This window comes from Aotus nancymaae, unplaced genomic scaffold, assembly GCF_030222135.1.
Source record: "Aotus nancymaae isolate 86718 unplaced genomic scaffold, 86718_ANA_hifiasm-v0.15.2.pri h1tg000007l, whole genome shotgun sequence".
NCBI lineage: Eukaryota > Metazoa > Chordata > Mammalia > Primates > Aotidae > Aotus > Aotus nancymaae.
Genome location: NW_026988418.1, coordinates 14,602,227 through 14,660,783, shown reverse-complemented (window position 1 = coordinate 14,660,783; position 58,557 = coordinate 14,602,227). Strand labels below are relative to the sequence as shown.

Genomic DNA, 58,557 nt, shown 5'->3' with positions numbered 1-58,557 from the left:
AAGCTGATGATGGCACAGGTGAAAACAGTCTGTGAAGATTCTCAGGCCCGTTGAGAGGTGTGGTGACCCTGGTGATTTGTTCTTGCATGTTGGGGAGGAAATGAGGGAGGAAAGCAGGCCTGGCATCTCCTACATGTAATTCACCAGGAAACAGGTCTCCCAACCGGAGGAAGACTCCCAGGACTCAGGATGCTCTCCCATCGCCAGGGCTCAGCTGTCACCTCAAGGTGGGGACATGCAGGTTATCCAAGTAAGGTCACCTGAGTTGGGGAGCCAGAAATGATGATGGTGACTCACGACTCCCCTGCACTGGGGCTGGGCCAGAGCTCCTGGGGGCTGGAATTGGCCTGGGTGGGGCCCTCCTGAGGGGTGGGCCACTCTGATGTGCTGACTCACCAGGTGAGTGGCTCCAGCATCACTGTCCCTGTGGTGGTGTAGGGAGAGTTCCAGCTCTAAAGGAAACTCTTCTGCTTCCCTTACTGAGCTCAGTTTTCATCTTTGAAATGGGGAGGAAAGTGGTGTCTAGTGGTCCACCACAACTATCACCATGCCATTTTTATAGCACTCTGCTACTGTATTTTTTATTTTTATTTTTTTGAGACAGGGTCTCACTCTGTTGCCCAGGCTGGAGTGCAGTGGCACCATCAAGAATCACTGCAGCCTCAACCTCCTGGGCTCAATCAATCCTCCTGCCTCAGACTCCTGAGTAGCTGGGACTATGTACCACCATGCTTGGCTTTTATTTATTTATTTTTTTGAGACAGAGTTTCACTCTTGTTTCCCAGGCTGGAGTCCAATGGTGCCATCTCGGCTCACCGCAACCTCTCCCTCCAGGGTTCAAGCGATTCTCCTGCCTCAGCTTCCCGAGTAGCTGGGATTACAGGCATGCGCCACCACACCTGGCTAATTTTGTATTTTTAGTAGAGACAGGGTTTCTCCATGTTGGTCAGGCTGGTCTCAAACTCCTGACCTCAAGTGTTTCGTCCCCGTCAGCCTCCCAAAGTGCTGGGATTACAGGCATGAGCCACCGCACCTGGCCCGGTTTTTTTTTTTAGACAGGTTCTCACCATGTTGCCCAGGCTGGTCTCAAACTCCTGGAATCCACCCGCTTCAGCCTCCTAAAGTGCTGGGATTACAGGTGTGAGCCACCATGCTCAGCCTATATATGAATTCTTAATACTCAGAGCAACCTCAGAAGTAGGCAATATTATTATTTCCATTTTACTGATGAGGAAACTGAGGCTCAGAGAGGTGGTAAAGTGAAAAATAAGAAAATCCATGTTATACACTGAACCATGTGTAGCATGTAAAAAGCCTTTGATGTGTGTCAGCCATTGTTATAATAATAACCTCAGAGGAAAATTGTAAAGTGCTAGGCCCCGTGTTAGTGTCTGGTGACTAGTCAGGTACCTGATGTCAGGCCCTGAGACACAGAGATGAATCGGACCATGCCCTACCCTCCAGAAGCAGACAGTCACATACAAACCTACTCCCTGCTCCCCAACACCCCAAATACACATACCACACACAGACAGTGACAGCCCAGGGTGATGAGGTAGGTCAGAGGGAGTTAGGGCAGTGGGTGCACAGGGATCCCCTGACCCAGCTATGGAAGGAGGGCTTCCTGGAAGAGGTGACATCTGAACTGAAAGCTGCAGGGTAGGGAAGAGTTTTGGCACATGGCAAAATCTCAACAAACGTTGGTCAAATATAGTAAAGGTTTACCTTGGTGCTAATAGAGCTTATAGCTTCAGGGTTCCTCACTTACCTGGCCCCTTCCAAGGCTCTGCGAGAACCCTGGCAATTTTATACAGGCGGACTATCCCTAACCCAAAATGCTCTGGACCAGAAGTGTTTCAATTTTGGGATGTTTATGGATTTTGGAATATTTGCATATGCATAATGAATTATCTTGGGGATGGGACCCAAGCCTTCATTTGTGTTTCATATACACCTTACACACATAGCCTAAAGGTAATTTCCTTTCTTTCTTTTTTTTTCTGAGATGGAGTTTCGATCTTGTTGCCCAGGCTGGAGTGCAATGACTCGATCTCAGCTCACTGCAACCTCCACCTCCTGAGTTGAAGCGATTCTCCTGCCTCAGCCTCCTGAGTAGCTGGGATTACAGGCATGTGCCACCATGCCCAGCTAATTTTGTATTTTTAGTAGAGATAGGGTTTTCTCCATGTTGGCCAGGCTGGTCTCAAACTCCTGACCTCAGGTGATCCTCCCACCTCGACCTCCCTAAGTGCTGGGATTACAGGCGCGAGCTACTGTGCCCAGCCACCTAAAGGTAATTTTGTACAATATTTTTAATAATTCTGTGCATGAAACAAAGTTTGTGTACACTGAACCATCAAAAAGCAGAGCTGTCACTCTCTCAGCCACCCATGTGGACAATCTGTGATTATTTTGTATCACCATCATTTTTGACTGTGAATTTATATGCTCCCAATAAGCATTTTTTACTCTTATTCACACATAAGTACTTAACAGTAAAAATATTACATGCCATTAATACAGTGAAAAAATAAAGTGTTCACGGTAACTCAGCAGCACGTGAGCATCAGCAGAATGTCTGTGTCTGCTGTAACAACAGCACAGCAAACATGGCAGCCCACAGTCTCCAACTACAGTGCTCAAAAAGCTTTAAGTTTTAGGCTGGGCACAGTGGCTTACGCCTGGAATCCATCTCACTTTGGGAGGTCGAGGTAGGTGGATCACTTGAGGTCCAGAGTTCGAGACCAGCCTGGCAAACATGGCAAAATCCTATCTCTAGTAAAAATACAAAAATTAGCTGGGCATGGTGAGTGCTTGTAATCCCAGCTACTTGGGAAGCTGAGGCAGGAGGATCACTTGAACCCAGGAGATGGAGGTTATGGTGAGCCAAGATCACAAGATCATGACACTGCACTCCAGCCTGGGCAACAGAATGAGACGCTGTCTCAAAAAAACAAAGAAAAAAAAAGCTTCAAATTCTGGGGCATTCTGGATTTCAGATTTTGAAATTAGGAGTGTTCATCCTGTTTTGGTAAATTTGTATTTTTTTTTTTTTTAACAGTGGCCTCCCCATTGTAAGCTTCTGGATCTGCCCCTGGTTACATGAATGACTAACAAGTGACAAAGGAGGAAGGTGTGTTCCACACAGAAGGAACAGCATGTTTAAATGCCTAGAGATTTGAAAGTGCATGGCATGCGATGGGGGCCTCAGCCTCATCAGCCTCTTTACTCGTACTACTGGTGGTCTCATCAGCTTGTTTAAATAACAAACTTCAAGGCTCAGTTCTGTCCCCACCTCTTCCAGGAAGCCCCCTAGTCTCTCCCCTTGTCTGGATTCTTTATAGTTGCTGGTGGATGTCATCACACCTTGCTTCTAGTAGTTAATTATCTTTTCATGTCTGTATATGAGACTCCTAGAAATGGGATGATTCTTGCAAGTGAGCATCTGGCCCGTGCTTAAAAATGGGCAAGATGGGAATTCACTGACTTTCCAGGCAGCCTGTTTAGATTTGAGCAGCTACTATCAAGCCCAACCTGCCTGGCTCCCCTGGGATCTGGTGCAAGTCCTGTTTCCACCGTGGCCGCTTCTGTAGGCTGTCCCCTTCTGCTTCCTATTCTGACGTCCTGAAGGTCATGGTTGCTCCAGGGGAGCCACAGTGCTTCCTTACTTCTGTCCCTCTCTTTGTGAAGGGACAGCTCTAATGGCAGCTACATGCTCTGATGAGTCATGGTTAAGGGCAGCATCTGGGGCCAGGAGTTGGTGGCTGGTTAACTCCTCATGGGCCAGTGGCTCTCTCTGCCAGAAGATCAGGTCAAATGGAGACACCAACCTCAGGGCTCCGGACATAGTGGACATTTGGGGAGTGTGGTGGGTGACCCCCACAGAGGCACTGGGAACGCAGGGGAGAGAGGGCCAAGTGGGGAAGGGGCTGGAGTGTTGGCTTTGGATTTAGGAGGGCTGGATTCCAGTCCTAGCTTGCCACTTATTAGATGAGTGATCATGTGTGAATCAAATGAACCCCATGCCTCAGTTTCCCCATCTGTAAAATAGCAACTATGGGGATCATTTGAGAAGGCATTGTGAACTGCCAGCTAGCGGTGAGTGCTAAACCGCGTTTTACCCGCCTTGTCTCCTGCAGTCACTCCGTGGGCGAGATGGTGGGATTAAAATCCAGGCCTGACTCTGCGGGCTATCTTTGTTTGCACGAATGCCCTCATTAATGCGGGAGGATGGTGACGGCTCAGGTGGGGGCCGCTTCAGGGCATGAGCTGTGGGGAGAGGAAGTGACAGACAAGTGGGCCTCAGGTCCCGGAGAAGAACTTCTAGCGCCAAATAGGTGGGGACGTGTGAGGAGGGCGCCAGCTCCCGGCCGGGCGGTGTCTGCGCGGAGGGCGCCGGGCTCTTACCTGTCGGAGCGGGGGCGGGGGCCGCCCGGAACCCCCGGCTGTGCGGGAGCGCTGGCGGCCATGGCCCCACGGTGCGGGTGGGGAGACCGAGGCCCGGCCCGGCCCCGCCGCCTTCCCCGCCCCTGGCGCGCCCCTCCCCGGCCGCCGCGTCCGCGACCGCACAGCGCCTGGCTCGGGGTTCCGGCGGCAGCACCTGGGCCGCGGCTGGCGTCCGGCGGGGGCAGCGCCGCCCGCGCCCCTCGGCGATGACCTCGGCTGACGCCCCGGGAGCCCTGCCCGCGGGGTAAGTGCGCGGCGGGGAGGCCTGGGGGCGCGGGCGGCGCAGGCTGGGGCCGGGGCGGGTGGCGGGCGCCGCGCCAGGCCTCCCCTGCTCACTCGCCCGGGGCCGCACTGCGGCTTCCAGCCCCCACCCCGCCCAGCCCCGGGAGCCGCCGCCGCCGCCGCCAGGAGTGGGCGCTGGGGGCTGCGAGGGGGAGGAGGCGCGGGGACCCCGGGTCGGTCACTCCCCTTCTGGGTCCCAACTTTCTCACAGAGCTATAGTCACAGACACGTTCAGAGCCGCCTTCCCAACCTGCCTCGTGGCGTTCACTCCTGTGGGGTGGCCCTGTTACTCTCCCCCGTGACAGATGAGGAAACTGAGGCAGAGCACTTAAGTGACTTGTCATTGGTCACCCAGGAGGTGAGAGTTGGGGGTGGGATTTGAACTCAGCTGTGTCTGTTGTCAGATCCCCCCACCCCCATCATCTTCAGAGACATTAGGGGAACTTAAAGGGCCAAGGTATGGGCCAGCCAGGCCCATTGGGTGCAGCAGGAACCTGGGTAGTAAAAAGTGGGCGTTGTCACCTTCAACGTGGCTCTCCCGCCCAACCCTACCCACATCCCACTGAGAAACCCCTATGGGACCCCTACCTACATCACCCCCTGTAGCAGTGACAACTGCTATTGCTGTGAGACTTTCCGAAACTCTCTGCTTTTCCTGTGCCCCAGTGGGCAGGGCAGGGGGCAGCTTCTGGGAGCCCTGACCGCTGGGAGGTTGCTGGGCAGAGATCCAGCCCAGGTGAGCTGGGAGGAGGGTTGCTTGGAGCCTCACCACCAGTGACAATATTTGCTAAGGGCCCGAGGCCTGACACATGAACAGGGAGGTGATGAGGCTGGTGCCAGCTGGCAGCTGGAAACCTCCACGGGGCTTGTGTGTGTGTGGCTCTATCAGGGCTTGGAAGCTGGGTTGCTGGGGGATACCTTGGCCTGGGAGAGGGTTGCCTGGTGAGTTTCAGCTTGATCACTTTTGTTATATGACTTTGGCCAAGTCCTTTACCCTTCCTAGACTTCTGGTCCCTCCTTTGGAAAGCACAAGGAAGCAAGGCTGACTGCTCCTTTCCTGCTCTGGGCCCGAGTCTTTGTAAGGTTGGGTAGGTTCCTTCTGCGCAGCCCTGACAGCACCACCACCCTGCTGGGTCCAGAAAAGTGGTTTCCAGGAGAGAAGTCGGGCATGGAGCAAGCTATCTATCGAAGAAGCCTAGACTCCCTGGCTGAAAACCACATTCATCTCACTTTCTTATATGCTTACCTCCGTGCCTAAGTGCCCTCCATAACCCCAGCTCCTCTGGCCCTGCTGCAGGCCTCAGGACAGCAAGCTTGCTCTTAGGCTAGTGGGTCTTCCTTATGTTGAACCGTACCTGTCTCTCTGCATGCCTGCCCACTCTTCTTTGAGGCCACCTGTCCATCTGTCACCACCCCTGGTTAGGGTCATCCTGGTGGGATCTGAGCAGAGGAGGGCCGCATGCAGCAGGACCATTCTCACCTTCACTATAGAGACACTTACTCACTCGCTCAGCAAACACTCAGCGAGGCCTGCTCTGGGCCCAGATGGTCAGTGGTGAACGAATGAAACCCTTAAATCTCTACCTCTTTAAAAATCATGAAACATTTTAAGCCTTCAGAAAAATATAGCAAATATTAAAATGAACTCCCATACTTTTGCCACCCAACTTTGTCAGATATTAACATCGTGTCCCATCCATTTTATATTCTTTTTAAGAAATAAACCATAGTAGAGACCCTTGAAGGTCCTGTGGAAACCTCTTCCCTTCTTCAGTCTCCAGAGTTAATTGCCATCCTGAATTTAGGTTTTATCATTTCCCTGTTTTTATTATTTTGCTCAGTGTGTGTAAGTCTTAAAAATATGTAGTTTGGGTCAGGCATGGTGGCTCATGCCTATAATCTCAGCACTTTGGGAGGCTGAGGCAAGCGGATCACCTGAGGTCGGGAGTTTGAGACCAGGCTGACCAACATGGAGAAACCCCGTCTTTACTAAAAATATAAAATTAGCCAGGTGTGGTGGCACATGGCTGTAATCCCAGCTACTCGGGAGGCTGAGGCAGGAGAATCACTTGAACCCAGGAGGCAGAGGTTGCAATGAGTCCAGATAGTGCCGTTGTACTCCAGCCTGGGCAACAGAGCAAAACTCTCTCTCTCAAAAAAAAAATGACAATACATAATTTTAGAAAAAATAATAATTACTCACATTTTCTTAGTACTCTTGTGCTTTCCATAGTCAGTCGTTCTTCACAAAAACCGCGGTAGAGAAATACTGTCATTCCCATTTCCTTGATGAGGAAATGGAGGCTCGTAGATGGTGCAGAACATTCCCAAGGTTATCCAGCAAGGAATAGCTACAGCTTGAGTCTAGGGTTGTCTGCTTTCAGAACTCATGAAGGCCACACTGCTTTAGGTCATGCCACATCACTCCGTCACACATTTATGTGCCGCTAAGGGGGACTCTTTGGAAGGAGAGTCACAATCATTTTTGCAATTTAGGAAGGTCACTTTGGAAGCAACAGATCCCCATGGACAGGTTATTTCACTCGTTGAGCCAGTTCCCCTCCGTGGTGGAGAAGGGATTAAAATCCAGCTCTGACTGCAGTTGGCCTCCTGAGCAACTGCTCCACCACCTCACCCACCCCACACCCACATCTCCCTGACTAAGATGGAGGTAGAAGGATTTTCTGTTCTCAGTAGGAACTGAGGGTCTCCCAGCTCTACCCAGATCTCCCTATGAGACCCAGAAGTAGCTGTCTAGGCCAACTATAGTAGAGAAGTGGGAGGGAACGGGAGAGTGGGGGTGGCTCTGGGCTACCTGACACTCCCTCCCACCCTCTAGCTGCCTTCTCATTTGGGCCTCAGTGTGGGTGGGATCTGAAGGGGAGAGCCCCCACCCCTGTGCTTTTGGTCACCAGAGCTCCTGGCTTTGGTCACCAGCTCTGTTCCATCTAGCCCAGCACCTCTTCTTCCCCTCCCTTTCCTTGGTTCCTCAATGCCACTTCACCCACCATCACTGAGGAATAGATGTCACCTGGGCCAGGCAAGGCGTCCTGGGAAAAGAAACATCTTGAAGATGCAGGGGGAGCCTGTGGAGAAGTGGGGGCCTCAGTCTCAGCCAGGCGAGGGGAAAGGTTTGGCACTGTTGCTTCCACACAATGCATTTTTGTCTTCTCCCAGCCTCCTGAGAGGAGCCTGACTGTGTTCCTGTCTTCACTGCCTTCCCTGCCTTATCTGTCAAAGGCAGATAAGGGTTCCTGCTAGCACGACTGAGTGAAATCATGCAGTCATCAATTTAGATAACTTGAAGAGCTAATCTCTTTGTGGTGATGGGTGGTTGTTAATGCTATTAGTAAGTCAAATGGGGCTGATGTCTCCAGCCTTCCTGAGCTCTCCAGCCACTGTAGCCTCACCCCTCCATTTAGCTGGCCTTCCAGAGCCTCTGTCTTCCAAGCCCTTCCAGAATGCTTGTACCTCCTAACCGTGGCGCCAATGCCTCCAGCCCTGTGCATGCTGTTTCCCTTTCTTAGACTTCTTTCTCCATCTTGTTCTCAGTTCGGTGGCATCTTCCTTGATGCCATCCTCCTTCCACTCAGCCTCCTCAGTGCCCCAAGGCTGAGTTAGAGGTGTCTTCTGGGCCCTTTCTGCCCCCAGTGACTCCCATTATCACAGCCCTGATCACTGTGGCTGTCGCTGCCCCACATGTCTCCTGTAGGCTGTGAGCTCCTAAAGGGGCAGGCCTAGGTCAGTGTCCACTCTCTGTGTCCCCAGAGCCCAGTCCCAGGCATAGCCTAGAGCACGAGATTCATGGGTGCTTGTAGGAGGGAAGGAGAGAGGAAATTAGCCTAGGGCTCAGCTCACCCCTAGATGCTGTAGACAGCCTCACCCAGTTAAGCAGAAGAGGTGTTGGGGCTGCTAAGGGAGGGATGTGCACCTCTGCACTGTCTGTCCATCTGGCCCTGCATCTTTCTCTCCAGGTAGACCAAGCAGACAGAAGGTCTTCCCCAGTGGGGGATGGAGGTGGTGAGGGGTGCGTGTGTGTGCAGAAATCGGGGGCAGACTCTTGGGTCTGGAATTGTTTAGAGGTTGGCATAAACCACAGCATAAACCACAGCAATGGACATGACTCTGTGGGCTAAGCTGATGGGCACTGACTCAGGCAGAAACTTGGGTTAGAACACATGCTTGGATGTGTGACCTTAGCCAAATTACCGGTCCTCTGTGCCTCAGTTTCCCCATCTGCAATAGGTGTGGAGGGGTAATCCCATTTCGCAGGGCATTTTGAGAGCAGTTAGAGAGAATGACAGTTGAACACCCAGGCAGTACATTCTCACTGCTGCTTCATTGATTCATCCAACAGAGATGAATGGCTTGAATACCAGTCACTAGGCTATGCCCTGGGCACAAAGAGATAGACACTGTCCCAGCCTCTGAAGAGAGGGACAGGGGCAGCATCAGGTGGGGCCTTTTAGGCCATGGAAAGGAACTTGACCTTTACCCTAAGAGCAGTGGGAAGCCAGGGAAGGATTTTAAGTTTAGAAATGACTTGATTAGATTTGGGTTTTAAAGACGTATCTTTGAAGATGATGGAAGAGACAGGTTAGGGGAAATAATGCTTCCAACATTCTTCCTCAAAGAAACTACCTAGAGGCTGGGATGAGTTACAACAAACATCCTTTAAAGGACGTTCCTGGCCGGGCACAGTGGCTCATGCCTGTGATCCTAGCACTTTGGGAGGCCGAGGTGGATGAATTACCTGAGGTCAGGAGTTTGAGGCCAGCCTGGCAACATGGTGAAACCCTGTCTCTACTAAAAATACAAAAAATGAGTCAGGTGCGGTGGCGCATGACTGTAATCCCAGCTACTCAGGAGGCTGAGGCATGAGAATTGCTTGAACCCAGGAGGAGGAGGTTGCTGTGAGCCAAGATTGCACCACTGCTCTTCAGCCTGGGCAACAGAGCTACACCTCATCTCAAAATAAATAAATAAATAAATAAATAAATAATAATAAAGTGCATTTCTGCGCTCCCACAGAAGTAATAGAAACCCCCTTGAGCCAAGAGTGAAGAAAGAACTGAAGTCAGGCTGGCAAATAAGATGAAGCCACAGCAGCCTGAGGGTATTTACACATTTCAGAAATCTAAAACCAGGAGTTTCACCGGCCACTCTGTGGATGGGAAATAAGGTCTTGGGCCCACACAGTTACAGTTTGAGGAGTTGGAACTTAGCATCCCCCCACTCAACACATAAATCTGGGACCTTCCAAGGGCTACACTCAGTGAATAGGAGGATTGGCTAGAAAAAAGACCCACCCCACCAGCAAGGGGAGACAGCATTTCTAGTGAGGGAAAAAAAAAAAGACTCCCTAAAAAATTATAAATACCGGTCTGCCATCGAATAAACTTTGGGTTTGATGGCATACTACTACCTTTGTGATCCTGGAAACCACAAATTTAAAAAGTAACGTAAATGGGCTCAGAGTGGTAGGTCCCGGGAACCTGGCCAAAGTAAATGAAAAATCCTTCCTGGAGCAATGTGTCCTGTCCCACAGTCCCTCTGGATCCGCGAAACATGAACTTGTAATATAATTACAAAACACACAAGGAAATAAGCCACTGTGAGCAGCAGGCACCAGACACAAGAAAGAGCAGAATTAGTTTCCCTGAGAGTCTAAAATGCTAGAATTATGAGATATAGAATAGAAAGAATTATGCTTAAAATGTATAAAGGGGCTGGGCATGGTGGCTCACGCCTATAATCCCAGCACTTTGAGAGGCTGAGGCAGGCAGATCACATGAGGTCAGGAGTTCAAGACCAGCCTGGCCAACATGGGGAAACCCCGTCTCTAAAAAAAAAAAAAAAAAAAAAAAACGTATAAAGGAATTGAAGACGGACTTGAGGCAGGAAACATGATACTACCCCAAATAACTAAGATTTGAAAAAGAACCAAGTGGAATTTTATAAAATGAAAAATATAATCATTGAAATGAAAAATTCAGTAGACAGGATAAGCAGCAGGTCAGAGGCACCTAATGAAATTACTCAGGATCTGACAGAGTCCAAGAGATGGTATAGAAGTTAGTTAAGAGACATGAAATGTAGAATAAAAAGGTCTAACAGAGAAGAGGGAAGAAGGTGGAAAGAGTGGAATGGAGAGTTTTTCAACAGACCTGGGTAAAGATGGTGCTGGCCTGGACCAGAAAGCACTGGACAGAGAAGGGGTGGATTGAGAGACGTTAGGAAATAGACCGGGCACTGTGACTTATACCTGTAATCTCAGCACTTTGGAAAGATGAGGTGGGAGAATCACTTAAGCCCAGGAGTTCAAGACCAGCCTGGGTAACTTAAGAGACCCCATGTCTGTAAACATTCTTAAATTAAGAAAAAAGTCAGGAAGTAGTCCGGGCGCAGTGGCTCACGTCTGTAATCTCAGCACTTTGGGAGGCCGAGGTGGGCGGATCACAAGGTCAAGAGGTCAAGACCATCCTGGTCAACATGGTGAAACCCCGTCTCTACTAAAAATACAAAAAATTAGCTGGGCATGGTGGCGTGTGCCTGTAGTCCCAGCTACTCAGGAGGCTGAGGCAGGAGAATTGCCTGAACCCAGGAGGCGGAGGTTGCGGTGAGCCGAGATCGCGCCAGCCTGGGTAACAAGAGCGACTCCGTCTCAAAAAAAAAAAAAAAAAAAAAAGAGAAAGAGAGATCAAGACCATCCTGGCCAACATGGTGAAACCCTGTCTATACTAAAAATACAAAAATTAGCCAGGCGTGGTGGCACGTGCCTGTGGTCCCAGCTACTCAGGAGGCTGAGGCGGAAGAATCGCTTGAACCCAGGAGGCGGAGGTTGCAGTGAGCCGAGATTGCGCCACTGCACTCCAGCCTGGCGACAGAGATTCCGTCTCAAAAAAAAAAAAAAAAAGTCAGGAAGTAGAATTGATGGGGTTTAGTGATGGAGGGGATGACAAAGGCCAGGGAAGTTATGTGGCAAAGATGACCATCAGATTTTCGGCTTGAGGAACTGGGTAGAGAAGTGTTGCTTATTAAAATTGTGGACAGGCATGGTCTCACACCTGTAATCCCAACAGTTTGGGAAGCTGAAGCAGGAGGATTGCCTGAGCCCAGGAGTTCGCTGAGACCAACCTGGGCAACATGGTGAGATCCCATATCTACCAAAAAAACAAAGAAAGAGAAAAGAAAAAGAAAAGAAAGGCAAAGATTGAGGGAGAACAGATTTGGGAGAATGAACAAGACATTTTGAAAGAGACACAGCCAGGCGTGGTGGCTCACGCCTGTAATCCTAGCATTTTGGGAGGCTGAGTGGGTGAATCACGAGGTCAGGAGTTCTAGACCAGCCTGGCCAACATGGTGAAACCCCATCTCTACTAAAAATACAAAAATTAGCCGGGCGTGGTGGCACATGCCTGTAATCCCACCTACTCAGGAGAATTGTTTGAACCCAGGAGGCAGAGGTTGCAGTGAGCCGAGATTGTGCCACTGCATTATAACCTGGGCGACAGAGCAAGACTCCATCTTTAAAAAAAAAGAAAAAGACATATTTCAAATTGTCTGGGAAGAGTTGCTGATGCATCCCAGAAAAGAAGACTTTACAGCTGGGCCTTAAGGTATATGTAGGAGTTTACCTGGTGGAGAGGGAATTTCTTTGAACTAACTTTTGGAAAATAGGATTTCCCTTCAGGGGGATCATCGAGCCCCTTTCTGGAACATTCTTTCACTCAAAGGAGGCCCCTTGAGAAGAGGCATTATCAAAATATCAAATAGACAGGGCTTCTGGAATCTCTTAGTTTCATTTCGCATTTTTATATGGGAAAGTTGAGGCCCAGAAAAGTCAGGGGTTTGCTTTCCTAGCCTTAGACCATTCATTCATTCACCTAACAGACATTTATTAAAAGCCTGCTTTGTACTGGATACTTGCTTTCTGGAAGCTTATAGTTTAGTGGAGGGAGGCAGACAATAAACACAAAAATAAGTAAAATATATCGTGTCAGAAGGTGGTAAAAGCTATAGAGAAGCGTGAGGACTGGAAAGGGCTTAGGGTTCTGGAGGAGCCATTGGCAAAGTGAATTTGAAAGGCCCTGGGCCTCTCGTATGGGGCCGCTGACCCTGCAGTCCATTGTGACAACGTCTGGGATTCTAGAGTGCAGGCCTAGGGGAGGGAGGAGGCCTGGAGAAGAAGGAGGGAGAAAGGGACTGTGGGATTTAGTGGGAGAGCTGTACCCCCCTGGGGGGCAGCAGAGCCCAATGGGTCAGAAGGGCCACAAAGACTCCCTTTACCCTTGTGGAGGGTAAGATCATTTATTCCTGAGGCCTCCTTGTACCCTGCCCTTGGCCCCTCCCCAACCTCCATCAGATCTCAGATGACATTCCCTTCTGCTCCCTCTCCTATCTTTGGGAACACCAAGAGCTGGGTCCAAATTGTCCCTTTGTCTCAGTACAGAGTGGCAGCCTGGAGAGCTTGTGACAGGCACCCAAGGCTGGCCAGACAGGCTGAGTAAGCCCTGTGAGGTTCTGTCTCAGCTAGGAAAGGCTGGAGGGTCCTTGCGTCATGTCCCGCATCTCTTTCCCCAGGACTCCCGAGAGCAGCCTCCACGAGGCTCTGGACCAGTGCATGACCGCCCTGGACCTCTTCCTCACCAACCAGTTCTCAGAAGCACTCAGCTACCTCAAGCCCAGGTGAGGCTCAAGCCCCAGTTGCGGTCGTGGGTGTGTGTGACAGTCAGGGAGAACCAGAGGTCTTGTGTGAGAGAAACCCTTCTCAGTGGTCATGGTGATCCAGGGCATTCTGGATCATCATGACCACTGAGAAGTCCCATAAAAATGGCTCAGGCTCCCCATCCCACGGCCTACGTGCAGCCAGGCCCTCTCCAAGGTCACTGTGACTTGCTTTTCCTTAGGCTCTTGAGGGTTCTTCACACTTCATTACTTGTTCCAGCAGAATCCACTTGGAGTTTCTTCCTTGCCAGCTCTCACACGACCCCTTTGTTTGTTTTCCCCCAAAGCACTAGAGACTTTAGATTGCCTGCTTTCCTGGGAGTTTTAGGGCAATAAAGAGGGCTGCTCACTTGGCTGTTTCCTTGAGTGCTCACTGCCATGTTTCTGTAAATACAAATCAATAATGTGCGTATACTCCTTTTTCTTTACTTACCACTTTTTCTCAGTTTTAAAAATTGAGATATAATGCACATACCATAAAACTCACCCTTCCTTATCACTTTAAAACATCTATTGGGCTGGGCATGGTGGCTCACACTTGTAATCCTAGCACTTTGGGAGGCCAAGGCAGGCAGATCTCTTGAGGTCAGGAGTTCAAGACCAGCCTGGCCAACAAGGCGAAACCCCGTCTATACCAAAAATATAAAAAATTAGCCAAGTGTGGTGGTGCGTGCCTGTAATTCCAGCTACTCAGGAGGCTGAGGAAGGGGAATTGTTTGAACCTGGGAGGCAGAGGTTGAAGTGAGCCAAGATCGTGCCACTGTACTCCAGCCTGGAAAACAGAGTAAGACTCCATCTCAAAACAAACAAACAAACAAACAACAACAACAACAAAAACCCATCTATTGATAGATGAGAATTTAGCTTTCTTAAACCCCTGCCAAATCTCCCTTCCCTCATCCTCCTCTTGTGATTATATCACAATATTGGGGTAAATCAATAATCAGTGTTTAGCTGGCCGTGGTGGCTCATGACTATAACCCCTGCACTTTGGGAGGCTGAGGCAGGTAGATTGCTTGAGCCCAGGAGTTTGAGACTAGCCTGGACAATATAGTGAAACTCATATCTACAAAAAAAAATACAAAAAATCAGTCGAGTTTCCTGGTGTGCATCTATATTATCAGCTACTCGGGAGGCTGAAGTGGGAGGATCATCTGAGCCCAGGAGGTTGAAGCTGCAGTGAGCTATGATCTTCTGCACCACCGCACTCCAGCCTGGGCAACAGAGCAAGACCCTGCCTCAAAAAAAAAAAAAAAAAGGAAAAGAAAAAACCAAAAAGAAAATAAAGAAATAATCAATGTTTACATAACCATACCTTTGTGATTATGCTCATTGCAAAGGAAATCATGTGTGAGACTGTTTCCTTCTAGAGTTAATAATTGTCTTGCTTTTCCCATTGGCCTAATTTGCTAAACATGTATCCTTAAGTTTTTATAACCACTCCATCAGATCATCTTATTGTGAGTTTTTCCCCAAATGCCGAAACCTATCAAGTAAGTGCTCAGTTTCCTCCTGCCCATTTTCTTGGAAACCTGTCCTCAGGAGGACAGACGTGTCTTCTGGCCCCTCCCTGCTGTGTCTTGGAGCTCCTTTGCTTCTCTCCCATTTCTTTGATTCCAGGTCTTCTCTCTTGTGTCCCCCCTTGTTTGCCAGAGAATGTCCTATAGAAATTTCTTAAGAAAGGCTGGGCGCAGTGGCTGATACTTGTAATCCCAGCACTTTGGGAGACCGAGGCAGGTGGATCATTTGAGGTCAGGAGTTCGAGACCAGCCTGGCCAACATGATGAAACCTTGTCTCTACTAAAAATACAAAAATTAGCTGGGCATGGTGGCGAGTGCTTGTAATCCCAGCTACTTGGGAAGTTGAGGCAGGAGGATTGCTTGAACCTGGGAGGCGGAGGTTCCAGTGAGCAGAGATCGCTCCATTGCACTCCAGCCTGGGTGACAGAGTAAGACTCTGTCTGAAAAAAAAAAAAATTAAAAGAAAGACTTGCATAAATATAACTTTTTTCCCTAAGAACTTCGACTACCTGGCTTCAGTGTTCTGGCATTTACTGTAGCTGTGAGAACCCTAATTCTTCTCACTTCGTATGTGATCTTTTCTCCTTCTCCAGAAAGGTTTAAGATTGGCTCTTGTAAACCTGGAATTTTACCATGATGTGTGGCAATGAAGTCTTTTTTATTCTGGATTGCTACGTGGGCTCTCAGTTCTGGGAAATGCTCTTGTATAATGGTTCCATCTTGTTTCCCTTTCCTGGGCTTTCTTTAACTCACCTTTTCCACCTCCTGGGTCAGTCCTCTTCTGAGCCTCTTCCTTCCCCCTCTCCTTTTTCCCATTGCTTTATCTTTTTTTTTCCCCCTCTGATTTTTGGAAGATTTCCTCACCCTTCTCATTAATTCCTTCTGTTGACTTCTTTATCTCTGTAATCTTATGATTAATTTCCTTGTATTCTTTATTCTCTGAATGTTCTTTTTCCCTGTAACATCTTCTTCTTGGTTTATGGTGCACTAACTTCTTTATATCTATATTTGGAATATGAAGTCCTTAGGACAGCGCCTGGCACGTATTAAGTATCTAATAAAGTATTTCTTATTATTATTGTCACAGAATATTCTCTCTCTCTTTTTTTTTTTTTTTGGAAACAGAGTCTCGCTCTGTTTCCAGGCGCCAGGCTGGAGCGCAGTGGTGCGATCTCGGCTCACTGCAATCTCCGCCTCCTGGGTTCAAGCAATTCTCCTGCTTCAGCCTCCCAAGTAGCTGGGACTACAGGCACGCACCGCCACGCCCAGCTAATTTTTGTATTTTTTAGTAGAGTTGGGGTTTTACCATGTTTGCCAGGATGGTCTCGATCTCCTGACCTCATGATCCACCCGCCTGGCCCTCCCAAAGTTGGGATTACAGGCATGAGCCACCGCGCCTGGCCATTATTTCTCTTCAAAATGTTTCATTCTTTTCCTGCATAATTTGGCCTTGTTAGTGTTCCTGCAGTCTGTTTAATGGGGGAAATCCTCCTCTCATGGGTGCTTTCTTCAAAAACCTAACAATTCCAGGCTGTCTGTCTGGTCCTATTTAAGACTGAGCTCACACAAAGGCCAGCTGGAAGGTCTGTGCCAAGCTGCCTTGTAGCTGGTAGGGTTGGCTCTGGATGATCTGGCAGAGAACTGGCCCCCAGGTGTCAGCACCAGGATGGCTTGGCTTCTCCAGAGAGGAATCCTCTGTTCCTCAGCCTGGACAGAGAGCCCTGCAGCCTGAATTGTGAGACCGGGGGCTGGGGGGCTGGGGTCTAATCATTTCTGCCACCTACTCTCCCTAGTCCCCTCTTTTCATCTCCAGCTTGTCCTCTGCACCTAAGCCCCAAGGAAAAGTGAATGCTGAGGCTGGGGGACTGGTTTCCACAAGTCCCCAGGCCTCACATGTTCAGTTTCCCTAGACCTGATGGACCCATCTTTCCCCCATCTAGAGTCAATGGCCCAGCTTCTGGGGTGGGGTGGGGGTTCCAGGGCATGATGATCACAACAAGTCCCTCGAGTGGCAGTCTCCATACCTCACTCCCACCCTCTGAGGGGACTTGGCTTCAGGGGGTCAGGCTGGGTGGGTCAGGGTCTGCAGCAAGAGCATGGCCATGGCCTGAGGAAGGCCCAGCTGCAGCCTGCTCTGTCTTGGAATGTCCAGCGTCCCCTCCCAGTTTTCTTGGAAGGCTCCCCAGCTCCTGCTTCTCCCCTGGTCATTTCCTGTCCCTTACTCAAGCCTGGACCCCAGATCATGGTCACCCTCTTGCACTGGAAACCAGCCACCCAGGCCATAGCTGCTCAGTCTGCCCTGTACCCCAAGCACAGACATCAGCGTTTCTCTCACCCACTGAAGCCCAGCTAAGACAAAACCATGCCTCGATCTACTCTAAACTGTCCTGCAGACTTGGAGCCAACAAAAGGGAGTCAAAACACGGAGAAAATATTAAAACCAGAGGCTGTGGTTGCACCTGGGTCCTCGAGCTGTCCCTGCCACAGGGTGAAAGGGCTTTTCCCTCTGTGGCCCCCTCATCTCAGTAGGGCATTCTAACAGGAGTCCTGTAGCTCTCAGGACCTCCAAAGGAAACCCTTGTCCTAAAAGAGACACCCAGGAATCCAGACTTCCCATGGAGCCACCTGTTACCTCACATGGGAAGCAGTGCAGTTTCTTAGCCCTTGCCTTATTCCAGAAAAGGATCGATCCTTCCTTTCTTCCTTCTTTCCCTCCCTCCCTCCCTCCCTCCCTCCCTCTGTCCATCCCTCCCTCTCTCCTTCCTTCTTTCCTTCCTTTTTGATTTTTTTGTTTCTTTGTTTATTTTTGAGACAGAGTCTCACTCTGTTGCTCAGGCTGGAGTGCAGTGGCGTGATCATGGCTCAGTGCAACCTCTGCCTCCCAGATTCAAGTGATTCTCCTGCGTCAGCCACCCGAGTAGCTGGGATTACAGGTGCGTGTCACCAAGCCCAGCTAATTTTTTATATTTTTAGTAGAGACGGGATTTCACCATGTTGGCCAGGCTGGTCTCGAATTCCTGACCTCAGGTGATCCACCCGCCTCGGCCTCCCAAAGTGCTGAGATTACAGGCCTGAGCCACTGCGCCTGGCCCTTTCTTTCTTTTTGAGTTTGACAGCCTTTCTCCAAATAGTAGTGTCAGTACCACACTCCCCCTACACCACCTGTGACAACCCAAAATGTCTCCAGAAATTGCCACATGTCCTCATGTTGGGGGTGGGGATACCCTGCCACTCCCATTGAGAACCATGGGTCTAGAGAAAATAATTCTTGCTAGAAAACAGCCTCCCTTCCTCACCGATGGCCACCAAAGCTTCAGAAGATGTTGGGTCCAGTGTCATTCACTGTTCTTCACTGAACACACATTGTCTCGTTTAATTGTCCTGGTCCCATGCAGTGGGGCATGATTCTCCTCTTTGGCTCCAAGTGGGGCATCTGGCTTTCCAAGCTCCCTTCCCAGCCTCCCCTCTGTTTTCCATAAGTCACGTTGGAGTAGCGTTGTCTCTGTTTCTAGTGTATTTCACTTCGCACTGAGTCTGACTTGACGCACTGTCTCTGGGACATGGAGGCTACTGCGTTTGGTTTTCTTGAATTATATGATCATGGTTAATAAACGGCAGAGCGGGATTCGGATCCAGGTCCTTCAGCTGCACAGACCACACGCCAACTGCTGTGTGCGTGGTTCGCCCGCCCCCTTGGATGGCGGCATTTACCTTGGGTGGGGCCTCACATCTGCCTCCCCCTACCACGAGGAGTGAAGGAGGTGGAAAGGGTGCACTGTGGGTGAGGTAGGGGTGGGGTGCAGTGAGTTCAGGGTGTGCCCCTGAGTGTTCTGGAGTTTCTCTGAAGGAAAAGGCAAGGTCACTTGCTGAGAGTGAGGGGCCAGGTGATGCTGCAGGGATAACAAGGAGAGGGGAAAAGGTGTTTCTGGGCAGGATGCTGGGCCTGGCAGAGGCTGGGGCCCCAGCCCAGCATGTGTCTGCCTGTGTAGGGGGCGGCTTTCTCTGGCATTACTCAGTGGCAGTGTGGAGAAAGTAGACAGTTGCATGGCTCCTGAGCTGGGCTCCCAGCTGGGTTCAGCAGAAAGTTGGCAGGCTTGGCCCTGAGTATGCTGACAAGAGAGAGACTGGTATGAGGACACGAGGCTAAGCAGTCAGGAAGAGGAGACAGGCTGGAGGAGGGAGGATGGGGCAGTGGGAGTGATGAGCCATTATGGGCAGGTAGGGAGGCTGTGGCTGGGAGGGTGGTGGCATCCTTTAAGACTCCAGAAGCAGAGCCATTCTGTGTGATGAAAACAAGGTCACGCTGTGACGCAAAGGATGGGGGTGGTTGGGCAACTGTCACTGGTTCATTCAGCAACAGCATGTGAGCGCCCTCCTGGGCCCGGCAGTATGCTGGGTGCTGGGGCTCCTGACTGAGCAAGACATGGGCTGTTCTCAGGGTTCAGCAGGGAAATGGTGAAACAAGCAGTAAGGGGGGCCGAGAGCTACACAGGGACCCCACTTCATGTGGGAAAGGGACTGGTCAGGAGACTGCATCGTTCCTGGGGCTCGTTGCCACATAAAATTGGGAGTCATTTGTTCAAATATTATTAAGAATTTAAAGACAATGACAGTAGAGAATTAAACAAAGCATGGGCCTTTTTTAGGCACAGGCCCTGTGCAACAGCATAGATCACACACCCGTGAAGTGGCCCTGGAAGGCTTCCTGGAAAAAGTGACAGTTACACTGAGATGGACTGGATGAGAAGGAGTCAGCCAGATGGAGGGGGTGTTTCCAGACAGAGCCTGTGCAAGGGCTGGGCAGTGAATGAGGGTCTGGTGTATCTGAGAGATGGAGATACTCAGCCTGGCTGGAGTGGGAGGAGCTGAGGCAGGTGCCAGAAGGAAGAGGGCAGGGTGATGGACAGTGGACTGGGGGAGGGGAGTCCACAAAAGCAGCTTGGGCTGGAGAGGAAGGCAATGAAGTGGGGTCTGAAAGGACCAGAAAGGGGAGTAGGGGGAGATTCAGTGAGCATGAAGGGGCAGAGACTTAGAGAGGCCAAGGGACTGCCTCTGCCTTCCAGTGCCCTCCCCATCTTGACAGCTAGTCTGGGCCCAAGAAGGTGGGACCCCAGTAGACATGTCCCAGAGTGAGGGGACAGCTCAGGAGTGAGGGGACTATTGTTCCTAGCATCCTGGATGATATATATGCAAATAAGAACCTGTGGGGTACAAGCTAAACTTGGGGTACCTGAGGTTTGAGAGTTGTCATACCTCTGTACCCCATTTCTCAGTTCAGACTACAGTTGGGGGCTTCCAGGTGATAGGCTGGGGAGGGGCTAGTATTGTTACCCATAGGTGCCTGTTGGGGAACTTAGACTAGAAATTCCACTTTGTCTGCCAGCTGACCGGGTGGGGCTGTCCCTCTTCTGGGCCCAGCACCAGACAAGGTTCCACAGGTGGGGCTGGGCAGGTGGCGCTGAGTCCCAGGCCTCAGACCTGCAATGGGAGAGGAAGAGAGAGGCAAGGGCTTGAGAGATGCAGAGGCCCAGGGACTGGGGGTGTCATCTGGGGGATGGGTCTGTGTGCTGCCAGGGAAACCTCAAGGAGAAGGTTTTTATGCGGAGAAGTGACACAGGACACGGAGGGACTCACATTTACTGAGCACTGGTGCAGGGGCCCCTGGCCTGGGTATTCTATTTAAGCCACGCAAAAAACCATGAGGGAGAAGAGTTACAGTTTTCCTTCTGCAGGGAGAAACTTGAGGCTCAGTGAGGCTATGAGACAGGAGACGTGCCAGGTCACACAGCTGGTAGCTGGCGAAGCTAACTCCAACCTGTGTCTCAGGGGCTCTGAAGCCTCGTTCTGGCCCCAACTCTGAGCAGCCCACTCTTTTCCGCAAGCAGATGAACCAGTCCTGTCAAAGGCCTGGGGGCATCCAGAGAGTGCCCCGGCTGCTGGGAGCAGCCTTTGTTTCCTTCCTTTGACCCTCAAGGATCACAGGAGCATCACCCAGAAGTAGCTTAATTTACGAGTGTTTTGTGAACAGGAAAAGCAGGAAAAGGGGTAAAGTCATATGATTTTATAACCAAACAGCCTGTAAACCTTAGTCATCTCTCTCTCCTCTGAAGTTCCCAGCATACACCTTGGCACTGAGGAGCTTCATAAATAATTCACAGGGAGACCTGGGGAAGGGAGTAAAGGCTCTCCGTCAGTCCCACAGCCCGCAGGGATCCGGGCAGCCTGGCATTATCATCCCCGTTTTGCAGAAGCAGAAATCTAGGCCCAGACACGTTAAGTGACTCCCCTCAAGTACAGAGAGAACCTGGCGTTGTTCCCATTCCTCCTTGCCTGTTGCCCTCTCCATGTTATAGACTAAATGCCACCCCCTGCCCGCAACACACCTTTCAGCTGGGGAGCCTGGGGTGGTGGAGGAGCTGGGAGGCTGGAGGCTCCTGAGGCCACCTTGGCTCAGCCCTGACAATGGTGCTGAGGACAGAGGTGAGTCACACACAAGCTCTGTCCTTGAGAGGCCCACAGTCTGGGGAGAGCTGAGCCTGTGCTGATGTCAGTTCAGCGTGGCCCATGCCTCAGTTACAGATGGAGTCCCTGAGGAGGGGGCCTGGATTCCCAGTAGCCCGGGAGGCATTTGAGGGCTTTGACAGATATGTCAGGAGATGTAGAGGAAGGGCATTTCTTTCTTTCTTTTTTTTAAAAAAAAATTATTATTACTTTTTAGAGACAGGGTCTCACTATGTTACTCAGGCTGGTCTCAAACTCCTGGGCTCAAACAATCCTCCCTCCTTGACCTCCTAGAGTTCTGGGATTACAGGTGTGCGCCACCACACCCGGCCGAGGAAGGGCATTTCACTCTGAGGGAACAGCCTGGGCAAAGGCCCGGAGGAGGGAAATACGGAATTTTCTCATGGAAGGTCTGTGTGGTTCAGTGTGGCTAGGGGTGCAATCTTGAATGTGACCAGATGGGGCTGGATGGGGAGCAGAAGCATCAAGAGGGCTAGAGAGGTGGGCAGGGCTGGCGTCTCGTGGAGCTTTGGCCCCGGCAGGACCTCCTAGGATGTGGAAGCCATGGGAAGGTAATCATGGTGTAACCATCGGGCACCATGATCAGATGAGGAGAGGAGGCAGCAGGTGGCCAGTTAGGAAGTCTAGGGAGTGGGCTCGAGGGCAGCCCAGGGCTGGGGTTTGGGCTAAACAGATCTCACAGACAGGACTTGGGCTCAGCCTGCAGGAGGTGGGGGCAGAAGGCAAGAGGGCGGCACTGGGTGCAGGGAAAGGCCACCTCGGGCCAACATGCACTAAACCCTTTCTCAGTGCACATGGCAGCCATGCTACTACCACCCCTACCAAGCCGATGAGGAACTGAGGCTCAAATCTGATGGGTCACTTAGGGCCACTCAGCAGGAAGAAGGCAAGCTGGAAACAGAATCTCAGGTCTTTTGAGTAGCAGTGAGAAGATCAGACCTGGCCAAGGCCCTCCCCGTGCCTGGACCTCCGGTCCCCCCGCCTCACTGCTGAATGGAGGAGGGTAGAGATGAACTGCCCAGGCCCAGCTGCTTCTGGGGCTCTGCAAGGTGGTGCTCTCAATGTCCCTTCTCTTTGGCAGAACGAAGGAGAGCATGTACCACTCACTGACGTATGCCACCATTTTGGAGATGCAGGCCATGATGACCTTTGACCCTCAGGACATCCTGCTCGCCGGCAACATGATGAAGGAGGCACAGTTGCTGTGTCAGAGGTTGGGGGCATTGAGGGCAGGGATGAGAGGTTGGGAGGCCCACCCTTCTGTCACCCTGGCCCATTCACACTGCTGTTTTTGGCTATGAGGTTGTGACCCCAGGTACTAAAAGCCATCCCTGTCGGCCCTGCCTCAGAAGCTACGTTGTCCAAGCCAGTCACTGGGCAGCTTTTAGGGACCAGGGTGACAGGATAGAGGAGGAGGCAGCAAGACCTGGGTGGGCAGGAGTGTAGGCCAGGCTGGGCACCAAGAGACATTAAGGAGAGGAACCCAAAGGTGGGACAGGTTGGGAGCTGCCAGGAGCAGCATCACCTGGCCTGGGGCGGGTTGGCCAGGGACTGTTGTATAGACTCAGCCCCAGGACTGATCAGGTGGTAACTGTCCTCATTTTACCAGTGAAGACATAGCCTTAGAGAATTTAAGTGACTTTTTTTGCCAGAATATCAAACCTTTGCTGCCTGACCCCAAAGCCTGTGTTCTTTCTGTTAGCTCTGTCTCTCTAGGAATTTTCTAGAGTATAGTAGAGGGAGGCAGAGGCAAGTGTGGCCTCTCTCTCATCCTCACCTGGGGCCCCTCTTTTTCTTCTGCAGGCACCGGAGGAAGTCTTCCGTAACAGATTCCTTCAGCAGCCTGGTGCACCGCCCCACGCTGGGCCAGTTCACTGAAGGTGCGGCGTCCAGGGCATCCTCTCAGCCATGCTAGGCCCAGGCGGCCAGCTCCAGGCCCAGGAAGGGGCAGTCATCCTCCCTGTCATCACCTAGGGGGCCGGGCCCTGGTGCCCATGCCAGGATACACATGGGTCAGACCTGGGGCCTTTTGAGGCATGGCTCTCTGGTGAGGGTGTGGGGGGCAGGTGAGACCCACTTATGTGATGGCACTACTGGGTGAGAACCTGCAGGTCAAGAAAAGGGAAAGCTGTCACAAGGCCAGGGCTCTGCTCCTTAGGCCAACAGGTGTTTAGAATTGTTTGTGCAATTAAGTTTACTGATTTAATTATCCTAGTGATCGCATAGGCCCCAGAGGGGAATGTGGTTTTAGCAGCTGAGTCACTGGGACAAGATGCTGACCACATGAGAGGAGGTGGTCTGGGCTGTCATGGTCCATCCAGGTTTTTGTGCCACGACCACATGCAGCTGTCCTGGAGGCAGCAGTGGCTGACCACAAGCAATTAGGGGCTCTGCAGCATAGGGGAAAGTGGCCTTACCCTCCTCAAGAGCCCTGGAAGGTTCCAGCACCCCAGAATACATCTGATGTTGCTGAGTGCACAGCACCTGCAGTGGTGCTTGGGGAGCAAGAGAACAAGACTAGGGTGACCTTCCAGGGGAGGGGTGTGAGCTAGCTTCTGGGGACAGTGACGAGTGCTCTGAAGCACTGGGTGACAAGGTAGGGGACAGGAGAGGTGCTGACATAGGTTCCCTTTGCTTTTGGGGAAGTGGGGGTATGAGGATTTGTCCCAGGCCTCCTGCCTAGAGTCCCAGGAGGCCACGGGGCTTTGGTTTTCTCCTCACAGAGGAAATCCATGCTGAGGTCTGCTATGCAGAGTGCCTGCTGCAGCGAGCAGCCCTGACCTTCCTGCAGGTAGGGACCTCTGCTTGTTCAAGGAGGCTGGGATTTCAGAAGATCAATTTCCACATCCAACCACAGCCCATCCCCTAGAGCAACCATGACCCGTCCCCCATAGCAACCATGACCCCTCCCCTGTAGCAGTCATGACCCATCCTTCACAGGCCTGCCCCTGGGCACACGCGCTCCCACCATTACCAGGATGCTGTTTGCACTGTGTGACTGCTGCATTTCCTGTTAAGGGTCACATGGGGGTGATAGGCATTGTTTCAAAGTCTGCTTTCCATTTGATTCATTCAGCAAGCACTGTAGCACCTATGATGTATCAGACTTTTTGCACACGGTACAGGTATGTAGTTTTTCCATACCTTACACACATTATAGTTTGTTTTTGCTAACATTTACATTTGTTATTTAGTCTTCACCACAGAGGCCTGTGAAGGGGAGACTTAGAAGAGAGGGGTCACTTTCCCAAGGTCACATGATTAGCAAATGATAAGCAGGGATTTGAACCGAGGTCTGACGAAGTTGGTGCCCAGGTCTCCTCATCACACAGTGAGAATGATGAGAATGATCACTGCATGGTTTTGCCTGAAAGCCTGGGTTATAATGAGAACATATCATCATTATATATGTGTATTTAGCAGGAGAGGGACAGATGCATTTTAGTGTTGAGGTGCTATGAAATTAACCTCGGGAGATTAGGATTGGATTAATTCTAATTCTTGCCTTAGGATTCACTGTAATGATTGCACCATAAATGACATTTTGATTTGTTTGCTTATTACATTTTTACAAATAATGAACAGCCTCCAACACCCTGGGGATCCTTCTCACCTGTCCATGCACCCAACAGGGGAATCACTACTTAGAGTATTATGTTTATTGGCCCCTACACTATTTTTTTTTTTTTTTTTTTGAGATGAAGTCTCGCTCTGTCGCCCAGGCTGGAGTGCTGTAACACGATTTCGGTACAGTGGCACGATTTCAGCTCACTGCAACCTCTGCCTCCTGGGTTCAAGTGATTCTCCTGCCTCAGCCTCCCAAGTAGCTGGGATTACAGGCACACGACACCAGGCCTGGCTAATTTGTGTATTTTTAGTAGAGACAGGGCTTCACCATGTTGGCCAGGCTGGTCTCAATCTCCTAACCTCAAGTGATGCGCCCACCTCGGCCCTACCCTATTTTTAAAAATTGCTTTCTCCACTTCGTACTCCTGTCTGAACAGCATATTGTGATGTTTCAGTTGGTGTTGAGCTTCCTAAGCTGTGCAAGTCTTGCTTTCTTTACCCAGACTTATGTGACTGTGTGTTATTTCCTTGTGTGAACAAACCACAGTCTGTTTATCTGTCCTCCTGCTGGTGGGCATTTGGGCTGTTTCTGGTTCTTCGCTATCATGAGCAATGGTGCTATGAACATTCGCAAAGGTGACTGAGTTTCACAATCCTTGACCATCGGTTTCCATTGGGTGTACACAGTGAACGGCGGGCTGTAGGCAATGGAGCTTTAAATTTATAAATGTGGTAAATACCTGCTTGTTGTAAAAACCACAAACAATCCAAAAACAAGCATTCCCCCTCCTTTCTCACAGTCCCTCCACCTAGAGGGAGACACTGTTAACCACTGGGCGCTGCCCCTTCAGGCCTCTCTCTAAGCACATAGTATGGACACATGGGAGGCTGGTCCAGCCCTGAGCATTTTAGAGGCTTTTGTTGGGCCAAGGAGCAGGGAGGCCTGGTTTGGCTGACCTCCGACTTCATCCCCCAGGGTTCCTCACAGGGAGGGGTAGTCAGGCCCAGAGCCTTGCAGGATCCCTCTCATGCCTACAGCTGCCCACCTGGGCCAGGCTGTCAGCATCTTTTCCTCCTGCAGGACGAGAACATGGTGAGCTTCATCAAGGGCGGCATCAAAGTTCGAAACAGCTACCAGACCTACAAGTGAGTGGGGCTGGCCATCCATGTGTGGGGCGGCCCCGGGCCACAGCATCCGTATGCTGCCCACCTCAGGCGGCTTTGTGGGAGGAGAAGAGTACTAACCGAGGCCGGAACCTAGACTGCTGACGCCAGCAGGTTTCTGTGCCCTCAGCACCTCAGTCTCCTGGAGTAATATTCCCCTGGCTTTCTGGCTGTGTCTCTTCCCTTTGGTCCCTTGAGTGCCTACTCTGTGCCTGACCCTCTGCTGGGGAAAATAGGACACAGATTCTGCATAGGGTGGTCTGGTGGGGGCAGGTGGTCTGGTGGGGGCAGGGAGACAGCTACAAGAACAGCCATTTTGGGAACAGCTGCAGAACTCCTACACATCTGTTAAGGCCCAGTCCAAATGCCACATTCCCCATGAAGCCTTCTTTGACCTCTCTAGTACACAGGAAAGGTATACGTATACACACACATACACACATGCGTGCATGTGTGTAGGTGCTCTCTGCCGGCCAAAATAATTTCCATGCTCTTTCCGGATCCCTGACATTCAAACTGGGCCAGGCACAGGCTGTGTTTCTGAATGAAGATTCAGTCCAGAGCATTTGTATCTAATATGGCTTCATAATCCCTTATCTATGGTTCCTACAGCAAAAAAAAAAAAAGATCTGAAAACCAAGTCCCCCTTCACCAAGTTTTACATTAAAACTTCTTTCTTTTTTTTTTTTAATTTTTTTTTTTTTTTTTTTTTAAAGACGGGGTTTCACCATGTTGGTCAGGCTGGTCTTGAACTCCCGCCCTCAGGTGATCCTCCTGCCTTGGCCTCCAAAGTGTTTGGATTACAGGCGTGAGCCACCACGCCCGGCCAAAACTTATTTCTTTCAAAAGTTTATTTGAGGCCAGGCATGGTGGCTCAAGTGTGTAATCTCAGCACTTTGGGAGGCCAAGGCTAGCGGATCACTTGAGGTCAGGAGTTCGAGACCAGCCTGGCCAACATGGTGAAACCGTCTCTACCAAAATGCAAAAATTAGCTGGGCATGGTGGCACATGCCTGTAATCCCAGCTACTCAGGAGGCTGAGGCAGGAGAATTGCTTGAACCCAGGAGGCAGAGGTTGCATTGAGCCCAGATTGCATTCCAGCCTGGGTGACAGAGTAAGATTTCGTCTCAAAAAAAAAAAAAAAAAAAAAAAAAATAGGAAAGTTGATTTGAGACTATCATCTTTATCCTCCCCATCAAATGTGGCTGCTTCCCTGCAGGGATATCATGAGCTTGTTACAAGATATTCCTAGGGTATAATGTACCATATAGCATGTGGACATCATGTTACCTTGGGGCCCCATGCTAGAATTTTTCAAGAAAAACCAGACAAGGGCTCTGGCCCCTTCAGTCTCCCTACCAGCTGCCAGAATGATGCTGCCAAAACACACACCTTGTCAGGTCACCTCTTGCCAACTCCCAAGGCTCCTCTTGCTCTTAGAAAGAAGTCCTGAGTCATTGCTGAGTCCTTCCTGGGAGCTCACCCCTGCCCTTGCCACATCTCCCACCTCACTCTGCTTTAGGCCCCTGGGCCTTCCCCTAGTTCTTCAAATATGCCAAGGTCATTCCTACCTCAGGACCTTTGGACATGCTATTCTCTCTGTCAGAAACACTTTCTGTACTGGGCTTTCTGTACCAGATTTCAGTTCAAATGTCACCTCCTCGGGGAAGCCTTCCCTATTCCCAGACGAAGTCAGGCCCAAGGATTCTCCTTGGAGCCTCTTATCACCTTCATAGTGACTCAGTGGGGATGCGGGGGGGTTTCTGTCACTTAAAGTGGGAATGCTGTGGGGCCAATGGCTTGGTGACTCTGGTCCCTGCTGTTTTCCAGTGCCTGGCACCAGAGAAGTCTCAAGCTTGCTAATTGAAAGCCCTCAAAATGCTATCAGCCCAGGAAGGAGGCAGACGCATCATTAAAGCCTCTGTCCTGCCCCAAGTGGCTTTGCTGGGAGCTCTGTGCAGTTGATAACCAGGAGAAAGAGAGTTGAGTTTCAACCAGGGGACACCAGGAAGGCTTCCTAAAGGAGGAGGTGTTTGGGTTAGCCCAGTGGTTTTCATATAGGAGTGACTTACCCCCATGAGACATTTGGCAGTGTCTGGAGACATTCTGATTGTCCAGCTGAGGAGAGGATGCTACTGGCATCTGGTGGTCAGAGGCCAGGGATGCTGCTAAACATCCTACGATACACAGGACAGCTCCCCTGCGGCCCCTCCCAGCAAAGAACATGTCAGCAGTGCGGAGGCTGAGAAAGCCTGTTCTAGACAGGACGTGGAGTATGAACAAATGCCCAGAAGTTGGCCATGCAGAGTGCACCAGGGCCATTATGGCTGAAATCAGGGGTGAGGAGTGTTATAATGGTGGAGGAGATGGGGTGCGAAATTCCTCAAATATCAGCTCTCGGGATCACCAGAACTGTATGAATCCACCACCAGGGAGTTTACCTCAGGCCTAGCCCCTACCCCCCACCCCCAGCAGTGGCTGAAACAGGACTTGGCCTCTCTCTGCAGGGAGCTGGACAGCCTTGTCCAGTCTTCACAATACTGCAAAGGTGAGAACCACCGGCACTTTGAAGGAGGAGTGAAGCTGGGTGTGGGGGCCTTTAACCTGGTGAGTGGGAGTGCCCCTCCCCCATTTCCACAGCGCCTGGCTCAAGCTGTCTCCCCTTCTGTCCCTGACTCAGGTGTGGTCAATGCCTACTGCCCCTGTGCCTGGCTGTGTGTCAGGCACTGGGATCCAGAGGTGATCAGACGTGTGGCCAGCCTTCAGGGGCTCACAGCCAGGGTGGGGGTGGTGTGGGCACTGGAGCCAGCTCCAGAGAGTCCATCGGTCCATGTCTTCCCAAGTCAGGCCAGTAGCTTGAAATCCACCCTAGTGGAGCCTTTGCAGCACCTGACCTTGGCACACACAATAAATCAGGGCTTTCTTTGCCCTGGAGAGCTGCTGGTTAAACATTTACCAGTGGCAGGGAAAGAGACAGTCCTGAAACCAGCTGATGACTTAGAGGGGCCAGAGAACTAAGTCTTCCCCCTGGAAGTGGGGGAAGGTTTCCCACGGGAGGGGGTGAGCATCTGTGCTGGCTCCTGAGGGATCCCTAGGAGTTTCCCAGCTGGGAAGGGGCTTCCAGCCAGAGGGAGCAGGAAGACTGGGAAGACTGTGTCAGATCAAGGGAGGAGGAGCTTCCCAGGGAAGATTTAGCCTCAGGGCCCTAGGTGGCCAGGAGACTTTCCAAAGGTGGGGGGTGGCCCTCTCCCCTCCAGGTAAAGTCTGTTAAAGAGCAAGCCTTGGGACAGTGGGGGTGGCCCCTGCCTCCTCTGGGGTACTTTCACATGCTTGACTGCCTCCTTTCTTGCAGACACTGTCCATGCTTCCTACTAGGATCCTGAGGCTGCTGGAGTTTGTGGGGTTTTCAGGAAACAAGGTAACCACCTGCCTTCTAGCACCCCTGACCTGCTCAGCCCCAGAAGTGGGGCTGGACTGGACAGGGTGGGGCTGACAGGCTGCAGGGCCTAGGTGTCCATCCTGGCTCATCCCCTCTCATTGTGTGGCCCTGGACAAAGCCCGGAACTCCCTGGGCCTCAGTCTTCTCTTTGGGCGAATGGGGCTGGTGATCCCTACCTCGCCCTCCCAGGGTGCAGAGGCTCTGGGTGGGGATGGGTGTGAAGGGCAGCTCCATGCAGTGACCCAGGGTCACACATTCTCTGAGCCTGACAGGTGTCAGGGGCTGGTCCCTCTCCCCTCAGATACTGCCTCACTTCAAAACTTTGAGCAAGTCCTTCCTCCAAGAACAATTTTTTCTGGTGCTACCACTTGATCCAGCAGATGTCTGAGGGAAGCCCTACTGGGCATCAAACCTTGAGGAGGAACCAGAGAACTCAAGCACCCAGAGGCTTTACTGAGGGCAAGAACCTGAGTACCAGCCCCGGGTTGAAGGCAGCAGATCAGGGAGGGCTTCCTGGTGGAGGAGGCCTGGTGTGGTAGAAGGAGCACTGGCCTGGAATTTAGGAGCTCTGGGCCAGTCTAGCCTCATCCCCTGTTCTCTGTGACTCTGAGCAAGTCCCTCCTTCCTCTGAGCATCTTTATAGTAAAATAAGGACATTTTTATGGACCAGATAAATGTTTCTCAGACATGCACTGGCCCTTCCTGATATTTGCCACACCCACAGACCTCTCTATTATAATTTATATATTTTCTCAAGTGACTCACAACTTTTACTGAACTTGATTTAAAGGAAACATCTCTATAGAAACCTCCATATTCTTTGGCATGATAAGAACATAATCACAAAAATAAATTCCATGAGGGCCCAGCCGTCTTTTGCGGGCCCAGCTACTGTGTGGCAGGCCCGGGCTCAGCCAGGGCTGCCTCTTTCTGAGAAAGGGGGCTTAGGGTGAGAGAGTCTGCACCCCACGAGCAAAGGACTGGGCTTTCTCCTGGGCACCATCAAAGGATAGAAAGAGAACTGAGAAGGGAAAACCTTCACTGTGACTCAGTGTTTCCTGGCGCCTGCCTGTGGAGCCCTAAAATCTTAGCTGCCATCTGCTGCCCGAGCCTTGGAAAAGATTGTCTAGAGGCTGTGAAGGTCACTTTCAGTTTTCCTCCTTAAGAGAGCCTGTGGGTCATGAGTAGGATTTCAGGATGGTGAAGGGAGGGTCCAGAGGTGAGGCAGTATGGCCTGGCCAGGCGGGTTGGGGGATCTGCTGTGCCAGCCTGGGCTTCATCTTTATCTCAAAGGCAGGGGAACCACAGAGGGTTGGACGCAGGAGTGATGCAGGTGAGATTTGTGTTTTAGAAAGAGCAAGAATGCTCTGGAGGACAGACAGAGGGGTAGAGACTGCAGGCAAGGAAACAAGGCGGGGTCTGCCCCAGCCCCTCCCCAGCCAGGCTCTGGAGGCTTCTCCCACAGGAAGCTTTCCCATGGCCCCACCTGAGCCCATGGCTGGGATCATCTGCCTTCCTGTCTCCTGCTCCTAACCAGACCTGGGCTGCTTGGGCCCTCAGCACCCATTGCAGGGCACCCATGACTACAGGGAGGGTGGGGAAGAGGCTGTGGAGAAGGCAGGGGACACCTGAGACCCGTCAAGCCTTTGTCCTGGCCTTGGCAGCCGTAGCCCCTTTCCCCAGGAACGCACTGGGGCACTGAGGGGGCAGCCCCTTACTCAGGGGCACACAGCTGACCCGACCTCCAGGGTTCCAGTGCTCTCCCGCCCCTGTGCTGGCAGCATTGTCCTCACAGCTGGCCAACCACCTCCCAGCCCTCTGCCCTCTCTGGGAGCCTCACCCACCCTCCTGTCCCCCCAGGACTACGGGCTGCTGCAGCTGGAGGAGGGTGCGTCGGGCCACAGCTTCCGCGCTGTGCTGTGTGTCATGCTCCTGCTGTGCTACCACACCTTCCTCACCTTCGTGCTCGGTAGGCACTCCTGCACAGGGGGCCCTGGGGCCCTGGGGTTTAGTCGTCTCCAAGGGCAAAGAGGCAGGAGAGTGAGGGGCTGCAGAGCCTGCTCACACCCCTGGGGCTAGAGATAGGGGTGCTGAAACCAGAAACACAGAGCCACATCAACTGTCCCGGGGACTGGCCTGCTGACGCCCACTGCCTCACAGTGTGACGGGGTTCCAGCCTCAGTTTTCTCATCTGTGAAATGGGGGTGGTTGTGCCCTCCTTGTGGAGGGTGTGAAGATGCAGTGTACAGCGTCTCATGGTTCTGGTCATAGCCTTGGTGGGCGCGGGCTCCTGGTTATTGAGCTCTGTGAAGTGCTGGGGGCAATATCTGCACTGCCTTACTTAACCCTCACGTCACCCTAGGGACAGGGAAATTATCATCCCCATTTCACAGAGGGAAACGGGGAGACCCCGGGAAGCCCCTGCTGGGTTGCTGGCAGGATGACAAGAGCCAGGGGTGGTAACACATTCTGTGTCTCCCCCACCACCACCACCTCCAGGTACCGGGAACGTCAACATAGAGGAGGCTGAGAAGCTTTTGAAGCCCTACCTGAACCGGTACCCTAAGGTGAGCCCCACGTGCTGCCCGGTACCTCCAGCCCACAAACGCACACAGATGCACACAGACCCACATGTGTGTCATTGCAGGGCGCCATCTTCCTGTTCTTTTCAGGGCGGATTGAAGTCATTAAAGGCAACATTGACGCAGTGAGTGATGGGGGTCCAGGCCGGGGCTAGGCATCCCTTGGGGTCTTCCAGGCCAGCAGTAAGTCAGGCACACATGACATAGTCAGGGACAGGACAGACTGAAAGGGGATCCCCAAGAGTGAACCAACCAGAGAGCAGGGGCGGGAGAGGCCCTTCTGACAGAGCAGCCTGGGAAGACGTGAGGGAGAAGGAGGCATTTGTGGTGAGGGAGATAGAGGACTGCAGCATTCCCGTGGAGGGAAGCGCTGGAGGGAGGCTGGGGTAGAAAGGCCATGTGTTCAGGGCATGGTGATTAGGCTGGAGTCTACTGTCTCCCCTCCATTACAGCTCTGTCCTGCTCTTTTATTTTGTTACTAAAAACCAGAGTTCCAGGCAGGGGCTGTATTTGGGCCCAAGGTCATATAAGACTTAGGAGGTAGAACCAGGACTAGAGGCCAGATCTCCTGGCTCCCCAGCCCCTGCCTGTGCCTAGCACAGGGCTGGACCACCATGCCCTGGAGGAGGCCCAGTTGGCTGTGGTGGCTGTGACGTTGGGAGGTGTGGAGGATGCAGAGGGCAGGGCGGAGTGGGGCTGGGTGGTCACCCATCAGGCTGACCAGCAGGTGCCCGCAGGCCATCCGGCGTTTCGAGGAGTGCTGTGAGGCCCAGCAGCACTGGAAGCAGTTCCACCACATGTGCTACTGGGAGCTGATGTGGTGCTTCACCTACAAGGGCCAGTGGAAGATGTCCTACTTCTACGCCGACCTGCTCAGCAAGGAGAACTGCTGGTCCAAGGTGGGCTGATGCCACGTGTTAGGGGCGTTGGGTGACCAAGGCTGACCGGGCGCCTCCGGACCACGGGCCAAATCCCTGACTGAACACAGATGTCTCAGCTGGAATCTAAGTATAACCATAAATTCTAATACGACTCAGGGTTGGAAGGAACTAAAGACCACAAGAGAAACTTCTGAACCACAATGTGTTAGTTGAGATTTCTAGTCACACAGGACAGAAACATGGCTCCCTCTGTCCGACGGAACTGTCTCTATGGTAGAAATGTTCTACTTCTGCACTGCCCAGATATGGTAGTCACCAGCCACATGTACACACTGAGCACGTGAAATGTGCAATTGAGAAACTGAATGTTTTAAGTTTTATTTAATTTTAATCAATTAAATGTTAAATTTAAATATCCATGTGGGGCTTGTGGCCACCATATTGGACTATGCAGGTCTAAAACACAAAAGGCTCATATTACTGAAAATTCTTGGCACATCCGACTTCAGGTAGGGCTGGATCCAGGAAATCAAATTATGTCATCTGGCTTGGTCTTTCCATCTGTTGCTATGCTCTCTTCTATGACATCTTTGCAGGAAGGTTCTCTCCATGTGACAGGCAAGGTGGCCATGGGCTGCTTCTACTCACATCCTCCCCTTGGTTTCAACCAGAGTCCCACAGTTGAGCCTCACTGGTCTGACTTAAATCACATGTCAATGCCTGGAACAGAGGGGTGGGAAGATTCCTCATGGGCTGAGAGTAGGAGAGGGGTGGTTTCACAGAAGGAAATGTACCCAGAAATAGTTGGGGGAGGGGATTAACGAGATACCATGTAGGCAAAACAAAACCAAACAGATGCCCGCCCACCAAAGATGAAATTTACCAATGTAAGTATTGAAATAACTATTAGCTTGTGTCATCATAGTAATAATAGTGTGAAATTGGAACCAAGAGTCTTAGAACCATCTAGCTCAGCAAGCGTCTAATCCATTATTTGTAAATACACAACACATGTGTCTTCATGGCTTCATCCCCCATAGCAGACATTGCTAATCAATCCTCTGCCATGAGCCTGGCTGTGACCTTAGATGCCTTCCCTGCAAAGCTCTAGGCAGCCATTAGAACGGACCCACACTGGCACCTGTTAGGAGACCTGTCATTTGCATCTGGTCCCTCCCCCTCCTCTACATGAAGGTCTCTTTTCAGTAGCCCTGCCTGGGGACAACCTGAAGGAGAATTCTCTGGGTTTGGGGTAAGTGGGGCTGAGGGAGGGAGCAGGCTTCTACTGAGTTCTCACTGTGTGTCTGGCACCTGTCATGTCCTCCACACCACACCCAGTGAGGAGCAGTTATCTGCACTGGGCACATGAGGGCCACTGAGGCTAAGAGAGGACTGTGACATTCCCGCCGATGTGGCTGTTGGTGACAGACACTGGATTTGAGGACAGTCCTGTGTGACTCAGAGGCCTCTGCTTCTCCATTGCTCCTGGAGTCCTCCTGAGGAGGCGGGGCCCGCCCTCAGCCCACCCTGCTGTTGGCGCTTCCTCAGGCCCAGCTTCCATGGCCTCTGCATCCCCTCTATCACCTCCCATTCCCAACAAGAACAAAGCCTCAGGGAACCTTTTTTCTTTTTTTAGAGACAGGGTCTTGCTATGTTGGTCAGGCTGGTCTTGAACTCCTGGGCCCAAGCAATCTTCCCACCTCTGCCTCCTGAAGTGCTGGGATTCTGGTCGTTGGGAAACCTTTTTTAACTGAAAGTGACTCTCAAAGTCTTCCTGTAGAGTGAGGTTGGGCAGCTGGGTCTAACTTCATGGGGAGGGGGAGACCTGGAGGGGGCACACAGCTGCTGTGAGGAACAGAAGGCAGGCCAGGGCACTCAGCTGTCAGGAAGTCTGGCTCAGTCCCCCGCCTGCTGTGTGACTTTGGGGTGGCCAGTCCTGCTCTCTCTGCAACACTCTGCTAACAAGGACTTCCTGTGAAAAGTTGGGGTTGTAACACTCTGAGTTCTGGGGCCCCACGCATTCGTAATCTTCAGAACTTAGCCACCACAGAGTCCACCAACTTCCAGTCCTGGGGCCTGGGCCTCTGGCCATTGCCATAGGCACCACCATCTCTGCGCAGCATCCCTCTCTGCTGGGATCCTCCGAGGTCAGCCCTGTGGAGGCCTTTGCGTTTCCCCCACTGCTGGCAGCCTGGAGGCTGAGATGGCCGGAAACAAGGCGGTGACAGTGGTGTGCTCAGGGCTGGGGTGGGGAAACCCCAAGGAGCTAAAGGCAGCCCTGGGCAACCCAAGAGGACAGGAAGGCTTCTGAGGAGAGACCTCTGTGGTGGCTCAAGGAGAGGAAGGACTTAGGGAGGCAGAGTGGAGGAAGTAAGAGGACACCCCAAGCCGAGAGGGCGGCAACCCCTCAGAAGCCAGGGCACTGAGGAGGGGCTCTGTGCCCCGGGGTTAAGTTTGCACAGCAGGAGAGCAGGGGGCCTGGATCAGGGAGACAGCTGCTCTTTTCCCCCAGCGTGGCCCCCGTACATCCCTGGAGAGCTACGACTCCAAGTCACAGCCTCCATCCTAACCCTGCTGCTGTGGTGAGGGTGAGCCGTCTGTTGTGGGGAAGGCTCTTGCAGGAATGAGCCTGGTGGAGAAGGGACAATGGCGTCCCAGGCCGAGGAACAGCACAGGCAGAGGCCTGGGGTGAGTTTAAGGAGTGTAGGGGAGGAAATGGCAGAAGATGAACCAGAAAAAGAAAGTTTAGGGCATGTCCTGGAGGACGTGGGTGGCTGTTTGGGCTTTATCTAGCAGTGGGGGAGCCCTGGCAGGCTTGTGGCTTAGATGGGTACTTTAGAAAGCCCACTAGCAGCTGCTTTGGGCTTTTAGCCCACCCCCACTTGCCAGGCCCTGTCCTAGGCCAGGAAATACAAAAGTGAGCAGGAAAAGACTCCCTCTCAAGGCTCACGTCCTAGTGGGGAGAGACAACAACCACACAGATGTGCAGTATAACATGCTGCCAGTTCCAGTAAGTCCAGTGAAGAACAAGTGGGGCCGGGTGCAGGGAGTGAGGGGGGCGGGCTCTGTTGTAAGGGGAGGTCGGGGGAGGCGTGTCTCAGAGGACAGCAGAATGGAGCTCAGGAGCAGCACTTTGCAGTCACAAGGCAGGCCGTTGGGTCAGAGGGAGCTATGCAGAGCAGGAGTGTGTTTGCTGTGTCCTGGGACAGCCCTGAGGCCGTGGCATGGCTGGAGTGCTGCAGGTGCTGGAGAAACAGTAGATGTCTCCTGAGTGTGACGGGATATAAACAGATTTCCAGAAGGGACTGACATGATCTGACTTAAAAAGGTTAGAGTGGTGTCGGTGTTCGAAACGGCCTATGGGGGACAGGAGTGAGAGGTGGGAGACAGGAGACAGTGTGCACCAGGACAGCAGAAAGACATCCGGGTAGCCTGGAACAGGGAGACGGTGTAGAGTTGGTGGCAGTGCGATGAGAGCCGTAGGGCAAGGCCAGCGGGATCCAAGAGTGAGACTGGAGGTAAAGTCACTGGGACTTAGTGCCTCCATGTCAGGGGCAGGGGAGAGGAAGAGGAGGGGCGACTCTGGAGGTAAAAGATGGGACCGGGGCTGGGTGCCGTGGCTCTGCCTGTAATCCCAGCACTGTGGGAGTCTGAGGAAGGTGGATAGCTTGAGGTCCAGGAGTTCGAGACCAGCCTGGCCAACATAGTGAAACCCCTTCTCTACTAAAAAACACAAAAATTAGCCTGGTGTGGTGGTGCACGCCTGTAGTCCCAGCTACTCAGGAAGCTGAGGCACAAGAATCTCTTGAACCCGGGAGGCGGAAGTTGCAGTGAGCCGAGATTGTGCCACTGCACTCCAGCCTGGGCGACAGAGCAAGACCGTCTCAAAAAAAAAAAAAAAAAAAAAAAAGATGGGACAGGGAACAGGTTCCAGGGAGGGAGACTCCTTCCGCCGTGAAAGGCGGAAGGATCAGCTTTGCCTCACGGAGTAAAGGGCGGACCGAGGTCCCGGCATGGGTGGGGCTGCCAGGTGGAGGCCGCTTTCCGCCTGCCTAGGCTGGACACCCGGATGTTCCGCGCCCTTTCCTCCTCCACCCTTTCTTTCTTAGCCAGGAGGCAGGAGCTGTGGTTCGGGGCTTGGCCGCTGGATGGCAGCACAGAGCCAGGCTCCTGTCTCGGGACTTCTGGGGGGCGTGGCCTGCAGGGAGGACTCGGGGTCGAGTAGGGGGTCTCTTGCAGGACCACGGTTTCCCCGTCAGGGCTGGCTGTGCATCTAGTGGCCAAGGTCCTGGGGTCGACTCCCAGTTCTGCCCCAGTAACTCTGGCCAGGGTCCCAGGAAGCAGAAGTGGGGTACAGACTCCTTTCTGGCATTGGCTTTGGGATCAAGCGAGGTGCTGGATGTAAAGTGCCTGGCACACCAGCGAGGCAGTTCTACCAGGGTGGCCCGAGCTGAGCCGGCCCCAGACCCTGCTCACGGTTCTGGTTCAGGCCTCTTTTCACAGCCCGTGCTTCATCCTCCTGTTGACAATCCACATACATCCTGCTGCCTCCTGGCTTTGCTCAGGCTCTTCCCCGTGGCTGGAAGGCCCTTTCTCTGGCTTCAGGGAATTTCCCCATGGTCCTTCAGGGGCCCTCTCTGAAGCTGTTGCTTCCCGGAAGCCTCAAGTGCGCCCCTGTCCTTGTGTCTCTGCCTGTCCTGCCCATTACTAGCTGCATGGGTTCTTCTTGTCACTGCTTCAAGTGGAGAAGAGGGTGGCTGATTTGACATGGGTTGTCCTGGATTCAGGTCTTCAAGATGCTTCAGCTTCTCACCTCCATTTCTCCCCTGGGGCTTGGAGACAACTTGAACCCCTGTGCTGGGCCACTTGAGGTCCACCTGCGGATTCTAGCCAGGCTGGGGCTGGGGCTGGAGGGAGGGCTGCTCACACCTGGCTCTTGCTCTGTCTCAAACAGGCCACCTACATCTACATGAAGGCCGCCTACCTCAGCATGTTTGGGAAGGAGGACTACAAGCCGTTTGGGGACGACGAAGTGGAATTATTTAGGTGGGTCCCACCATCATGCTCCCACCGTGTAGGCCTCCGCTATGGGCAGACCACCAGGCCACCCTGAACTATGGGCAACGGGGAGGGGGGAGGCTCCCTGTCCCCACCCCAGGACCGCTCCACCTGCGTGTCCTCCCATCGCCACCCCATGCTGCTGCTGCTGCTGGTTGGAGCCCTCTGAATTTCTTCAGAGCCTTTCTTTCACAAAAGTGGTTTTGTCAACATCATCTCTCTCTGAGTCTCTTTCATCTGGGCAGTAGGACAGATGTGGCCACCAAGGTCCAGGGAGGGAAGGTCCTTCACTCTGCTGAGTTAACCTGAGACACTCAGAGAAGCACAGCTGAGAGCTGACAGTCAGAATCGAACAAACAGGAGTAAACCTAGCCTCTGCTTGTTCTTAGCTGTGTCACCTTGGACAACTTCAGCATCTGCAAAATGGGAATAACAACTTCCACCTCGCAGCACTGTTTTGCAAATCAACTAGATAATAAATGTAAAGAGCCTGGCAGAGAACTGGGAGCCTAGAAGCTGCCCACTAAGTGTTGGCTGTTTTCATTCTTACCTGTATCACCGTGTTTGCTTCCTGTGAAGCATCTTTAGAGCAGAGCTCAGCCTTGGCAGGTGAAGGATGGAGCTTAGCGCCTTCCACCAGTCGTGGTGAGGTTGACCCCAATTTGCAGACCTGGAAGTGGGTATAATATGAGCCTCCTACACTACTGGTGTCACAGTAGTAGGGCATTTATCACTTCCAGAGTGTCTGCTGCTACAGCAGACTCCATGTCCCCCTCTCAGATGACTCTTCCAGAGCACCCAGGAGGGCAGGTGTCATTACCTCCATTTTAGAGGTGAGGAATTTGAGGCTCGGAGAGGTTTTACAGTGAATAAGCAAAGAGTTTGTGGATGTGGGAACCTCACACCCACATCCAGCTGTTTCCTGAGCCTAAATGGCTCTGGCCTGAGGTTACAGCCACACCCAGTGACTGTGGCAGAAACAGGAGGGTGGGATGGAGCTGCGTGGGTGAGGCCCCAGATGTGGAGGTGTGCCTGGCTGCATACCACATTTTTCTCTGCCCTTGGAAATAGCTGAGAAGGCCAGAACTTGAGAGGCAAGAGTTAATTAAGGGTTTGAGCTGTTCAGTCTTGGGTAGGTCCCACTCTTTCTCTGGGTGTTGGTCTCTCCTGTGAAATTGGGATTAGACTTCTCTTGGGCCGTGCCCAGAAATGGGTCCTGGGAGTGGAGGAGACAACTAGGAGGCAGGGCCAGTACAGGGGTGTTTGGCACACTCTCACCTCTGCCAGCTGGCGGGGAGGAGCCCCTTGTCCAGCCATAGGAAGTGGCCAGGTCTTGGGGCAGGGTCTCTAAAATAAGACCATAGCTCTAGGCTGTTTCAGACCTAGAAGGCCCTTTGGAGTCCAACACTGTCATCATACAGATGGGGAAACTGAGGCCCAGAGAGGGGCCAAGCGTGGCTGGGTAGGCTGGAGACCCTCCACCCTTTCCTGCTCTTTCTCATCCTCTCCCACCCTCCCCATCTCTTTTGCAGAGCTGTGCCAGGCCTGAAGCTCAAGATTGCTGGGAAATCTCTACCCACAGAGAAGTTTGCCATCCGGAAGTCCCGGCGCTACCTCTCCTCCAACCCCATCTCGCTGCCAGTGCCTGCTCTGGTGGGTAGGAGGTCTGGACTGGTGCTGCCCTCCGGGTATAGGATTGTGGGGATTCGTTGAAAGCCACAGCCAGGGGGACGTGGATGAGGAGAAAGACCTTCATGCCTCAGGGGCCTGAGGAGGGTTTCACAATTCACCTGGGACCTGGCAGGAGGTGCTCAGATGAGTCTGGCCCAGCCCCTGCCCCTTAGAAAGTGATGGTCCACTGGGGCTGGGGGTGGAGAGACAGGCAGGCAGGCAGCCTGCAGATATCGAGAGGCAGAGAGGGCCGCCCTCCTAGACAGACAGCCCCATGTCCCTGCGCCCCGGGCAGAGCATCCCCCGGCTGCCTGTGTTCCCAGCCTGTCTGCTCCAGTCTTGTCGCAATGATTATAATTGTTTTCACCATCCCCCTCACTCGACCAACCTTTTCACATTATATGCAACTCTAAACTCACATAATAGCCTACATTGTTACCAAGCACTTGCTCTATTCAAGGCTGCCCACACCCATTGCCTATTGCCTCATTTGAGTCTCACATCACCCCTCTGAGTAGGCGCTGCTGGTGTCTCCATTTTATAGATGGGGGTAATAAGGCCTGATAAATCAGTAGGAAGATCAAATAACTTGCCAAGGTCACACAGCTGGTGAGTTGGAGTCAGAATTTGAACTCAGAGGTCTGGGCCCACAGCCCGTATTCTGAGCCATGGTTGTGATGCTAATTCTATGCATGATTTGAGCAGGTGTCAGATCAAGTTCCAGCTTGGTAAGAGTCCTTGATATTCAAGTAGTGAGGGAGCCGGAAAGGTAGAAGGAAGCCTGCTTGAGAGATCTTTTTCTGGTCCTGGCTGTACTGTTCATTAGCTGAGTAGCTTTAGGTCTGTTCCCTCTTCCCCTTATGTAAAATGAATATAATAATAGATTCCTTTCCCATTTCTTTCTTTCTTTTTTTTTTTTTTGAAACGGACTCTCACTCTATCACCCAGGCCTGAGTGCAGTGGCATGATCTTGGCTCACCACAACCTCCACCTCCCGGGTTAAGCAATTCTCCTGCTTCAGCCTCCTGAGTAGTAGCTGGGATTACAGGCACCCGCCACCATGCCCAGCTAATTTTTTTGTATTTTTTTTAGAGACGGGGTTTCTTCACGTTGGTCAGGCTGGTCTCAAACTCCTGACCTCAGGAGATCCACCCACCTCAGCCTCCCAAAGTGCTTGGATCACAGGCATGAGCCACCACACCAGCCTCCTTTCCCATTTCACAGAGCAGTGATGAACATCAACAAGGAAAATGTGTTAAACACTGTATAAATTGAAAAGGTTAATATTTATAGTTTGTTTTAGCACTTACAACCTGAGCATTTCTAAAGTTTAAAAATATTTTGTAGTTGGCCGGATGTGGTGGCTCACGCCTGTAATCCCAGCACTATGGGAGGCCGAGGCAGGTGGATCACGAGGTCAGGAGTTCAAGACCAGCCTGGCCAAGATGGTGAAACCCTGTCTCTACTAAAACTACAAAAATTAGCCTGGTGTGGTGGCAGGTGCCTGTAATCCCAGCTACTTGGGAGGCTGAGGCAGGAGAATCCTTTTAACCCGGGCAGCGGAGATTACAGTAAGCCAAGATCGCGCCACTGTACTCCAGCCAGGGCAACAGAGTGAGACTCCGTCCCCAAAAAAAAAAAAATTTGTAGTTTAAAATACACAGTAAAGCTATTACTATCAAATAGAGCAGGAGGATATTGTAGGAAGGGCCAGAGAAGCAACTATACCAAAAACTTAGGCGAGAATTTCCCAAACTGTAATCTGCAAAATACTGTTTATGCATTAAATGATTTCTGCAATTAAATACATTTGGGAAAGACTGGCCTGAACACAGTTTATATACTATAGACTTTCTTGGAGTCTTTATGTATTCATCTTAAAAGAAGCTTAAAGATATGGTTATTCTCTAATGTATTTGGCCACATAATCATTTTTGATTTGTATTTGTATTTATTTTGGGGGCAGGGGAGAATCCTTTTTTAAAATGAAACATTTGCTGGCCAGGTATAGTGGCTCATGCCTGTAATCCCAGAACTTTGGGAGGCTAAGGTAGATGGATCACTTGAGACCAGGAGTTCAAGACCAGCCTGGCCAATGTGGCAAAACTCCATCTTTACAAAAAATTCAAAAATGAGTGGGGCATGGTGTCATGTATCTGTAATCTCAGCTCCTTGGGAGGCTGAGGTAGGAGGATTGCTTGAGCCCAGGAGGTCAAGGCTGCAGTGAGCTGTGACAGTGCCACTGTGCTCCAGCCTGGGTGACAAAGTGAGATCAAAATGAAATAAAATGAAATGAAACATTTGCCATCTTGGGACCACAGAACAATTTGATAAATACTGGTCTAAACTGAAATTCCCTTCCTAGAACATAATAACAAGAACCACAACAATAATGTCTTTCTAGAACTTTCTGACTACAAAGTGTTTTCACATCCTTTACCTGGTTTAATAATTTAAGAAATGCTAAATACAGCGACTATGCATGAAAGTTTAATTTAGTATTCTTATTATTTTGTTTATTTTTAAATATTTATTTTAGAGGTGAGGTCTCACTCTATCATCCAGGCTGGAGTGCAATGGTGCTATCATAGCTCACCGCAGCCTCAAACTCCTGGGCTCAAAGGATCTTCTCATTTCAGCCTCCTGATTACAGGGTGTACCACCATGCTCAGCTACTATTTTTATTTTTTCGTAGAGACGGTATCTCACTGTGTTGCCCAAGCTGGTGTTGAACTCCTGGGCTTAAGAGATCCTCTCAATTCAGCCTCCCAAAGTGCTGGGATTGCAGGCATGAGCCACTGCGTTCAGCCTAATTTAGTATTCTAAGCTTCCTGGCAGTCGAGGCAAAAACAAACCAACAAAAAGGAACCAGTAGCCTGACAAAGACAAGGTGAAAAGAAAAGGAATTTTTTTTTTTCTTCTAGACAAGTCTCACTCTTGTCACCCAGCGTGGAACGCAGTGGGGTGATCATAGCTCACTGCAGCCTAGATTTCTTGGGCTCCAGCGATCCTCCCACCTCAGCCTCCCAAAGAACTGGGACCCCAGACTTGCACCACCATGCCTGGCTAATTTTTTTTTTTTTTTTGGTAGAGACAGGGTTTCACTATGTTGCCCAGACTGGTCTCAAACTCCTAAGCTCAAGTGATCATGATTCACCTGCCTCAGCCTCCCAAAGTGCTAGGGTTACAGGCATGAGCCACCATGCCTGGCCCCAAGATTTTGTGGGTTTTTTTTGGAGGGGGATGGAGTGTCTTTTTGTCACCTAGGCTGGAGTGCAGTGGTGCCATCTGGGCTCACTGCAACCTCTGCCTCCTGGATTCAAGCGATTCTCCTGTCTCAGCCTCCTGAGTAACTGGGATTACAGGTGTGTGCCACCACTCCTAGCTAATTTTTGTATTTATATTTATATTTATTTATTTATTTATTTTGAGATGGAGTTTCACTCTTGTTGCCCTGGCTGGAGTGCAATGGCGCGATCTGGGCTCACCACAAACTCCACCTCCCAGGTTCAAGCGATCCTCCTCTCTCAGCCTCCTGAGTAGCTGGGATTACATGCATGTGCCACCATGCTGGCTAATTTTGTATTTTTAGTAGAGATGGGGTTTCTTCATTTTGGTCAGGCTGGTCTTGAACTCCTGACCTCAAGTGATCCACCTGTCTTGGCCTCCCAAATAATTTTTGTATTTTTAGTAGAGATGGGGTTTCATCATGTTGGCCAGGCTGGTCTCGAACTCCTGACTTCATGTGATCTGCTCACCTTGGCCTCCCAAAGTGCTGGGATTACAGGTGTGAGCCACTGCACCTGGCCCCCTACATTTTTTTTTTAATTAAAAAAAAAGAATCTAAGAAAGAAAAAGGAATCAGATGTATTTTAAGAGTCTCATTATGGTAACTTAGTTCTAAAGGAAATGGAATGTGAATGTCATTATTTAGCCCGTTGCATTGGGAGAATAAGAGTAGGAGAGAAGGTGACACATCCTTAAATTCCGTTATCCTGAAGTGCGTGTGTGGAGTGTGGCCTAGTCCTCAAAGGACAGAAAGAGTTTGGCCTCAGAGAGTTTGGGAGAGAGAACATAATAGCACTCAGGGAGGGCATGAGCAGAAAAGTAGCTGGAAAACTCCAGCAGTTATGAGCAGCACAGTATGGACATTGGTCCATCTTACACCCTCACTGGGGTAAGGTGAGATCTCAGTAATAAATCAACGATAAGGCCCCCATAATCCCATCTGACCCACAGCTTCACAGTCTGACCAAGACCTGTCATCGAAGATTAGAGCTAGAAGGCCTTTAGTGGACCTCTGATCTGAACTGCCCATTTTGTAGATGGGAAAACTGAGGCCCCATTAGGGAAGAAACCTAGGACTGACTTGCCCTCTTGCCTTCAGGAAATGATGTACATCTGGAATGGCTACGCTGTGATTGGGAAGCAGCCGAAACTCACGGATGGGATACTTGAGATTATCACCAAGGCTGAAGAGATGCTGGAGAAAGGTCCAGGTAACTTCCCACAGGCCCTTGAGCCTCCCAGGCTAGGTCAGGTCTACAGCTGAAGGTTCCCTCTGCCAAAAATCTCCTTCCTCCTTTCCCTACCCTGGGAACTCTCCTTCATCTCTGTAGACTGAGCTCCTCCAAGCAGCTGTCCCTTGTCCCCCTGGTAGGGTCAAAGCCTCTAGGCTCCCATAGCCATGGGGCTTCCTTCAGTCCTGACCTCTCTGTATTGTCATTGTCAGTATCTGTCTTTCCTTCTCAGATGTGAGCCTCCCCTCCCCAGAACAGGGACCATGTCTGATTTACCTGCATCCCCTGGGCCTAGCACAGAGTAGGGGGCTCCGTAAGTAACTGCTGCAGAAATAAACAAGCCTGTCTTTTTCCCTCACATCCCTATTTTCAGAGAACGAGTACTCAGTGGATGACGAGTGCTTGGTGAAATTGTTGAAAGGCCTGTGTCTGAAATACCTAGGCCGTGTCCAGGAGGCCGAGGAGAATTTTAGAAGCATCTCTGCCAGGTAAATGCCTCTTCAGCTCCTCCTGCTGGGTCTGAGTCTCCTGGGTAGAATTTTCAAAGAGGTCTCCATCCTCATGCCCACTGCAGTGACTGACCCTAGCCAACCCCTACTCACTACACAGGTACTAGACTAGTGTCCACTCTGTGCCAGGACTTGTGCCGGGACTTGTACAGATAACTGAGACCTAGCCTCCCAGTGCCACCAAATTGCCTGACTACAGGAGCCCACCCATGTTGTTTCGAGTGAACAGTGTCCCCTGGAGTTTGTAATTCAGCGACTCTGTCCTTGCCCTCGGGGAGGGCAATGTGACAAATGGCAAGCTGTAGGCAACCCAACAAAGGTTTGTCAGGGCCATGCTAGAGGAAAGCACAGAGGACAGCAGGTGCCCCAAGGAGGGACCTAAACATAATGGGAGATACCAGGAAAGGCCTTCCAAGGCTGACGTTTAAAGTGGGAAGTTCGTCAGGCAGAGAAAGCAAGGGAGGACAGGTTCAAAGTGGAGTAGGTACAGCACGCACCAGTGCATGGACACAGGAAAGACGCCTGAGGCTGGGCTGATGGCAATGAGGTCTTTACCTGCCTGGGTGAAATCATAGAAAGGATTGAACATGAAATAAGGAGGGATAGACTGAGAAGGGCCTGGATGTTTTGTTCACAAGGCTAAATTGTATCCCAAAGAAGAGAGCCAGAAAGGGTACCAGGCAAGGAAGACTTTGGGTTTAAAAGGACATCTCCGGAGCAGCATGGAGGTCAGGTCAGAGGGAGCAGGTCAGAGACAGGAGACTTTCCAGTTTAATAAACCATTCATTCTGGAGAATGGGAGGTTGGGACTTAGGTGGCGGTGGACTAAGGACATGACAGGAGCCATAGGTTGTCAGGACCTGGAGCCCAGTGTACAGGATGGGAAGCCTTTGCCGTGGATCCCAGCCTTTCTAGGGCTTGAGAGTGGGAACCTCCCAGAATTGGACTTGAGGTTAGGAAATCCTCACATGCAGTTTGGGAAAGGCTCAGGAGGAGGAACTGAGCCATGTCCTCTGTTCTACAGTGAAAAGAAGATTAAATATGACCACTACTTGATCCCAAATGCCCTGCTGGAGCTGGCCCTGCTGTTTATGGAGCAAGGCAGAAATGAAGAGGCCATCAAACTCTTGGAATCTGCAAAGTAAGGCTTGGGTAACCTCGATCTGTCCTTTGCTCCCTCTGAACTCAGCTCAGAAGCTGGCTGGGGGCAGAGTTGCCCAGGCAGCAGTGAGTGAATTGCTAGCGAGGGCAGCCTGGCAGTCTAGAGGACGGACTGTGTCCCTCAGAATCCAGCTCTCACTGTCATAGGAAGGCATCTTTCTCAATGTATGAATGGGCAGTTAGACTCCCAGAGGCAGGAAGTAAGTTCCCAGGGTCACACCAGAAGCCAGCTGCAGCTGGCTGTGTGAAGACTCATACCTCCTGCCTTCCAGGGTCGGGGTCTATTCCCTAAAACCACCCCTTCAAGCTTATGAACCCAGGAGGACCAAGAGTGGTTCCAGTGGGCATGATACCAGGGGTAAGGGGCCACAAATCCTTCTGGTTAATTCTCCCATTGGGCAGGGCTCAACTCTCTCTGGACACAGACGGGAATTTCTCTACAATTCTTCCTTGGCTAGCGGGGCTCACACAGCTCAAACAGGAGAAAAAGCATCTCTGAGAGGAGGCAGCCTCATGTGTCTGATTCTCTGCTCAATTCCAGGCAAAACTACAAGAATTACTCCATGGAGTCGAGGACACATTTTCGAATCCAGGCAGCCACACTCCAAGCCAAGTCTTCCCTAGAGAACAGCTGCAGATCCATGGTCTCATCAGTGTCCTTGTAGCTTTGTGCAGCAGTTCCGGGCTGGAAGACAAACAGAGGCAGCTGGGCAGAGCTCCTGGAAACGTTTCAAAAGATCCCCTCCCCCTGCCCTGCCCTGCCCTGCCTTTGGGGTCCACTGGCACCCCAGTTGGATGGCATGACATGGGTATCTGTGCAGAAGCCAAGCTGGCATTTTCACCAGTGTGGCCAAGGGCAGAGCAGGTAGAGCCCTCTGCCTGCCCTATCACACATACGGGTACTTGCTTTTCACTGTGATGTTTAAGAGAATGTATGAACAGTTTACATTTTCCTTAGAAATATATGGATGGGATCACAGTTGGCTTTAAAAACCAACACCAACCAACCACCTGCAAGTCTTCGTTTTCACCCATTATGATCTGGAGGTAAATCTCTTTATATGATGCCAAAGGGCAAACTGCTTTTCAAATTCAGCAAGTTCTCAGCTTGTGTGACTGAAGGGCCTTCAGAGGACCTGAGAAATGCCTGGGAGAGGCTAAGCCTCACGTTTTAATGCTTCTGGGGCTGGGCATGAGGATGCACACAGACACCCTCTACCTTACTACTCACACTTCATTTCACTCCTTTTGTAAATTTCCAATTTAAAAATCAGCACATCTTTTTAGTGAGATAAAATCTGAGCTTTTCTGTAGAAAAACCAGTCTCCACCAGTAGGAAATACCAGGGCTTGATGGAAGAGCTGTGTGGCCTTTTCTGTGCCAAAGGCAGGAAGTTGAGGGGAAGGAGGAGGTTCTCAGAAGCCAGTCTGTATCTTTGCTGTATGTCAGACTGAAACCACTGGGACTAATTTATGAAACATAAAAGTCTTCTGTACTTCACTCCAGTAAGTCATTTACTTACTGACAGCAGTTTTCTTAGAACTGTTATTCTTGACCTGTTGTGTATGTATTAGATTCTTCAGTTAAGAGAAAAGAGATATTACAGTGATAAAATGTATGCCCTTAAGGGATCATGCAACACATATTTCAATAAAATATGTGTTGCTTGAATCCTTAGGCCAGGCAGAAAGTCTTGATCAGAAGCCACATGGCCTATGTATGTTTTATTTAGACCACACATGTTTTAAACTTTTTGAATAAGTTACCAGCATTCACAAATGGGGAGATTTCACAAATGAATCTGTTTCCTGGCCTGTAATTAAAAAAAAAAAAAAAATCTGGCAACACTAAGCCTCATTCCCACAAGGCAACAATCAGCCAGAACTAAGTCAAAGCTACTTTAAACACTTCTGTTACCTTTCTAAAAGCATCTGAATTTGCAATCTCTGGGACCGTTGAAGTGAGAACTCAGCTTCAATGACCAACACCAGGTTTTACCCTTCACTTTTTTTTTTTTGGAAGGAAAATTTGTATTATTTTAAAGAAAAAAAGTGTACATTTAACCCAGTTTAGTGTCAAGTTCTTTAGCCTTTGCCTTATCGAGCTTGGCGATGCGAGCCACAGACTTGGGACCCAGGACATTGCTTCCCCAGTGACGGCAGATCTCATCGTATCTGTTGTAATTGGTCCTGATAGCTTCCACCAGCTTAGCCAAAGTGCCTTCGTCTTCCAAGTTAACCTGTGTGAAGGCAACCAGCAGCACAGGTCTTCCTGTGGACTAGACGTCCCAGTCTTGCCTCCCCTTGATAATGCAGTAAGGGACACCCATTTTACGACACAGGGCAGGCAGGAAGACATCCAGCTGGAAGAAAGCATTAGCTGAAGAGTGTATTTTGACCAAAAGCAGTCAATTTCAAAGCTAGCTTGGTAGCAACTGCTCAGGGTTAAAAAGCTCATGGATTTGCACTTCAAGGTTGAATTCAGTAAGAGATTCACATCATTGTAATACCCTTCACTTTCTAATGTCAGCACATTTCAACCTAACCATTTCCCTGTAGGGAAAATCATGCACACAGTAAAAATATTCATCTGTGAATACGTTACTCCCCAAATGCATGAATGCAATTTCCACAAGAGAAGAACCAGTTAAATTTTCCAGTCTTACAGCATTGCTATATTTAAAAAACATGAGTATCTGCCAAGGGGCTCGGTTAATATATTAAGATCCAGTCGACCAGCCTCCTATGGGTGGTATTAAATGAAGTCACGGATTTTAGGCAAAATATATTCTCATTAGGAAAAACAAAACAAAGCAAAAAACCCTCATCCAAGATCATCTTTTGCAATGGGTATTGTCGGAGTAGAAACACTATGAAAAAAATATCATTTTGTTAGGACGAAACAAAATAATGTCCTCCATAGACAGCAATCCCTTTGCAAGCTATCTTTTCTCCAAAGCCTGGATGCTGGGAGACCAACCTGCTTCTAGGCCCCTGGACAGGACAGGGTGAGGGGATAAAGGGGAGCAGGTAGAGACAGGCTGCAGGAGGGCGGGCCTGCGTGGCTCCCACCTGCTGGAATGCTGCCTGCTGCTGTATTAAAGCAGCACTGGTCACAGGACCACACATACACTTTGGAAAAATGCAGTTTACAAAAAAACCTTTATCTCAACATTCATTTTTGGTGCTTTCATTTTAAAATTTTGTCAAGATGATTTCCTCGTCAACATTTGCTGTTGTTGATTTCTTGCTGGGCTTCATTAATTAATCCTATGTCACTTTTACCTCTGCTGCCTTGATAAGATAAATCAGTGGGTTTTGCCTCCTGTATCCCCGCTGCAAATTCTGAGATAATCTCTCAAAGAAAAATGTATGTGAAGGACAATGAAAACATCAGGTTTCTAACATCACCATATCCTTATGCAAAGGCCTTAGAAAGTGAAAATTCTGTCATAGGCTCTCAATGCCTTATTTGAGTAATTGTGGTCACTGGTTCTCTAATAGTGCAGACGTTCCCAGCACATCTGCCTTGGAGAGGCTGCTGATCAGGTAGAGAGTTTGAGCCTGGAAATAAGGAGACCTGAATTCTAGTCCTGACTTTGCGACTGATTTTCAGAGTACCCTTGGGAAAGTCACAGATCCTCTAAAAATTAGCAGTTTGGACTAGGTTAAGGCTCTTTCCTGCCCTCTACAGTTTGTTTATGGGTTTTCATTTGCAAAATAAGGCAACAGACACACCTCCCTACATTTCTGCCAAAGCCTTGCATCCCTAAGCAATTCAACCCGAAACAATAAAGTTCCTTAGGGGCTCTACAGTAGCCAGAACACCCAGAGAGCAAGTAATCCTCATTTAGAGACCATCTAAATCCTGTGCCTCACATTCGAATTCAGTTGTTAGGGATGTAGAACTGCGTAACATGATCTGAACAGGCCCTTGGCAACAGAAAGTCTACCTCAGCCTCTCACTGGTCAGAGGCCCTCAGACTGGCAGAGTGGCTTCTAGCAGTGTGCTGGGCCTCTGCTCTCCCATGGGTTGGCAGGTTGCCCTATTTCTTATCTCTTGAGCCAGAATGGGAGTGTTTCCATGACAGTTATCTTCATTCACAGCAGAAAGCCACGACCTGACATCAAAGCCAGGATCCTAAAAAGCCAACACCAACTCAATTTGGCTGAGGTCCAGGTGGGAGATTCCCAAGTGAAGAATGGCACCAAGAGGTTTTAAGAAAGCCCCAGTGCACTGAGTACTAGAACCATTCAGGGGAATCTAATCCAGACCCTTTCCTCTGGAGTTACTCCCAAGTTCGTTTCTTCTAAGACGATGGGAGTCAACAGTCTTTTCCACATTTGCTTCAAATTTAAAGCCTAACAGTGCCTTCTCAGTGTCTTTAGCATCATCACATTAATTCAGTAATAAATGAGAGGTGTCTGGATTCTGAAACCCAAGCAGCAAACCGGAACTTCTCATGCCTATTCTCAGATGCAGCCCTTCCAAGGTCAGAAAGTGCCTTTCTGCTTGGATTAGCACAGTTCCTTTCAATTCCAGTGCAAAGTTCATTACTGATCAATAGGCTAGGTCCACAAACAAGAAGCCTCATTTGGGGGCTTAAAAAAATCCATTTCTAAATGAGTAATCTATGGCTGCTTCCACTATGTAAAGTCAACCGTTAAGTGGCAACGTAAAAATAGAGCCCTTTGAGGAGACATAGAATTAACCATCGAAGGTCTCTATGGACTGTTAAAAGTTGACGTTTAAGTTTAATCAGAGACATCACAGCTATTGTCTCACAAATGACTAGATCAGTTTTTTTTTTTCCCTCCACATGAACACTTCAGAACATCAGACACCATATGCTCTGGGGAAAAGAATAAAAAGCTAATATTTATTAAATATTCATTATGTGCCAGTTGCTATGCTAAGCACTTTACACTTATGTAATGCTCATAACATGTAATCCTATGAAGTGTGGGGCCATTGTCATTTTGCAGATGGCAAAACTGAGGCACAGGTAAATAAGTTGCCTAAGATCACACAACCATTATGCAGCAGAAAGATTTGAAGACAGGCTGCTGAACTCTAAAGCCCGTACTTTGCTACACTGTTGGTCAAGCTGTAAAATTATGTGTAAAGTTAGACCCAGCTTATACTGACGCTTGGGCCACTGTGAAAATGGAAGAAGTACTAGCTAATCACTCAGCCACTGGAAATGCTTGGCTGTGAACACAAGGAGCACGTCTGTGTGCCATGGTTCCTCTGGCACTTGGCATCATGAGGTAGAGAGAGGGTCTGACTTGGAAAAAGCAAAAAGAAAAGCAATCCTTATTTTGCAGAAAAACAGTATTTGCTCAGAAAATCATCAAGGGATGATGGAGGAAAAGGCATGATCCAATCCCCACTCGGATAGGTAGTTCCAGTCCATTACTCCAGAGATGGGAAGGAAGCCTGCAGAGGCTTGACGCATGCCAAGTCATATGCTAGAAGGGGTTTAGTATGACAGTAAGGGAGAGGACCACTGGCAAACTGGGAAGCATATCGCCAAAGGCACTCAAAAACTGTTTTAGAGTTTAAACACTTATGAGTGCTTGGCTAAGCACATCACATTTGCGGGTCAAAGTAACCCACGGGCCACAGCTTTGCCCCTCTTGGTCCCGAGTTGACTTCCTACAGTTCTCTGAAAAAGAGGTTGTGAGCAAATTCCCAGTATGAGAAAGCCTGGTTTACTAAAAATACCCAGCTTTTAAGTTCAATTAATTACATGGGGTGGTGGATAAAAGCACAACATATTCAACTTAGTCAAACTACTTCACCCCATTTGGATAATCAGTTTACTTTAGGCAAGATGGGGTTTAATGCCAACTGCTTCACAAGGGTTGCTGAGGATAAAGAGCAAGCATGTAAATAGCTTAGCATGGCCCCTAGTGTACAGTATTAAGGTAAATTTATTGTTCACAGTAGTGCGAAGACAATGGTGGATTTGGCCTGAGGGATGACTGAATCGGGGGCACCAGTGCCACCATTAAGCTTTCTCCATCTCTTGGCTTTTGCTCCTATGTTAGATTCTCTTGATCTGTCTTCTCTGAATGGCAGGAGTACATGGCACTTTAGGTCTCATGCCTTACAGCATATGGCCAGTGAAGCAAAGGGCTGCTTTTCCTAATTCCAGTATGAACAATACCAGATAAAGACAATTAGTCTGGATTGGCTCAAATTCCATCTCTTAGGCAAGTGGTTCTCAAAGTGTGGTCCTTGATCAGCAGCATTAGCATCCCTTAGGAACGTGTTAGACATATAGCTTCTCAGATCCCACCTTGACCTAAAAACTGTAGGTTTGAGGCCCAGCTATCTGAGGTTTTTTTTTGAGACACAGTCTCCCTCTGTTGTCCAGGTTGGATTGCAGTGACACAGTTTTGGCTCACTGCAACCTCCACCTCCCAGGTTCAAGCAATTCTCCTGTCTCAGCCTCTGGCGTAGCTGGGATTACAGGCGCCCGTCACCACGCCCAGATAATTTTGTATTTTTAGTAGAGATGTGGTTTCACTATGTTGGTCAGGTCTCGAACTCCTGACCTCAGGTGATTCTGAGGTGACATGAGCCACCATGCCCGGCCACAGTCTGAGTTTTGAAAGACCCGTAGATGGCTGGGTGCAGTGGCTCATGCTTGTAATCCCAGCACTTTGGGAGGCTGAGCTGAGCGGATCACCTGAGGTCAGGAGTTTGAGACTAGCCTGGCCAACATGGTGAAATCCCATCTCTACTAAAAATACAAAAATTAGCCAGGTGTGGTGGCTGGTGCCTGTAATCCCAGCTACTCGGGAGGCTGAGGCATGAGAATTGCTTAAGTCTGAGAGGTGGAGGTTGCAGTGAGCCAAGATCATGCCACTGCAATCCAGCCTGGGTAACAGAGGGAGACTGTGTCTCAAACAAACAAAACAGACCTGCTGATGAATCTGATGCACACTAAAGTTTGAGACCCACTGCCCTAGAATGGGAGTGAGGTACCACAATTGGCCTACCTTCAGACATATGCTCAGTGGGTGTATTACTAAAAGGGAAGATGATGTATTGGACAAACAAAAACACCCCAAATCCACTATTGTTGTCTTTCTTTCAAAAGTTGATATACAGAAGTATGACTTACCCCATTCCCAGGAACGGGGGAGGATGAGGACAGAGGCCGTACTGGTTAGAAACAAGGCTTATCAGAAAGCTGCACGTTCAGGCCAGGTGCAGTGGCTCATGCCTATAATCCCAGCATTTGGGGAGGCAGAGATGGCAGACAGCTTGAGCCCAGGTTCAGACCAGCCTGGGCAACATGGCAAAACTCCATCTCTACCAAAACACACACACACACACACACACACACACACACACACGCACACAGACAGGTGTGGTAGCATGCAGCTGTGGTCCCAGCTACTTGGGAGGATGAGGTAGGACTGCACGAGCCTGGGAGGTGGAGGTTGCAGTGAGCCAAGACTGTACCACTACACTCCAACCTGGGTGATGCAGTAAGCCCCCATCTCAAAAAGAGAGCGAGAGAGGGAGAGAAAGAGAGAGTTACAGAAAAAGAGAAAGAAGGAAAGAAAGAGAAGAGAAAGGCGGACAGAAGGAAAGAAGGAAGAAGGAAGGAAGGGAGGGAGGGAGGGCAAGCTGCATGTTCAAGGAGAGCTTTGCCTTTGTCGCCCTTCTCCTGGCCATCCTCCAAACTCTTCTTTATAAGATCCCTATTTTGCTGCAATGGGAAACTCCTTGGGATGTTAGCTCAGATTCCATTTCCCCATTTTTTCCTTCCCTTCATTTAATACATATCTGTTGAACAGTTGAACACCTACTGTCCCGCTTTCACAGAGCTTGTTCTGAAAGTGAAGTCATAGGAGTTAACAAAGAATTAGAGCCATTGAGTAAAAGAGTCATGTGCCACATAATGATGTTTCAGTCAACCACAGACCATACATACGATGGTGGTTTCATAAGATTATGATGGAGTTGAAAAATTCCTATGTCCTAGTGATATAGCTGTGGTAAGGTTGTAAGGCAACACATTACTCATGTTTGTGGTGATGCTGGTGTAAATATGCCTACTGTGCTACCAATCATATACTTTTTTTTTTTTTTTGAGATGGAGTTTCGCTCATTGTCCAGGTTGGAGTGCAGTGGCATGATCTCAGCTCACTGTAACTTCTGCCTCCCGAGTTCAAGGGATTCTTCTGCCTCTGCTTCCCGAGTAGCTGGGATTACAGGCATGCGCCACCATGCCCAGCTAATTTCTTGTATTTTTAGTAGAGACGGGGTTTCACCATGTTGGCTAGGCTGGTCTCGAACTCCCAACCTCAAGGCAGGTGATCTGCCCACCTTGGCCTCCCAAAGTGCTCTGATTACAGGCATGAGCCACCATGCCTGGCCAAGTCATATAAAATTATAGCACATACAATTATATATGGTACATATTACAAAAGTTTAAAAGTTAAAAAAATTAGAAAGTTTATAAAGTTACAGTAAGCTGTTAATTATTATTATTATTTTTTGAAGTGGAGTTTTGCTCTTGTTGCCCAGGCTGGAGTGCAAAGATGTGATATTGGCACACCACAACCTCCACCTTCTGGGTTCAAATGATTCTCCTGCCTCAGCTTCCTGAGTAGCTGGAATTATAGGTGCCCGCCAGCACACTCAGCTAGTTATTTTCTATTTTTAGTAGAGATGGGGTTTCACCATGTTGGCCAGGCTGGTCTTGAACTCCTGACCTCAGGTGATCCGCCCGCCTTGGCCTCCCAAAGTGCTGGGATTACAGGCGTGAGCCACCATGCCCAGCCAGCTGTTACTGAAAAAAGAACATTTTAAATAATAAACAATGTAGCCCAAGTGTGGTGTTTATAAAGTCTACAGTAGTGTAATGTCCTTAGTCTTCACATTCATGTACCACTCACTCACTGATTCACTCAGAGCAACCTCCAGTCCTGCAAGCTCCCTTCATGCTAAGTACAGGTACACTGTTTTTATCTTTTACACTGTTTTCTATGTTTAGATGCACAAATACAAGCACTGTTACAATTGCCCATGGTATTCAACACAGTAACATGCTCTCCAGGTCTGTAGCCTAGGAACAACAATACCATCTAGGTTTGTGCAAGTACATTCTACGATATTCCCGTGAGGACAAAATTGCCTAATACATGCTTGTAAATGGGATGTATTTGGTCTAGAGGATAAGAAGTCACCTATCTGAACAATGTGGAGAAGAGAGCTGCAGGGCAGAAATGATAGCACAAAAAGACTTGAGACAGGAAAGAACTTGGCATTTTAGAAGGCACAAAAAGACGGTCCATGAGGCTAAACTGTTGATTCAAATGAAGAGGCAGAAAGTCAACTCATCCCTGTTAAGGAGTCTGGGTTTTATGCTCTGCATTATGGGAAGCTATTGAAATTTTAAGTAGGGAAATGACATCAACTTATTTATTCACCTAAAATTATTTTAACTGCTGTGTGAAGAATGGATTATATAGGGTTAAACATGGAAGTCAGTCCCCAGCACCAACTGCTTCTGGTTTGTCTGAACCATAAAAACGCTGCATCTTTCCTTCACCAGCTACTAGACTCAAGGAAAAAAGAACGTTTCTGGCTGGGCATGGTGGCTCACACCTGTAATCCCAGCACTTTGGGATGCCTACACAGGCAGATTACTTGAGGTCAGGAGTTCAAGATCAGCCTGGCCAGCATGGCAAAAACCCATCTCTACAAAAAATACAAACTTTAACCGAGCATGGTGACAGGCACCTGTAGTCCCAGCTACTTGGGAGGCTAAGGCATGAGAATCATTTGAACCCAAGAAGCAGAGGTTACAGTGAGCCAAGATTGTACTACTGCACTCCATCCTGGGCAACAGAGCGAGACTGTCTAAAAAAAAAATGCTTTCAATATGCTGAGTTCTAATTAGACTCAATATGAGTAGGTATTTCATGTTCTTCACAAAAAATCAGAAATCCAGTTTATTAAAATCCACAGGATTTCAAGTATATCTTCAAAGCCATTAACTCAAAGTTTAAGAAAGAGACGTGAGAGCAGAACTTGCAGAAACAGCCCATCTGAAAATCCTTCCTAGAATAGCACTTGTGTCACAACCAGAAATCAGAATGCCCATGAATTCTACTTCCTCATGTCAGGATACCACTACAGTAGTGATTATAAGCAAGCAGCCCGATCAAATCTCTTCCCTTCCTCACACCTCGCACACTGTAAAGTTGCAGTTGTTAATTTATAATCTGTTTACAAAGTTCAGCTAAGCTTTGGATAGAGGATCATCATTCTGCATTGTTTCAAGGCTGAAGGACTGACTGTAATTCTGGGGTTGGCAGAATGTAGTCTATTCCTGCACCTCATTTGGATAATGCTGGAAGCCAATCTCAGGGTCTTTCTGATAGCATAGTACAGGCTTCTCAAATCACACACAATGCTTAAAACTTGCTTTTGGGTCCTAACTGACCAGATTAGCTACTATGGTGGCCCCCAGCGAGTTTTTTGAATAGCCAACCAAATCTTCTCACAGGCGTTCAGAGTACACACTGTAATGCCAAGACTATTAGGGATGCCCCTTAGTTATCTTTATCAACTTATCTCAGTGCCAAGAAATGTGGAGCCCACAAGCACTAATATTAGAGAAGGGGTTCAAAGCAACTAGGCGCTGCTCCTTCCTTTTATCACCATCAGTTTTAGATGCCCAAAACATGTACCTTATTGCTAATACTCCTTCATTCAAAGAGAAAAACTTCCTGGAAAGCACCCAAAGATGACTAAATGTGCCAATGAACAGTAATTTTTCTCAAGAAAGAGAAATGTAATGAAAAGGTAATCTCGACCATACTTTTACTAAAAAAAGTACGTGAAGAAATGATAAATGGCTTTACTCAGTTAATAACATTAATCAGATGCATCCAGCTATTGTCTTAAAGCAGTGCCAGGCTGGGAGCAGTGACTCAAGTCTATAGCCCCAACACGCTGGGATGCTAAGGCAGGAGAATCTCTTGAGGCCAGGAGTTTCAGGCCAGCCTGGGCAACAAAACGAGATTCTGCCTCTACAAAAAAAAAACACAAAACATTAGCTGGGTGTGGTAGAGCACACCTGCAGTCAGTCCTAGCTACTCAGGAGGCTGAGGTGGGAAAATCACTTGAGCCCAGGTATTTGAGCTTACAGTGAGCCATGATCAAACCACTGCACTCCAGCCCAGGGAACACAGTGAGACCCTGTCTCCAAAACAAAAGCCTGTGCCTACTGCTCAGTGTGATAAAGCAAACAAAAACAGTGTGGACAATTAAAATGTACAAATAAATCTCACAACCTTTTTGTAATTCACTGGTGCCTCTGATGGAAAAAGTTGTAAAATCAGGAAATAGGTTGTAAAGGGACTCATCTGGATGTTCTGTATCCATGCTAAAAAGCAAGGAAACAGCAAAAGGACAAATGAAGAGCAAAAAGTCTGGATAATCATGCCTGGACAGTCCATCTCTGAATAACCCAACAACTGCCCAATACTGCTTCAAATTTCTCAGGAAACAAAAAATGTACCAAATCCGTATTTCACAAGTTTGGGAAGGGACTATCTACTAATGGTTCCAAAACCTGCCAGTGCATCAGAATCACTTGGAGAACCTGTTACAAATGACAGATGGCCAAGTGTGGTGACCCACACCTGTAACCCCAGTACTTTGGGAGGCTGAGGTGGGAGGATCATTTGAGCCCAGGAGTTCAAGACCAGCCTGGGTAACATGGCAAAAACCCATCTCTAAAAACAAAAACAAAAACAAACACAAAAAACAAAGATTAGCCAGGTGTGGTGGCATGTGCCTGTAGTCTCAGCAACTTGGGAGGATTGCTTGAGCCTGGGAGATGGAGGTTGCAGTGAGCTGTCATTGCGCCACTGCCCTCCAGCCTAGGAGATAGAGATCCTGTCTCAAAAATTTGTTTCTCCTCTCCCACTCTGGTAAGATAGGGGTCTCCATTACTAATAAACATCCAGAGCCCTAGGTAATTGTGCTCTGGTTGTCCTGGCGTCTGAGAACTACTGATATATCAACACTCCTGGTAGGGAAAATGTGTCTTGGAGACAAAATGAGTGAGCTGTGATCACACCATTGCACTACAGCCTGGGGGACAGAGAAAGACTGTCTCAAAAAAAAGTACAGAAGGACGGGTCAAATTGTCTTTTCTCTTCCTGTCCAGTAAAAGGGCAGTTGATATTAAAAGAAAAAAATTAAGTAAAAATAAAAATATAATAAAAATTAAAAAAATAGAAGAATGACTATTTAAATTCAGATAGGTAAATTTAACATTACTTGAAGAGACACTAACCAAAAATCCAACTTTTCTTGTGTCCACAAATTTTCTTTTTTTCTATTTTCCAACCTCCTTCTCATTATACAATCTGTCGACAAATTTTAAAATTAAGTCTTAAAAAATTAGTTGAGGTTATTACACCAAGATGCATTTACCCACAAATTTAATCAGTTGACTCCATGACT

General features: G+C 49.8%; 1 protein-coding gene, 1 long non-coding RNA gene and 1 other non-coding gene across 11 annotated transcripts; 1 reads left to right on the top strand and 2 right to left on the bottom strand.

Annotated features, from left to right (window-relative positions):
• Positions 1-4,304: 4,304 nt before the first annotated feature.
• TTC39A (tetratricopeptide repeat domain 39A) lies at positions 4,305-47,605 on the top strand. 9 transcript variants are annotated; one of them, XM_021673300.2, is made up of 18 exons: positions 4,305-4,337; positions 13,312-13,416; positions 22,580-22,711; positions 23,302-23,378; positions 24,222-24,289; positions 26,147-26,211; positions 28,737-28,836; positions 29,582-29,647; positions 31,529-31,637; positions 32,168-32,235; positions 32,316-32,375; positions 32,988-33,149; positions 38,086-38,177; positions 39,722-39,842; positions 44,248-44,359; positions 44,754-44,868; positions 45,914-46,030; positions 46,592-47,605. In XM_021673300.2, exons 2-18 carry the CDS (start codon positions 13,352-13,354, stop codon positions 46,713-46,715), a joined length of 1,653 nt encoding a protein of 550 aa, XP_021528975.1. In that variant the 5' UTR covers positions 4,305-4,337; positions 13,312-13,351; the 3' UTR covers positions 46,716-47,605. The 9 variants fall into 9 exon arrangements, with proteins under 9 accessions (XP_021528975.1, XP_064228400.1, XP_064228402.1 ...); XM_064372330.1 differs by lacking the exon at positions 4,305-4,337 and adding an exon at positions 4,568-4,690 and having other exon boundaries at positions 26,042-26,211; XM_064372332.1 differs by lacking the exons at positions 4,305-4,337; positions 13,312-13,416; positions 22,580-22,711; positions 24,222-24,289 and having other exon boundaries at positions 23,360-23,378.
• LOC105705105 (uncharacterized) lies at positions 33,500-39,112 on the bottom strand. Its single transcript, XR_001104601.1, has 2 exons — positions 38,740-39,112; positions 33,500-33,851 (listed from the first exon to the last, which is right to left on the bottom strand). It is a non-coding gene; the product is annotated as an uncharacterized LOC105705105 (long non-coding RNA).
• Positions 47,606-48,483: 878 nt separating the features above from the next.
• Positions 48,484-48,556, bottom strand: LOC135273491 (small nucleolar RNA SNORD36). The gene has a single exon (XR_010341281.1). It is a non-coding gene; the product is annotated as a small nucleolar RNA SNORD36 (small nucleolar RNA).
• Between the last annotated feature and the right edge of the window lie 10,001 nt (positions 48,557-58,557).

Bases quoted from the DNA above. Each gene is read 5' to 3' on its own strand.
- TTC39A (XM_064372330.1), top strand. From the start codon at position 4,653: ATGACCTCGGCTGACGCCCCGGGAGCCCTGCCCGCGGG. The intron at 26,212-28,736 runs GTGAGTGGGGCT...CTCTCTCTGCAG, and splicing joins AACAGCTACCAGACCTACAA to GGAGCTGGACAGCCTTGTCC. The intron at 32,236-32,315 runs GTGAGCCCCACG...GTGTCATTGCAG, and splicing joins ACCTGAACCGGTACCCTAAG to GGCGCCATCTTCCTGTTCTT.